General features: G+C 47.4%; 1 protein-coding gene across 1 annotated transcript; it reads left to right on the top strand.

Moving 5' to 3' along the window:
• The first annotated feature begins 12,989 nt into the window (after positions 1-12,989).
• LOC149334466 (uncharacterized) lies at positions 12,990-61,938 on the top strand. Its single transcript, XM_089556249.1, has 8 exons — positions 12,990-13,061; positions 15,193-15,341; positions 26,493-26,725; positions 28,499-28,696; positions 31,880-31,971; positions 36,940-37,129; positions 56,238-56,653; positions 61,642-61,938. Exons 1-8 carry the CDS (start codon positions 12,990-12,992, stop codon positions 61,936-61,938), a joined length of 1,647 nt encoding a protein of 548 aa, XP_089412375.1.
• The last annotated feature ends 10,151 nt before the right edge of the window (positions 61,939-72,089 follow it).

The following is a 72,089-nucleotide window of genomic DNA, read 5'->3' as shown; positions in this document are numbered from 1 at the left end:
ATGTCACATGAAGACCATAATGGTCGGCGCCTGGCACGAGCGGAAGCGCTAGCCCGATATTATGGCAACAAAACAGGTGTATACTACGTGGACGCCTCCGGCCCTCACCATGGGGGATGGTACACGGCCGCGGTAGTTCACAACAGCAACACAGTTAACGGCCTAACTTTTAGAGCTCGCAGTGCAACACAAGCAGAAGAGGTCGCGATTGCTCTCGCGGCCTCACATTCCAATTCAAAATACATAATTACCGACTCGCGAGGGGCCTGCCGGAACGTCGAACAAGGCTGCACTCCCTTCCTAGCCTATCGAATATATCAAAATTGCATACGGGATACGGACCCCGCACACCGTTACCTCATATGGGCCCCTGCTCATCAGGGGTTGGCAGGAAACGAGGCAGCAGACGCAGCCGCCCGCGCGCTCTCTCACCGGGCTGTTTTCTCCTCCCCATCCGATCAGGAACCCGATTTTAATCCGGTCTATACATTCAAAGATATTACAACATATTATCAAAATTGTCATCGCCTTTACCCTAGCCCATGTAAAGGCCTGAAGAAGGCGGATGAGCGGCTCCTTCTCCGCCTTCTCACCAATACTTTGCTGTGCCCGGCAGCGCTAAAACATTTTGACCCCTCCTTTAGCGGCAGCTGCCCACACTGTAGTGCAGTGTCTTCTGACACTTATCACATGGTGTGGGCCTGCCCCTCCAACCCCGCTATTCCCCCCATCCCCAACCCAACCCGGGAGGACTGGGAGGCGACCCTGCTCGGCTGCCACGACTTACAGGCCCAACAAGCCTTAGTCGGGCGCGCCCGGGCGGCGGCAACCGCCACTGGGGTCCCATACTAGGGACCTCCACCTAGTGTTTGTAAGGATCGGTCCCTTACGGGCTGATCCAAACATACCTCCAGTTCATTCGAAATAAATGTTTTCACCACCACCACCCAGCGCCGTAACCGAGCCACCACGGCGGGGCATTTAAGGAAAGAAAATTACGCATTAACTGTTTCATATATCTCAGTAGACATTAGTCGAAAATTGTATTTGAGGAAAGGAAGTTGGGCAGTAACTGTCTCACATAATTCGGTGGACACCCGTCAAATTTCGCGCGCGGTGGCGTCACGACAATTTGGACCAATCTGAAACGCGAACAAATACGCCTAGCTCGTTGGTAAATTGGTTTTTGAGGAAAGGAAATGTATCTGTCTCTCATATCCCGGTGGACACTTAAACCTCGCCGTAACGGGAAGGTAGGAAGATGGGAGTGAACGAAGACACCGTATTAAGCATGAAATGCTTTTAGCTCCCGTTGTCGGCAGTGTGGTGACGTCACGCCGAGACCGAGAGCCATCATCCGGGCACTGAAATCCACTCATCCGGGCACTGAATTCCACTCATCCGGGCACTGAATTCCAGTCATCCGGGCACTGAAATCCACTCATCCGGGCACTGAATTCCAGTCATCCGGGCTCTGAAACGAGAACATCCGGGCACCGTACGAGACTTAACGAGATTTAACGAGACTCTCTAAGCCCTCCTACGCGACCGGCATGCAAGCGCCGGTCGGTCTCCAAACGAGACAAAAAATAACTGCTGCCAGTGCCTTCTCGATGTTTATCAAGATATCAGTGGAGCTGTGGGTTTGATAATGCACGGAATTATAATTTCCGATTTCTAATAACGCGTGCAAAAAGCACATAAATGCCACGTTACACTTCGTTGTCATACGTGATCCGGGGGAGAAGCGCTGCGTTCAAAGGGCAAGGCATCGCGCCGAACGGGTGGTGGCGTTCCTCCCTTCCTTTACGGTGCGGTTCGGGTGTCCACCGAGATGGCAGAGAATTATTGCGCCATTTCCTTTCCTCACAAAACCTTGCGTTCAAATGGCAAGGCATCGCGCTGAACGGGTGGTGGCGTTCCTCCCTTCCTGTAGGGTGCGGTTCGGGTGTCCACCGAGATGACATTAGGCCGGTAAACATTTCATGCTTACTCTACTCTCGTTTACGGGAGAGGCAGAGATTTTTTTAAGCATGAAATGCTTTTAGCTCCCGTTGTCGGCAGCGTGGTGACGTCACGCCGAGACCGAGAGCCATCATCCGGGCACTGAAATCCACTCATCCGGGCACTGAATTCCAGTCATCCGGGCACTGAAATCCACTCATCCGGGCACTGAATTCCAGTCATCCGGGCTCTGAAACGAGAACATCCGGGCACCGTACGAGACTTAACGAGATTTAACGAGACTCTCTAAGCCCTACTACGCGACCGGCATGCAAGCGCCGGTTGGTCTCCAAACGAGACAAAAAATAACTGCTGCCAGTGCCTTCTCAATGTTTATCAAGATATCAGTGGAGCTGTGGGTTTGATAATGCACGGAATTATAATTTCGGATTTCTAATAACGCGTGCAAAAAGCACATAAATGCCACGATACACTTCGTTGTCAAACGTGATCTCTTAGGGGCTTCGCGCATCGAAGCAAAGCCGCGCAGGCGCACAAGGGCCCGGGCGAGAAGCGCTGCGTTCAAAGGGCAAGGCATCGCGCCGAACGGGTGGTGGCGATCCTCCCTTCCATTACGGTGCGGTTCGGGTGTCCACCGAGATGGCAGAGAATTACTGCGCCATTTCCTTTCCTCAAAAATCTCTGCCTCTCCCGTAAACGAGAGTAGAGTAAGCATGAAATGTTTACGGGCCTAATGTCATCTCGGTGGACACCCGAACCGCACCGTAAAGGAAGGGAGGAACGCCACCACCTGTTCGGCGCGATGCCTTGCCCTTTGAACGCAGCGCTTCTCCCCCGGATCACGTATGACAACGAAGTGTAACGTGGCATTTATGTGCTTTTTGCACGCGTTATTAGAAATCGGAAATTATAATTCCGTGCATTATCAAACCCACAGCTCCACTGATATCTTGATAAACATTGAGAAGGCACTGGCAGCAGTTATTTTTTGTCTCGTTTGGAGACCAACCGGCGCTTGCATGCCGGTCGCGTAGGAGGGCTTAGAGAGTCTCGTTAAATCTCGTTAAGTCTCGTACGGTGCCCGGATGTTCTCGTTTCAGAGCCCGGATGACTGGAATTCAGTGCCCGGATGAGTGGATTTCAGTGCCCGGATGACTGGAATTCAGTGCCCGGATGACTGGAATTCAGTGCCCGGATGAGTGGATTTCAGTGCCCGGATGATGGCTCTCGGTCTCGGCGTGACGTCACCACACTGCCGACAACGGGGGCTAAAAGCATTTCATGCTTAAAACCTTGCGTTCAAATGGCAAGGCATCGCGCTGAACGGGTGGTGGCGTTCCTCCCTTCCTGTACGGTGCGGTTCGGGTGTCCACCGAGATGACATTAGGCCCGTAAACATTTCATGCTTACTCTACTCTCGGTTAAGGGAGAGGCAGAGATTTTTCTTTAGACGCACCTATGTTCATTCCAAACCATCGAGCTGGCATGGCGGAGTGGTAGCGTGCTCGACTCCCACTCCGGAGACCGGGGTTCGATTCCCAAGCTCGGGCAATTTGTTACTCGGTTTTATTTATTTATCTCGTCTGACTAGAAAGGCTAATTAGACTAATTGGTTAAGTGAGCAATTAACTAAACTCAGTCAAACTTACTTGGAGCATCACTATACGATCCTTTTAATTGGTTGCATGGTTTGTAGCCAAAGTACAATTGGCCCCGTTTGAAATTCGCGCACTGTGACGTCACGACCGTTTCGACCAATTGAAAAGCGTGACATTTCTGTCGACAGCTCCTGCTTACAACGATGAGGCATTAAAGGCTTCCGCCTTAAAACCAATTTACGACCAATGCGTAGAGCCGAACAGGCGATGGCGTTCTGTAGACTCTATGGCAGCATTGCAAGACGCTGCCGCGTTGCACTCTTAAAGGTGAAGCTTTTAACCACACATCAGTGACACAGCCGCCGGTGGTTGTGATGAAAATATTTGTTTGGTAGGGACAGGAGGTATGTTTGGATCATCCCGTAAAGGACCGACCCTTGGAAGCACTGCTCGTGTTGCAGTGCGGGCTCTGAAAGTGAGGCCGTTAACTGGGCTGCTGTTGTGAACTACCGCGACAGTGTACCATCCCCCGTGGTGAGAACCGCAGGCTACCACGTAGTATACACCTGTTTTGTTTCCATAATATCGGGCTAGGGCTTCCGCTCGTGGCAGGCCGGACCATTATGGTTTTCGTGTGACAGGTTGGCTGGAAGAGGCCGCACGTGGAGGGCACGTCTCCAGAGTTCTGGGATGCGAAACCTGTCTTCCGTGGGAGTGGAATATTGGATATGAAGTCGAGAAAGAAGGCTGCGACCCGACTCCGTTAGCGACAAGCGCGTGTACTGGTCTGTAAGGTGCGCCTCCCGGAGCTCCCGGGAATATTCACCACTCTAAGGGCCATAAGCCGGCTGTTTGAAGTAGTCACGGGGAGGTCAAAGGCACGCTTAATAATTTTGTGGAGGATGACCTCAAGCGCATCTTCCTCTTGTTTCCATAGGTGGAGATAAGGATTTGAACAGACAATTCGACTGGTTAAAAAGGCGTTTGCCTGCCGCAGGGCATCCTTACTTCGTAACCCCCCGCGTTTGTTGAAAACCTGGCGGACTATGGGGCCCACCTGGTCCCCACCTTACGCAGTTTGGCCGTTGTAGTCTCTGGCCGTTTGTGTTTGTGGATGTAGAGTCCGAGTACCTGTATCTCATCACTTTCGCGCATGTGACCACTTTCAAGAGAAAGAGATATTTTAGTTGTTCACTTTTGTGAGGGGCGGAGGTGCACCAATTCCGATTTTTGAGGGAACATTGCGGGCCGCAGCGGCGGGCGTAGCGGTCCACTATTGTCGCCCCTGTTTGCAGGCTGGTTTCAATGTCCCCTGTGCTGCCCTGCGTGGCCCACAAGGGGATGTCATAAGCGTAGAGGGCGTGCTGCACGCCGGCGACACCACTCAGCTGGGCCGGCAGGTGCATCATGGCCAGATTGAAGAGCAGCGGGTAAAGTAACGCGCCTTGGGGGTTCCCCGCGTGCCAAGTAGATAAGGACCGTGCTGTCTATCTCGGATTCGGATGCAGGACTGACGATCCATTAAAAATTGGCTGATGTACCGCAATGTGTTGAGGCCACAGTCGGTCTGGCTTAGGTTAGTGAGTATGATCTCGTGTGTTACATTGTCAAATGCCTCTTTAAGATCCAAGTCGAGTAATACCCGGTCATTAGGGGGGAATTAGAGGGGGTCAAGCATTTCCTGATTAAGTTGCAGGAGGACGTCCTGTGCGGATCTGTGTGGGCGGCATCAAAACATGGTGCTCGCAAAGACATGTTTGTGTTCAAGATATGCAGATAACCGATCCCGCACCATCGTCTCCATTAGTTTGCCCACACAGGAGGTGATAGAGATGGGGCGGAGGTTATCTGTGTCAATTGGTGTCCCTGCTTTAGGAATAAAAGTAACCAAAGCCGTTTTCCAGCCGATTGGCAAGGGGTGCCCCCACACCAAATTGCATTGATGTAGTCTAAGAGTAGCAGTTCGCGATTCCCTGCTGATTGTGGGCTATTTTAACGCTCCCAGTCAGCTGTGGGGGTATCGTAAGGAGGAGTCGCGGCGACGTAAGCTGGCGGAACTTGCGTCCACATTGGGCCTCACCCTCCACACGGACCCCGTCCACCCAACACGGCTAGGGGATTCCTTGACACGGGATACGTGTCTGGACATAACCTTCACTCGCAACATACGACACGCATACTTGCTCAACACCGAGGAAACCCTCGGTAGCGACCACTGCATTCTTAACACTACACTACGCACACGCCCTCTCAAGCGTCCCAGAATACAAGCCTGTATCCCAGATTGGACGAAATTCAGGCACAATTTTCACTCACTCATAATACACCCATTTTCGTGCAAGGATACCCAGCATGGTTCCAACAGCTGCTGACACACCTTTGCTCGCATGAAAATCAGATCCAGATATCAGAGGCGATCAGGGGCGTGGATAACCACCTTCTACACCTCTGGGAAACTCGTCGCATCGTCGTCCACCGTTGGCAACCCCAAAAACACAACAGAAAGCTTAAAGCTCGAATTGCCGAGCTTACCCAGAAAGCGGCAGAGTACGCGACCCAACTGGCCGACTCAAACTGGGTGAATAGATGAAACACGGCCGCGCGACAAATGTCCAGCCGCAACACGTGGCGTCTCTTTCGAGCCCTAATCAACCCAAGTCAAACACGAACCGGAACACAAAAACATTTGCAGCGAGCCGTGCACGCTTTCCCTGGCAACACAACTCAACTGGCACAGAAACTTCGAGACCAGTATCTGTGTACAGCCCAAGACCCCGTGGATCTGCGTACTCTTATGAAAGCAAAGACAACACGGAGCTGGATCAACCTTTCCAGCTCCATGATCTGCGGGCGACTCTCGCCAAAATGAAACGGCGCACTGCGCGAGGAAGAGATAAGGTCACCGTCAAGCTTTTCACGATCCTGCCTGACTTAGCATACCGGTCCCTCCTATATTACATCAATGCAATTTAACGCGGGGACACCCCCTTGCCAATCGGCTTTAAAACGGCTCTGGTTACTTTTATCACTAAAGCAGGAAAACCAATTAACACAGATAACCTCCGCCCCATCTCTATCACCTCCTGTGTGGGCAAACTAATGGAGACGATGGTGCGGGATCGGTTATCTGCATATCTTGAACACAAACATGTCTTTTCGAGAACCATGTTCGGATTCCGCCCACACAGATGCACACAGGATGTCCTTCTGCAACTTAATCGGGAAGTCCTAGACACCCTCGAATGCCGCCGTAATGACCGAGTAATACTCGCCTTGGATCTTAAAGATGCATTTGACAATGTAACACACGAGATCATACTCACTAACTTAAGCCAGACCGACTGTGGCCTCAATACATTACGGTAGATAAGCCAATTTTTAATGCATCGTCAATCCTACATCCGAAACCAAGACACAGAGCATGGTCCTTAACTACTCGGCCCGAGGGGAAACCCCCAAGGCGCGGTACTTTCCCTGCTGCTCTTCAATCTGGCCATGATGCACCTGCCGGCCCAGCTGAATGGTGTCACCGGCGTGCAGCACTTCCTGTACGCTGATGGCATCACTCTGTGGGCCACGCAGGGCAGCACAAGGGACTTTGAAACCAGGCTGCAAACAGTGGCAACGCTAGTGGACCGCTACGCCGCCGCTGCGGTCTTAAATGTTACCCTAAAAAATCTGAATTTGTGCACCTGCGCCCCTCACAAAAGTGTACAATTATAATATCTCTTTCTCATGAGAGCGGTCTCATACGCGAAAGTGATGAGAAACGGGTACTGGGACTCTACATCCACAAACACAGACGACCAGACACTGCATTGGCCAATCTCCGTAAAGTGAGGGACCAGGTGGGCCGCATAGTCCACCGGGTTTCCAGACTCTATATCGACAAACACAGACGGCCAGACCCTACATTGGCCAAACTCCGTAAGGTGGGGGACCAGGTGGGCCGCATGGTCCGCCGGGTTTCCAACAATCGCGGCGTGTTACGAACTAAGGATGCATTGCGGCTGGCAAACGCTTTTGTAACCAGTCGAATTCTCGATTCGACTCCCTATCTCCACCTACGGAAATAAGAGGAGGATGCGCCTGAGGCCATCCTTCGCAAAATTATTAAGCGTGCCTTTGACCTCCCCATCACTACTTCAAACAGCCGGCTTATGGCCCTTGGGGTGGTGAATACTTTCCGGGAGCTCCGGAACCGCACTTTACAAACCAGCACACGCGCTTGTCCCTAACGGAGTCGGGTCGTCGCCTTCTTGCTCGACTCCATGTCCAACATTCCACTCCCATGGAAGATAGGTTTCACATCCCAGAACTGTGGAGACATGCCCTCCACTTGCGGCCTCTTCCAGCCAACATGTCACATGAAGGCTATATTGGTCGGCGCCTGGCACGAGCGGAAGCACTAGCCCGACATTATGGCAACAAAACAGGTGTATACTACGTGGACGTCTCCGGTCCTCACCACGGGGGATGGTACACGGTAGCGGTGGTTCACAACAGCAACACAGATAATGGCCTCACCTTCAGGGCCCGCAGTGCAACACAAGCAGAAGAGGTCGCGATTGCTCTTGCGGCCTCACATTCTGATTCGAAATACATAATCACCGACTCGCGAGGGGCCTGTCGCAACGTCGAACAAGGCTGCACTCCCTTCCTAGCCTTTCGGGTCTATCAAAATTGCATACGGGATACGGAACCCGCCCACCGTTACCTTATATGGGCCCCTTCTGATCAGGGGTTGACAGGAAACGCGGCAGCAGACGCAGCCGCCCGCGCTCTTTCTCACCGGGCTGTTTTCTCCTCCCCACCCGATGAGGAACCCGATCCTACTCCGATCTATACCTTCAAAGATATTACAACGTATTATCAAGACAATCATCGCCTTTGCGCTCACCCATGTAAAGGCCTGAAGAGGGCGGCTTAGCGGCTCCTTCTCCGCCTTCTCACCAATACATTTCTGTGCCCGTCAGCACTAAAACATTTTGACCCCTCCTTTAACGGCAGCTGCCCACACTGTAGTGCGGTGTCTTCTGACACTTATCACATGGTGTGGGCCTGCCCCTCCACTGCGGTTATTCCCCCCATCCCCAACTCAACCCGGGAGGACTGGGAGGCGACCCTGTTCGGCTGCCACGACTTACAGGCCCAACAAGCCTTAGTCGGGCGCGGCCGGGCGGCGGCCACCGCCACTGGGGGTCCCATACTAGGGACCTCCACCTAGTGCTTGTAAGGATCAGTCCCTTACGGGCTGATCGAAACATACCTCCTGTCCCGTCTTAATAAGTTTTTTCCACCACCATCACCTCCCATGCCAAAGCCCGAGGCACTTCGACCAATTAACCCCGCTGCCTGTAGCTTGGCTGAATTCGCGTACACATTTAACAGCCTCGCTTATGTCTCCCTCGTGAACCGCAAACACAGCAATGTCATCTGCGCACGCCAAGAGCTTTACTTCGGCTGCTTGTAAACTGAATCCATTGATGCTCCCATTTTTCCGTTTTTTGAAACAAAGGCTCTCGACGTAATACAAAATAAAAGGGGGCTGAGGGGACAGCCCTTACGGACCGAACGCTACACGCGGATAGTGGCCCCCAAACTCTTGTTAATGATCAATCTCGTCGTGCAGTTCCGGTATGCCAAGGCCGCACCCTCATGGATAACAGAACCTACACTAACGTTGCCTAATAGAGCAAGCAAAAGTTCATGAGCGACGCAGTCAAATGCCTTTTCCAGATAAATTTGAAGAATAGCCACCTGACCATCAGAGATAAATTCGGAGAATAGCCACCTGACCATCAGTGCCAACAGAGCATTGTAAGACACTGCGCGCTACGTGAATATTGGTAACAATGGACCGGCCTTTAATCCCGCAGCTCTGGTGGGGACCAACTCAGTAATGGTTTAATTTGGTTTGGTTTGGTTTATTGGGTTTAACGTCCTAAGGCAACTCAGGCTATGAGAGACGCCGTAGTGAAGGGCTCCGGAAATTTCGACCAGCTGCGGTTGTTTAACATGCACTGACATCGAATAGTACACGGGCCTCTAGAATTTCACCTTCATCGAAATTCGGCTGCCGCGGCCGGGATCGAACCTGCGTCGTACGGGTGAGCAGCCGAGTGCCGTAACCACTTAGCCACCGTGGCGGGACCAACTAAGTAATGAATGGCAGTCTGCAACCTTCGCGCCAAAGTCTTTATGAAAATTTTATACTCGACGTTAGTGAGTGCTATTGGTCGGTATGCTGTAACCAGTCGCAATCTATGTCTTCCGTTTTGGGAACCAGAACCGTATGGGACGACTATTAGCACGAAGGCAGTGATTTTACTTTAAATGCTTCATTAAAGATTACGCTCAAGACCGGGGAAGTATAATGTGGAAAGCCGCACTGAAGCCGTCCGGTCCAGGCGACTTAGGTGTTGCACTGTTAAAGGTTAAACATTCAAAAGTTACACGGGATTTTCGCTGTCTTCATCTGGTCGTCTGAATGGTAGCGCTTCAGCCGGACTAACCTATTCAGACGGGTACAGGACGGAGTGCTGGGACTGGGCCATTTGTTTTTGCGGCAGCAGGTCAATCGTTTTTTTTTGTTTTTCGGGACACAAGAGACCCGTTTTTGCGCACCATATGCGAAGTTGAGCTGCGGCGCATGCTGCCGGAGTATGTAGTCTCCACTAGTGAGGTTTACTTTGGGATCAGCGGCTTTTACCGGGAAATTGTAGCGAGTGTGAGACTTTTTCCGCCTGGGTTTTAAATGATTTTCTGTCGACTATGAAACGCAAGAAACTATACCGTGCTTTGTGCGATATAGTTTTCCCAGTGCCCTCTTACAGGGCCTTGTACAGTGGAGGCCCAAGCAGAGATGCTTTAAAGACGGTTAAAAAAATGCAGGTGCTGCCAGGAACAAAAACCTTCCTTTTTAAGCTGCACACCGGAACCTTACCGGTTAAAAAATTTCTAGAAAGAAAGGAATTATTTTTACCCTGGGGATCGCACTGTTTAATTTGCAGAAAGCCGGAAACAATAGACCACGTTTTTTTACACTGTTGGCAAGGGGTTTACTTTTTGGATGTATTGCAGCGAACCCTAAAGAAAGTATTACCACTAGACCCGTATGGCATCTGGCATCTGGCATCTGTTGAAAGTGAGGGTGGGGTACGTTTGACTTAATAATACTGATAGGTCTCCACTGTATATGGCGCTTCACAATTGTAGGCTACCATTGTGACAAAGACCCATGACCTGCCCGAACTTACTTTCGGAAAGACATGGACTGGTTTCTCGCCATCCAGAAAGCATCTGCGGAGCTTCCGGAGTGGCTCTCGAGACTAGAGCCGCTGTGCAATTAGCGTGAATTTGAATCTGACGAAGCCAGATTCATGCTGGCTGACCACGACAGTGCCGTGTGTATGTACATAGCGTTTAGTGTGTTTTGTTCATTGTTTGTTTTGTTGAATGTTATGTGCCAAAGCCAGGCAATAAGGAAAAAAAAATAGTTGGCATGGCGGAGTTTTTAGCGTGCTCGTCTAGCTCTCCGGAGACCATGGTTCGATTCCACAACTCGACCAATTTCCTACTCGGTTTTATTTATTTATCTGGTCTGACTAGAAAGGTAATTATCATGCAATTATCATAGAATGCCCTAAATCGCGTTCCGATATGATTAGAATGCCATCGATTAAGTATCGATTAAGTAATGATTATCATATGCCCATATAAGGCACGTAACCGAAACGCAGACACATCAGCCGGCACGGCTGCTAACGACAGTGTGAGGCATTAAAGGATTTCACCTTAAAACAAGAATTACTCTGGATGGGGCTGTCGGCGTCCTCACTGCGTGGGGAGTTCCTCGTACGGGAGCACCTCGTCTTTAACGTCGCTGACGGAGCGCATGACTTTATCAGGACCGAAGCATCGACGAATGGGTTTTCCGGACAAGCCTCTCCGTCGAACAGGTGTCGACACCCAAACCTAGTCGCCAGGGTTTAATTTTCATTACATTTCATTTATGCCATGCACTGAAGCACACGAGAGGGCAAGAAAAAAAGTGCTGCCTGGTTGGCAGCTTGACCAGCTGGCACCCACTAATACATAATGGCAAGGGCAGACACAGTGCAAACACCCAATTTGTGAACATAACTGCCAGAAAAAAATCAGGTGGTATTGACAGCCATGACACGTACGGTTCTCGTATAGATACAAGAACAATGTACAAATGTTATGCCCCATGAAAGTCGCTGCGGCCATCACTGAGATGTTCCAAGATAAAAATTTAAAAGTACAAGGCACCTATACAGAGAGGCTATCTATATCCATGGGAACACGTATGCGATAATATAAATCATGTGTACTGCAAGTTAACGTTTCTAATATACTCATGCATTGTATTATTAGTTGGCAGGTTATTTAAAAGTCTGCAGGCTATGCTCGACAGCATTTGTAATCCGTAATTCGTTCTTCAGGAAGAACATCCCAGTGTCCTTTGTGCCGTGCATGGTATGCCTGATAGTTTTTACCTATGTTCGCCAATTGTGAGAGGAAGATATATTGCTTTTTATCTTTTATTACGGCTTTTAGGGTAGAAGTCTTGCCTTTGCCGAAGGTTGTACCGACACTAGTCTTTATCTTGTGGATTCGTGCAAGCTGACAAGCCTGTTCGGCGTCTTAGGCAAACTTCTCGGCGTCAGCATAAAGTTGTGCATCGGTTGCGCAAGGGAGCATTGCGTCGAGCATCGTCTGAACCTCCCTGCCGCAGAGGAGGCGAAACGGTTGGAAAGGTGCCGATATAGTATTGCCGACGCTTTTGATGGCACAGAGGTCAGACGTACAAAGACCACGAGAAAAAGAAGAGAACGACCGCGAGCCAGTATTTCCTCTTCCTCGCTGGCTGCCTGATGCCCAACATTCTTGAACAAAAATTTTGAATATTCGAAAAATTGTAAGTTACTCTGATAGAAATACTGGGCTATTTTCGGGCTATTTTTCGGATATGTGGCAATATCATTGTTTTAAATGGTTTCCATCGATTGCATAAAAGAGGTAAGACTCCCACAGAAAACCAATGTGGAACGCTTTTGTCGATAGCAATAAATAAAAAAAATCAAGACTGCCATCAGGGGATCTACGGATATATTGGTTGTTGTCGTGAAACCTTACATTACATAAAAAATTGCTTTCATAATTTTTTTTCCTAAAGAAAATGCACTTGTCCAGATTTATTGGGTATGGTGGTCCAACGTATTTAAGTTCTACTCCTGGCATCGCTGCAATCATTAGATACGTTATACTTTTTCTCTGCGTACACGCTGTTTCTAAACTGCATCAGCCAGGAAGCTGCAATTACTGCTTGCGTTAGGAATTCCTGCGCCATTCACTTCATCTGGAGCCAAGCCGAGCAGCAGCCGTAGTAGAGCTGGGCACATGGGGGCCGCGGGCAATGGGATCCGCAGCGGCCGCCGCCCGTTTTCCCGTCTATGGACGTGGCTCCTCCAGGTGAGCTTGGTGCGCACAGCCGTCGCGCTCCCTTGGCTCTTCCATGCGTGAACCACACCGGCGCGAAAGGAGTCGGACAGGGATGGGGTCACTCATCAGAGCGTACGGGCGATGTTAAACTACCGTTTGAGCGCAAAAGTATCCTCACAGAATTTGTACCGGGGTGAAGTCGTGTCTCTAATCTTCATGCCGAGTGAGAGGTTTGCTCAGTTTGTAACAGAATTCGCAGTCTACCGTTTCTAAATTTCCTTCCTAAAGGACCGGCTCGTAAAGTGTTTTTTTTTGTTTCGAGGGCTTGCCACGTGGCTAAACACGGGGCTGTCAATATTATACCGAAGGATGTTGGGGTTAATCTCATCCAGAAACCTGAGCAGGCTCCGGCTCCTAATGTCTTAGTGGGCCGCGGTGGCTCAGTGGTTACGGCGCTCGGCTGCTGACCGGAAAGACGCGGGTCCGGTCCCGGCCGCGGCGGCTGAATTTCGATGGAGACGAAATTCTAGAGGCCCGTGTACTGTGCGATGTCAGTGCATGGTAAAGAACCCCAGGTGGTCGAAATTTTCGGAGTCCTTCACTACGGCGTACCTCATAGCCTGAGTTGCTTCGGGGCATTAAACCACAATAAACCACTAAACCAATCTTAGTGTTATTTATTTATTTATTTTATTTATTACTTACCTGAATCACCCCGCAGGCCATTACAGCAGGGGGGTACAGACTTCATTATAGGTATAAAACAATTATTGCAGTGCATGGAAAAATGCTTCATTAATCTTCAGGGTGATGTCTCCCTCCCTAGCAGCTAGCCCAAAATCCTGTAGCCTTTCTGTTCTTCAAGCCTTTTTTTTTCCTAGACGCGTCCACAGCAGGTGGTGGACAGCTACGTCAGCGGCGAGCGTGGAGTGTGTACGACATGTGCTAGGCACCGTTCCGTCTTCAGAGCTCAACTGGCAAGCACCGATGGGGCTTGGGCCGTAATCCGTCTAATAAACACCTACCCACCCCATTAAATTATGGGAGAGGGCGAATGCACGGGGGAAAAGCGGAGAGCAGTTCAAGAGCTAATCCAGCTGGGGAGGCATTCGTGGTTTAGGATTGGTGCGTAAGAGCGTCTGCTCACCTCTGGTCATCGTTCGTTTGTGTTCTCTCAAATGCACCTGGATGCATTTATCGATAGCATGTATCTCTTGAGCTTTCCTTAGTGTATTTGCAAACTATTTTGAGTTGCCTAATAGCCGCAAGACAGCCCGTTTAAATATGGGCTTTTCTCACAGACACAAAGCAATTTAAAGCCTTTATTGCATCACGCATAACTTACAGCTCCATCACAAGTGGCTGCAGGAGGGCACATGCCTATTTCCTATGTGTGATTAGCTCAGCGTGTGTCGGGGCAAGGGTAGTCGTTCTACCGCCCTTGTCTATGAGCGACGCATTTGTATAAGAAATACACGCTTCAGCAGTTGAGTCAACCTAAGATGTGTCGGCTTCTTTTTACGGCTCAGTTTGGTCGCCTTCTTTGTAGTTGTCGTCGTGAAGGTCCACGAAGAGGGGAAGTGTATTACTACTCCTACACTCGTCAGCTGTCAGTGGTGATTCAAATCTCCCGCCATGTCATGTGATTTGTTCCAGGCTTCTCAGATGGCCCCTTTTTTACCGCTTTTGTTTGGTTTTGGACTGGATAACTTATACAGTGATGATATTTCTTTTTTTCCTCCAAACTCCACGGAGGAGCGTCGTTCAAGACGCCATCTAAATACCACCGAATAGACTGGCAGTATAGCACGGTGGGCGAAAGGCTGCGCCGATCACCGTGTGGTCTAAAGCAGCGGACAACGAAGCTGATCTGTTCGCGCCGCAGGGGGTTCTCTCGTAAAAATGGTCTATAGACAGTCTATAGACTTCTTATTGACCATATTGACTTCCTATAGATATTGATTTTTGTCTATTCATAGTCTAAGACTGTCTATAGAGAAAAGTCTAGTAAAAGTGTATGGCCATAAATCTATAGATTGTCTATGGACTGTCTATGGAATTTGTATTGCCTATAGACTGTTCCCTAGGAGTTGTCTCTAGGGAGTCTATAGACTTTATGGCTTAAGGGCTAACAGCGTGCGATACTCCCATACCTGCACAGGCGGCGTTCATGTCGGCAGCAGCATCGGCGTTCGTCGACAGGGGCTACTGGCAGCGCAGCGAAGAGGTCGGCCTTATGGATCGGATTCGTGAGCGCGCCATCGCGGCTGGGGCGGACGTCTTGGGCGACTCTTCTGGCCGACAGCAGCTGTGAGAGCGGGGCACTGGATGCAGGGCACGGTCGTGCCAGAAGCATATAGGGAGAGATTCGTAAGGAATGGACACTCCCATAGAAACCAGCGGCCTAATTGAGTAGCACCATTTGCCGGGCTAGTTGGTTGCGATCCGTATGTATCAGCAGCGCGAACGCAAAACAGGAAGGAGAAGATAGTAAAGAGCGCTGAATCGTTCCACTCAGTTACGGTTGATTTTAGGTAAGCGCGCAGCAACTCAATGAAACCATCCGCAGATACGCCACACTCATTTTGGAAGGCCACCACACCGTGTCTATCGATCGCGTCCCAAACACATTCTATGAGGGCATCCTGAGGAATGGAATAAAACAGGTCCTTTCAATGACTTTCAATTGCAAGTCGTTCAATGGCTTCTCCATTGATATAAAGGACCCGTTTTATTCCATTCCTCAGGATGCCCTCATAGAATGTGTTCGTGACGCGATCGATAGACACGGTGTGGTGACCTTCCAAAATGAGTGTGGCGTATCTGCGGACGGCTTCATTGAATTGCTGTGCGCTTACTTAAAATCAACAGTAACTGAGTGGAACGGTTCAGCGCTCTGTACTATCTTCTCCTCCTCCCTGTATTGTGTTCGCGCTGCTTATACATGTGGCCCAATTGAGGGCAGCGCACCAAGCGGCTGGGAGAGAAACTTGCGACTTCTGTTTCATGCACTCGCAGTTTGAATGCCAACATGCGCTTCGGCCTGCCGCACCCTCATGGCGCATTATTAATGCGAAAGCATTTCTAGCCTTTGTCGGCGGGGTCGTGTAACCAAAACGTGTCCACAAAACGTGTCCGCAGCAGTTGTGACGTTTTCAGAAGAGGCAGCATCAAACGAGATGTTTGTGGTCGACAGAGCGTGGTGTGTGGATGATGCGCAAAATAAAATTATGTCGACAGGATTATTAGTTATTTATTTAGAGTCAAAAATGCAAAAAAATGTCGATATAGCGGGGATACAGGTAAGAGAGCGTGGACGGGAAAACAGCCGGGGAGGACAGCATAGTGGAATATTAGGCAAAGGAATGAAAAATTAAAATAAAGTTTGGAATTAATTGAAAGGTATTTAATGAGTGATTATTAATCCGCAAGAACAGATTAATTTGTTGTCAGCAAAAAAAAATGAAACATTGGACAGCCGAATAGGCTGGGCGGGAATATAGTAAATGGACGAGAAAGCAATCACGGCGCCAAATTTAAAAAACAAAAACAAAATGGTTGATTGAAACAAAAGATGGTATAATCAGAGTAAACTAATTTATCTTTATTCGAACTATATGATAATTACGCTAATACAGTGATTAAATTAATTAACAGAAAATGAAAATGATAAAAAGAGCCAAAGAGAGGCGACGAGTGCCGAGGAGGAGTCAATGCTTCCGCATTCTCCCAATGCGGGTCGCCGCAGTGATCTATAAATTTTCTGTTCAGTGTGGCCTCCTATTGATATCTGTTTATTTTCGGCACAGAGGAATAGAAAATTGCATTCCGAGTCCTCTTGACCGCCCAACAACGCAACTGCTCACGGCCTCGTCAAACAGTGGCAGTCCGGTAAAGACGTCAGGTGCTTTGTGAAATTTGCAAATATTTTGCTCCATGTAAAAGCAAACAACGAGCCCATACAGCAGCCGTTGCCAGTTGGCAGATAACTAAGCTCTTTGCATCGTTCTTGTGCGCCAATTATTTCGGTAGCAAGGCTCACAGCAGTGGTTCTCGCTCCCACCGGGCACCGTCAGCTGAAAAATGTGAAGTACGAGAAGATGTCATTCGAATAAACCTCACCCAAAGACTGTGCGAACAGGCTGAACGCGCGAAAGCTACGAAATTACGAAAAATGACAACATTCTTTTACGAACCTTGCATGCGGAAAATTGATGAACCAGATACTACAAGATGACATGGAATATTTCACAAGCATTCCTCTACTCCCCGACGTTAATCTCTGCCCACTGAAAGCTGCAAATAGCATCCCACGTCCAATTACGGGCTTTGTTTTACAAATGTTTGTCCCCTTCACCGCTACAACACGGTCTCCTAGCCAGTCGCTCTGTTGGAGGACTGAGGACAAATGCTCTGGGGAAGTTTGCATGCCTTCAGAAGCGCAGAAGACGGCGCACCACCAGCTCCTGGTTTTCACGCTTTTAGAGAGTCCTACGTGTTTACCTTTTTTTTCGGTCGTTATGAGAAGCGCCCGGTCGTTATGAGAAGCGCCCGCGTAGTAGCCACTACGCGGGCGCAATTCGCGCTTTCACCACAGGAGACTACGGAGTCTTCGACGCACATGTTTCCAGTTTTTGAGCTTTTCATGCGTTACCTTTTTTCCCGGCAGTCTTGAATATTACGGACCCGTACTAACGACGCGAAAAGGATCGTTTCAACATTTGTACAATTTTTTTTAATTTGAACACGTTTTACCCAACCGTCAGCACATATCACTCGAAGGAAGTTGTGCATTTTCGGGGGCCACAAAGGAACCTCGGGTCCCTGTAAGACTCAACGCGCAACCATGAGGCACTAATCGCCAGGGAAAGCGCACAAGGCACAGAGTGTGGGCGCGCACTTCGCTAACAGCGCAGCGACACGCGTGCTCATATTATGGCAGTCGTGACTTTCACAGCTGCACCATATTGCGCCGGCCGGAGTGATCAGCGAAACTTCTTGAAATGCAGCGTAGTTTGGCACAAACTTAACGCTTCTCACTTCGCAGCTGTCAGAAACAGCAGGAGTGCCACGAACCGGGCCAGAACAGCCGGCAGGCAACGAAGCGGAGCGTGCTCGCCATTACATGAATTACGCAATGCTGGGCCCCGGCTGCCGTGGCTAGCGTAAACTGCTTGAAATGGAGAGTAGTTGGAAAAAATGGCTGTGGCTTAGCTTGGTTAAGCCCGGTAATTGCGAAAGCAATATCCGTAGCTACGCCATGGTTCAGCTGGTAGTGTAGCTGGTGATGGTGCTTGTGGTTAGACTTGTGGTGATGCATCGGTTATACAATCCAATCCAGTTCAATTCAATCCAATCAAATCCAATCAAATCAAATGCAATCAAATCCAATCCAATATGCTAATATGGTAGCTACCAGCCTCGCTACGCGACGGGCTGTAAGTGCAACTAGTATTGCTTTCGCAATAAAAAAAGAACATTTCTCACCTTGCCGCGTCGATCACCAAGACGGACGCGAAAACACGGAGTCTGCGCGTTAACAGCGGCCGCACGCTCACACGGGCAGCCGCGCAGACGATCGTCCCCTTGGTTTCACACTCTGCCTCGTCTGCCCCGCCGCCGGTCACCCGCGCATGCGTGATAACGCTCTTAGCGCCGCTGTACAGAGTTGCTACCAAATCTGTTACGCAGTTCCTGGAACCAGATTTCGCCAAGTTTCGGCTCTTTAGGAATTTATTTCTCTGTGCCACAAGTCTAACATTCACCCAGTGGAAAGCTGCCAGTCCCGGGTCGCATCTAGTGAAATATTTGGCTCACGGCTCTCTCGCCAGTTCATCGAAATAAGTCTGACGAGCACCGGCTGCCAGCCGTTATCTGATGTGAACTCAAGCGGTAATCAGTTCTAGGCAGCGGTACTCTTAGCCATTAGTAAGCATCCTCAAAATGCTTTCTTTGCGCCCGGACACTTTAGGCCTGTAAATTGCGCGCTTAGACATGCCTCAATGCATCTACAGCCGTCGGCTACCACGCAGTGTCAACGGCAATCACAAAAACAACAACCATATAATAATAATAATACTAATAATGTAATCTTTGTAAGAGACACGTTTGAGATTGCACCCATTGACGTGAACTTTGTTCGTGCCGAATGCTTGGCGCTAACGATAACTTGTGGCTCTCGATGTCTGAGTTTCGTAGCTTTTTATCGGCCACCTTGCAACAGTGTTACCCGTTTTCTGTTGGAACTCGAGGAATTGCTGCGGTCATGGAATTCTGTGGAAGAACTATGCTTAGTAGCAGACCTGAATATAAATACCTTGTGTCCTGCAGTGCGCTCCGTATCCGACTATTTGTCCCTCCTGTCATCGTAAGGTGTTAAAAATGTGATAACAGCTCCCAGCCGTGACGAAATAGCTGGTGGCCATTTAACAACGTCGTGTCTAGACCACATCGCCTTAAGAACCTCCAACTACTCATTTGCTTCTTGTGTTATTTTGCAACGTTTTGCGGACCACTATCTTGCTGTTTGCCGTTCATCACCTTCTTTTCCTCTGCCAAATGCTCAGCGAACCACCACACCCAATAACTTAATTTACCTTACTGTAATCAACCGGAAGGTCTTAGATAGCCTAATTAGCAGTTTTAATTGGATGGCCCTAATTCCAATTCCCCGCAAGTAGTCTAAACCATCTTCTTTAAACAAATAAAGAAGTTCGAAGATAATTCCAAGCGCGTCGTAATTAAGAAACGTAGAAAGGATTATAACTGGTTGACTGCGGACATAATGCATGCCATTTCATACAGAGACATTCAGTTCAGTTCAGTTTATTTCCTTAAAGACCCCTATTCAGGGATATCACATAAGGGGTGGGGCTACGGATATAACATGAGGTTTGGTTTATTCTAACATCAGCTGCATTAACTCTTGGTGGAATCTTGATGGACAGGTAATGGATGCGACTTGGTGGGAAAGGCCATCCAGTCGGATGCTGCTCGGGCAAAAAACGAGGCCGAAAATGCAGTGGTACGGGAGCGTGGACGAACAACTTGAAGTGGATGACCAGTGCGCTGGGATATATGCATGCGGCGTACGATGTAGGGTGCTTCGTGCAATGAACTGTTGAAGAATTTGTGAAAAAGGCAGAGACTAGCAATGCGCCGGCGATGGGAAAGAAGTGACAAGTTAATTTCAGCTTTTAAAGACGATACACTGATGTATGAGTATGTGGGATGAATGAATCTAACAGCGCGATTTTGAACTTGTTCGAGGTTAGCCTTCAGATAGTTTTGATGGGGATCCCAGATGGCTGATGCGTATTCAAGTTTAGGTGTTATCAGTGACTGATATGCTAGTAATTTTAAGTATTTTGGTGCATGGCGTATGTGGCGTTTGAGGAAACCTAGTTTTTTGTTGGCCAATGAAATGATGTTCACAATGTGCGCATTCCAGGATAGGTTAGTTGATAGTGTGATGCCTAGGTACTTAAATGTTTGCACAGATTCTATTGTTAGGTTGTCTATTGTGTAAGCAGAACGAAAAGGTCTAAGACTTCGGGTGAATGACATGAGCTTACATTTGTTAGGGTTAAGAGTCATTAACCACTGGTCGCACCATCCTTGTACACTGTTAAGGTCAGTCTGAAGAGCGTTTTTGTCTGAGATGTTAGTTACTGTACGATAAATGACGCAGTCGTCAGCAAATGAGCGAATTGAGGAAGACACATTCAAGGGTAAATCGTTAATGTATATTAGGAAAAGAAGAGGACCAAGGACGGACCCTTGTGGGAAGCCTGAGGTTACGGGTAGGGGGCGAGACGACTGGCAGTTTATGAGCACAGATTGAGTACGATTAGTAAGAAACTGTTCTAACCATCTTAAGACATGTGGGTGTAAATTTAAGAGGGAAAGGTTTAGCAGGAAGCGTCGGTGGGATACTTTATCGAATGCTTTAGCGTAATCTAAAAATACAGCGTGAGTCTGAATGTTACAGTCAAGATTTGCATGCAGGTCATGTAGAAAAAGTGCCAACTGTGTTTCACATGAAAATCCTTTCCTAAATCCATGTTGTGAAGAGTGAAAGAAGTTTGTAGTATCTAAGAAGTTCATGATCTGCGAGTATATGACATGTTCCATGATCTTGCACGGCAGGCTGGTTAGTGAGATGGGACGATAATTCAAAGGGGAATTTTTATTACCTGATTTGTAGACGGGAGCGACCTTCCCCACCTTCCAGTCGTGAGGCAAAATACCTGTAGACAATGACTGCGAAGATATGAGGCACAAAATTTTGCAGAGGTATGTTTGATATTCTTTAACACTTTCGAGTTGACTTCGTCGATGCCGGCTGATGATGAGAGTTTAATATTTTGAATTTGGGAAGCGATACCATCAAGAGAGAACGTTTTGGCCGGCATGTTATTCTTGGTGTTTCTGGGAAGGGTAGACGCGGAAAGTAGGCCGGTATCCTTGGTAAATACAGATGAAAATACGTGATTAAACATGTCTGCACTGTCAGTATCTGCGATTATTTCATCACATTCGTTAGTGAGAATAACTTCACGGGGCTGTTGGGGGTTTATTATTTTCCAAAATTTTTCTGGGCTGTGACGTAGAATGTTAGGCAAATCATTTCGGAAAAAAAGAGTGCTTTGCGTCGCGGATAGCTGCTAGATAATCTTTTTCGGCTGCGTAGTATTTATTCTATGCTGAAGTGCTCGGACATGCTTTGGAAACGATGTAAACAGACATGCTTTGGAAACGATGTAAACATGTCCCAAAAAATAAAAACCTACGTCTAGAGTACAAGGCTGCAAGAAATAGGGTAGTAGCTTTAATAAGGTCCAAGAAACGCCAGTTCTTTTTCCAAAAATTTCGCCAGTCGTCAAGGAATGCCGGAAAAACATGGTCCCTATTCCCTAATAAACCACCCTCGTGGTAAAAACACTTGCAAACCTTTCCCCGGTTTCGTTTTTTCCAGGCGATTCGGTCGAGGTCGCAAATAGATTCAACCATTTGTTTGCACTTCCTTCCGAAAACGCATCCTCGTGTCAGGCCGTCACTCCCAGCATCCGCGTTTCTTCCTAGAATTTCAGAAAATGAACTTTATGAAATAATTTTCAGCTTTAAGCGCAATAAGCCTCCTGGTATTGACGGTTTATCAGCTAGTCTACTACAGAGGAACTTTGCAGCGATATCCAATATTTTGCTCTTCATGTTAAACGGCTTTCTTGATACCGCGTGCATCCCGAAAGAGCTTAAAACTGCGATAGTTAAGCCGCTTTTCAAAGGAGGACAAAAAGATGACATGAAGAACTATCGACCCATTTCGATGTTGCCCATACTTTCCCATGTTATCGAAAAATTTCTTTTGAAAACCATGTCATCCTTTATTGAAAAATTTGCGATTCTGTCGTCTCGACAGTTCGGTTTCGTTACTGAACGTGGTACGGTAGCCCTTCTGGAGGAATTCTCGGATGAACTGTTTCCGGCTTTTGATCAAAATGTTTTCCGTTGATTTGTTTCTAGACATATCTAAAGCCTTCGACACAGTTCATCACGGAATTCTTCTACAGAAACTCTATTCTAGCGGTTTCAGAGGTCTATTTTACGATGTCCTCAAGAACTATCTCACCGAGCGATCTGAAATGGCTGTTTTAGACGAGATTAAAAACGCAAGCGGTAAACTTCCTCTGAAGGCTGGTGTACCTCAGGGCTCTATACTATAACCTTTACTCTTCAACATATTTATTAATAATTTTACGCACGTAATCTAAAAATGTCTATTATTTCAGTACGCCGATGACACGGTTTTGCCCTCAAAACATTTTTCCTATGACATGGTCATCCTTAATCTGCAGAATAGTGTCCACAAAGCCATGACCTGGTTCAGTGATAACTGTTTAAAAGTTAACGCCTCAAAAACCCAACTTGTTTGCTTGAGATCCCCTTTAAAATTAAAAGTAATAAACGCAGCAGTTTTTCTACATAGCCACAATTGTCATCCCTGTCGATGCACGCCGGTCGCCTACACGAACTCGGTGAAATACATGGAAATATTCTTCGGTATTGATGTGTCATGGCACAATCACCTATCACATATTTGCAATAAGCTTAGAAGCGCTGCTTGGTTATTTTTCTACATTAAATCTGTCGTTCCGTTTCAAATAAAAAAACTATTGCGCATGGTCTAGTCTACAGCACTCTCAGATATGGGATCACTGTTTTTGCTTTTTGTTCCACTCGATGGCAAAACCGTGTTGATTCTTTGTTAAAGACCATATTAGGAAATATAGCCTACAATACTTCAGCAATCGCTAATCCTAACATCTTTTCTGCACTTCGTCTTCCATGCTTCTGGAATCTGTTCGTAAAACTGTGGTTTTACGGCATCTCTGGTTTAGTGAATTTAAAATATGTTACACTGCCGCCCGAAGCCTTCGTAACAGTGTTCGTTTTGTTGTTCCGCGATCTTCAACAAGATTCAGCGAAGCTAGGCGTGTGCTTATGTGCCGAAAATTTTGAATGATTTGCCAGATGAGGTATTTTCGGTAACATCAAAAAATGTGTTAAAAAGCATGCTTGGTTCTTTGTTAAAGTAAAATGTATGTTCTCATTTCTGTAACCTGTACGCGTTGTCTGTTTTGATGTTTTTTTTTGTATATGTGTGTGCGGTTCACCACATGTTGATATTAATCGTCCCAACTGTTAACCATCATTCAACACTTTTTTTTTCTATGCCGATATGAATTATTGCACCCTCGTCCGCTGACATAGCCGGGCCTAATCCCTCAAGCCACTGCTGGCTTTGACAAGCCCGCTCCTGGAACTATGTATCATTATGTGCAATAAAACATTTATTATTAGTATTATTAATATTATAGTATTATTATAGTATTATTAGTATTATATTAATATATTAATATTATTTTGCCGGGCCTAGTTCTGCAAGCCTCCCTTGGCTTTGACAGGCCCGAGTTTGTACGTATCACCATGTGTTGTGGCAATAAAATTATTATTATTATTATTATTATTATTATAGCAATAATAATAATAATAATAATAATAATAATAATAATAATAATAATAATATCTTTTATTGCACATAGTATATACAGTATAAAGAAACGGGCCTGTCAAAGCCTCTAGTGGCTTGAGGGACTGGGCCCGGCAAAGTCGGCAGACGGACGTGCAATATAAACTTGAAATATGACCACAGTATCAGTGGTCATAAATAATAATAATAATAATAATAATAATAATAATAATAATAATAATAATAATAATAATAATAATAATAATAATAATAATAATATTATTATTATTATTAATAATCTTTTATTGCACATAGTATATACATAATAAAGAAACGGGCCTGTCAAAGCCTCTAGTGGCTTGAGGGACTAGGCCCGGCAAAGTCGGCAGGCGGACGTGCAATACAAACATGAAATATGAGCATAATATTAACACAACATATCAAAACAATAACACGAAATGAGTAGTGATCAAGGTGTAACAATAATAATAATAATAATAATAATAATAATAATAATAATAATAATAATAATAATAATAATAATAATAATAATTTATTTTGTCACCTCCAATAGCAATACAGACGAGACAGGCCGGTCCAAGCCTTTAGATGGCTTGTAGGACCGTGCCTAAAAAAATACATAGTGACTGAAAAGCATGAATGGAGCGTATATAGACAAAGAAAACAAAATAACAATAAATATCAAAAAGAGCGCACTAAAAATTAGTAAGCCCAATTAAAACAAAACAGAAAGGAGCATGAAGGCGCCGAATCTGACAAGGCGAAACAGATTGCACTAAACCTAAAACCCTAGCGTTCATTCTTCAGTAATTCTCTCAGCTTGCCTCTGGAACTAGCCGTAAAGGTTTCATCAGGATGTTTGTTGAAAGTAGCCGGCACATAATCGCAACGCCTGGCCGCACCACACCTCATGTTTGAACAAGGAACATTGTAACGGTTATGTTTTCTGAGATATCTCGTCGGGGTATATTCATGTTTAAATTCACTGGACCAATAATGCTTATGGACAACTGCATCAATGAACAATGATTTGAAGTTCGGGAGGCCTAGTTCACGGAAGATATTTTAAGCTGGCAAAATGGGTATGTTATAGGCGACGCTTTTAAGAATATTCTTTAAAATGTTGTCTACCCTGCAAATCCAACGATCCGTGCAAAAGGCAAAGATAGTAATACCATATGTTAACACACTGTACGCAAAAGCATTTACAATAGTTTTTTTTTTGCAGATAAAGACACAAAAATTTTGATATTAAACAAGAACCACGACACCGACCTCAATTATTATTATTAAAGTAAGATAATAAAGAAAGCACATAAATGTTCAAACTGAAATAGCACAGATTTAGATGTGGAATTCATGCATGTCTCAAAGCAACGAGGCTCAAAAGTGTATAGTGTATGAAGAAGATGGTATTTTAATCAATTCACATAAAAAACAAACCAGACAAGGCATTTTTGCAACTGAATTATCTTTTCGGCGCTACATATATAGCAAGAGCAATTTACCCAATGAATTGTCTAATAAAATGGCAGTTTGGGCGAGTTGGTTATGCATCTTGTAATAAAATAGCGCAAGGAAAAAGGACAAGAACGGAGAGAAGACACACACGGCGCTGATGTGTGTCAGCGCCTTGCGTGTCTTCTCTCCCTTCTTATCATGTGTCCGTGCGCTGTTTTATTACAGAATTGCCTAACAAGGGCAGCATACAAAAAGCACATGGTGTCATTCATTTGACTACACAAATGACCGTATAAATGCATTAATTTGTTCAACAGGGGTATGTGTGTCACCGATTTCAAATTCATTGAAACATGAATATACATAAAATGCGCGGGTTCTCCTTCCATATTTACTGTACACGGATGGGTAAGCACGTAGAATGGCGCGAGCTGTTCCGCCGCATATAAAACTGTCGGACCATCGTACGGAATGATGCGGCAAAACTGCGACATCAGACGCCTTGTGCTTTTCGCTTTACATTGGTCGCCTTGCTATTGCGTCTTTACTTTTGCCGTCTCTTTTTTTTATGATGCTGCCTGGCCTTCTAGAGGTGGGTGATGAGTGTAGGTGGGTGCGTGGTGGACTCTTCTCAGAGGATTCCGTAGGGCGGGGGTGTGTGCGACTGTCGATTCGTTGACGGAAGCCTTTTCTCTGGTAGGTGGTGGCCTCTTTAATGTCAGGTGTAGACGTTCTGGATGATGCAGATTGGAGGCTGTAGTTGGGGGGGGGGGGTACACTTTTCTCATGGGCTGAGGGAGGAGGGGGGGGGGGGGGGCAAAATGGAGTGAAAGGCTTAGCTTCCACACTCCCGAGTTCTATGCTCAGTCACCAGCACTCGTTTATTTTGCGATATAGTGTGCTCATTCCTTATTGTAGCGAACGAATTACACCACCCTTATATTCAGGGCCAGTGCAGGAAAAAGCAGCGTGACATCTGCGGTGCCGTGCGACCTCTTCAACCGCACCGAGTGGAGCTGTTGGCTGTTGCGACCGCTCAACAGCACACAGCGGCTGGTCCTCCGGCTGAGCGTCGCGGATGACGAGCTCGACCGGAACAGGATGCGGGTCGCGTGGCGGCGGAAGCACAAGATACGCGGGCAGAACCTCTACGCTGTAGAGGAGATCCCCGACGGCTTAGGTGGGTCGGCCCTGTTCGCGCCTTGCTTTCCAATTGAGAGATCTGCATTCCTCCAGTCGCGTCAGGTTCGTTCGTGAGCGTCAAGCTCAGAGGTGAAATGACCCGTGGAACCTGCGAACATGTTTTTCCTGCCCGCATTTCTCTTCAAGATAATAGCCACAAATATATGGAGGACATTGTTTTCCCAACACATCGTTTAACACAATGAGCACGTATCCAGGAGTGAGCAAAGTAAACATTTTCATGCGCACGCCAGTTGGTGAATGGCCAGCGAGCCCAGGAGTGCATTTAGGGCCACTTGCGTGTAGCTAGTGGGAATACTTGCAAGAATGGCAGGCTCGATATGTTGGTAAGGACTCATGGTAGAAAACAAGCACACAGAGGCAAGAATGAAGCAGCAGAAAACGTACAAACGTTAAGCAGAGCAACAATGGTGATATAAGAAAGAAATCTGTGAAGCCCGCACTAAATACTCAGTCTCAGCTGGCTGCTATGGCTAACAGGACTCCAGCTGACTGACTGAAAAAATATCGACATTCAATGAAACGACAAATCGAAGAAGACATTGAACAGGGGCAGTCGGAGGCAAACAAAAGAGATATTAACCCAAGAGAGGCCTTCACGTTCCCGTAGGCGTTATGGTGTCTATTACGTATGCGCATGTTTCGAGCGCAGAGCTGAACTCCGAGGAAGAACACCGCCGTCGTCGTGTGTCGTAGTACAAACTAGTGCAACTTTCCATTTTACCGAATTCACGTGTAAGTTGCTCAAACAACACCATGAGACGAAGAACGAAAGAAACACGAAATATATTTTTAAGCGCATATGGTTGCATGATGAGAGGAAATTTGTATGGGACTCTATCTAATAAAGTGGACAAAAAAAAAAGTGCGAACTAGTCAGGAAGCTCCGTCGACCTTTGCGACACATATTGTGGGTGAAGCAACAGTGCTTCGCTTTCCAAATTATTCACCCTGACGTGGCCACGTTTATATATAGGCACCCCACTGCGCTTACAGAACATAGCATAGCGAAGCAGAAGGAAAGAGACCACTCTCGTTACAATGAATCAGACCAGTAATTGGCCTATGATTTTCTTTACAGTCACGTCATGAAACGCCATATGATGCAGGCAGACCGGTTCTGGATTTATCTCATTAAACGTGGTTTTCTCTTGAACGTAAGCGCTGAAAGTCTCTTTACCAAAGTGCAACTACTTTTAAGGGTCTGACATCCAGTCCAGAGAGAAATAGGCCAAAATGAAATCTCTTTGGCAAACCATATAGTTTCTTTTTCAGAGCGAAAGCGTTGCTTACACATCCACTACGCTTGCCATACTCAACACTAATGCGGCTTAATCAATCTCTCAATGTACATAGTGGCACTAATCTAGCATTTCTTTCTTCTTTATTGAAGCCTCCTCACACAAATACAATTTTCCTCGGGAAAGAAAGCAACAGGCCCAGACAGTCAATGACAAAGCAATGCCATCCTGCTGACTTGAATATGAGGTATCAGAATCATAATCTCGAACAATATCATGTGCATACGTCACGAAGGGCTGGTTTAGTAAAAATATTTGAGTCAAAATAGACTGTCCTCTTTGCGTCTGCGCGTCGAGGTTGTTTAGAGAAAAATATGAGCTTTTCTGAAAAAACACAACGGCTTCACACAGACGCCGACTCCTCCGGGGAGTTGTTTTCGCTCTCGTGACCCTCCTCTCGCATTAAACATAATCTCAAGCTGTGCACGTGTGGGCGCGGTTCAGTGCAGGTTGGCCCCGTAGCTCGTCCGAGGTGCTTCGCGACGCGTTGTCGCTGGAGTTGAGCCCCGTGGCCGACCGTGACCGATTCCTGAACAAGATACAGGCGCTGGTGTACGTACGACGGGGAGCCACGGGTGATGGCTCCGTAGGACTGGGAGAGGTCCTGTACGGGCAGCTCACCTACATCATCGACTCGGATCCCACTCGTATGTCTGTTCAAGCAGTCCGGCTGCCTAATGACACATTCCAACCATCCATCCGGAGCCAGCTTTCTTACTATGCGCGAAAGAGAAGAGCATGCTTCAGTGGGTGATTTGGATCCAGGACCTGAGTTCAGATTGGACTGCGACGGATATATCGCTGCTTCGTTGGTTCGAAGACCTGGTCTCGATCGCTGATTGGAACACGCTACATGCCCTCTTGCTCTGCGCCAGTTTGACGACCTTCTCCTCTCTTGATCAAAGAGAAACAAATTTACACAGGCCTGTCACACCCTAATGAAATAACCGCTGCGCTCATATACAGGCGTGGGCACAAGTGGAGCGGTCGCTCCTCCGGCAGCAGGAGCGGCTGCGGGGCCGCACCACCGTTCTGCGATCGCGCGCCACGACCTTCTTGCGAGAGTGCCCCAAGCGACGACAAACTTTCTCGCGCGGTGGCTTATGCTTGATACATTCCCAGCGCGACGTTCGGCTACTATGCTGCTGATTGTCGACACGAAGTGGAGTAAAAGAATGAACACAAAATAGGTCGAGAATTCGCGGTAGCCAATCAGAACGGAGGATGTGAATCGAAATGGACCTTTCAAAATGCGCTTTCTGGTTCCTTGAGAAAAAAAGCTTGTTCCGGATCGCCGAAGGGAACACGCTATAAGATGCATTTGAAGAGGAAAACATCCTGCAGGTGAGTTGGCAACTGTGGTAAAAACAAATCACTCTATCTGCAATGTGTAAAAAATACGCAACATTCCAGCAAATAAAATTAAACTGGCCTTTTCCACTCAGGAGTGCAATGGCTTGAGGCCGCGTTTCCGCCCGCTTGCTCCGCTACTGAGCGACAGTGTGCATATTCGATTTTCCAGTCCCGTACTACCTGCTGACAGGTCTCGGCTTCCGCTCTGGCAGGAAACACCGTCATGGCCATATGACCTACTTGCCAGGGGCTGCTTGCGGACTCGCCACCGGAGCAGGGCTCCCCCTCGGTTACCGTACCAGGCTGCTCTAATCTACTAGCAGACGACACAAGCCATGGACACCACGGCGCCGAAGCAACGCCGTGCTTTCAATCACGATCACTCAGTCGATTTGGAGGCCACACTGTCAGCTTAGCGCAGGTGCATTACAGATCTCAGCTTCGGGGGTATGCTCGCCGACACTGCACGCCAGGAAGTTCGCACAAAGTAGCCCTACTCGCTAACGATAGGCAGACAGACAAAAGCCTTCGCAATAGTGTTGACATGCACTATCTTCTGCAGAATATGAGTGGTTCACCGGCGATGCTTTCATACAAACGCGCAGACGGCATGTTGCGAAACAAGTGAACAAGAATCTCTTGACTACACCAGCAAACAGTACGCGCTCGCAGCTCCGAATGCGCGCTCATGTGTAGCGGATGGCAAGAAAATAAGACGAAGATGCAAAAACAAAAATATTAGGATGGCTCAGAGACCAGCTACGGAGCTCATGTGAAGGTTTAACGCACGATATCGTCCTCCAAGAACACGAAAAGTGCGCAAAATGCCACAGAGTTTAACTCAATATGGCTGCCAGCGCGGCGCTTCACTTTCCGGGCAGCTGTCGTGTGTCGCCTTCCCCGCATCCCCGAGTAAACCGCGGACTGGCCCCTGCGAAAAACGAACCTTTGCTATCGCGATGCGGGCGGCTTTCTGACTAGTGGGCGGAGCTTTCGGGCTGCCCGAGAAAAGCATATGCCAGACTCGAGTTCGCAAGTCCCGGACAGTCCGGGACTGAAAAACGAATGCGCCCAGTGCCATGTTCTGGACCCTTGAAGATGCGCGATTTCCTTCGTCGCGACCGTCAGCAGGAGAGCAGCTGAACGTGGCATCAGAAATGTCTCGTAGATGATTAGCACCAGCGCGAGAGCGAGGGCGAAGTTTGTCACCACTCAGGGTAATCTCGCATGCGGCGCAAGATAGCACAGCCGCGGTGCCTCAGTCGCCCCTGCAGCCGGAGCCATGGCTCTGTCGACTCTCCACTTTTGTCCACGTCTGTGCGCTGTATATACTTCCGTTACTGCCATATGGTGCACGTATTTCTCTGAGATATACCATCGGGACTGACGCAATACTGTTTGTAACGTTCGCTAGCAGGTTCGAAAGTCTGTGTCTCTCTCTACACTGTTCTATAGTTTCTTTTAATGAGAACCGCTCCTGCTTTTCCACTGCTATACCTCCTTCTACCCAAGACCAAGAAGTACTTATATAAGTGATTTTATTGTCCGTGTTGACGGCACACGCAAAGTGAGAATGGCAGACTGCGCACCGCTCAAAAGTGTGCTTAGACCGTCGCCATCGGAACGCTCACGATTAAACAGGAGCCCTTGCACTGCTTTCTCCTTAACCCACCATGTGGACTCATGGAAATAACTCATTACCAGGCTGTTAACTTGTTTCTTTCCGCCAACCGACCAATGCCACATACGTGATCGCGTAGCTGCGGTTCGTCTTCGTCCGTCACCTCACTGACGGATATCGCGCATGTTGCAGCCCTGTTGCAATAATACCCAACACAGAGCCTGAAATGGGGTCCTGCGGCCAGGTATAATTGCTCCTGTTCCAGCGCCGAGATAAGGAGTACTCTTCTGAAGAGTAGATAGAAGGCGGCGCAGCGCTGGGGCAACATAGCCGTAAACTAGTTCATGCCTCGAGCTGCAGCACTGCCTCGAACGTTACGCGAATACTTCGCCTCGTACTCCGCCCGCGAAACTTATCACGAGTGCGTTGCTTGGACTGTAGCCAGCTGAGCGGAGCGTTGCCTACTAGAAAGTAGACCACTGCGCGCGTTGTGTCGCGGTTGATGACGGTAGCAGATGCCTTGCAGCCACCGTAGCACGGTCTTGGGCCCAGCGGGCAAATCTCCGCGCCACTGGCGTCAGTCCAAGCAACGCACTCGGGCGTACGTGAAGATTTTTGCGTGTGATGGTAAGCACCCCCTTGTAGCCAACGCTTGCATGTCTCTGTGTATCTTAAGAACCATCTCATCGGGCCGCCGGCTTGATGCCGTGCTTTTCGACACATTACATCATATTTTTCAGCTTTTCGCGAATGTCTGGTTAGCACTGTGTGGACAGACAATTAAGTCAGAGATTTGCGCTTCCCGTTAGTGCACGCTGAGCTTCGCATCTCAGCTATCTTTCCCCCACGGCAACAGTGCTCAGCGCTACCGACGGATCCCGGGAGGTGGCCCTGGCTCTCGAAGAACACGTGACGTTGCCTCCAGATGGATCTACCGTCGAATGGAAGGTGCGGAGCACCGATTACTACGCAGCTTTGCGTACCTTACTCACATTAGCCTACTCTATTAATATTATTGGTCTTCTGTTTAGGGACATCCCATAACGTGGATAAATTTGTAACAAGAGGATAACTAACTAATTATTTATTCATAAAGTAATTGCTCAAAGCCGTATAGCTGGCCTCTAGCCGTATGCCTCAGTTTGGGTGGAATGTTAATCTGTAAATAATTACTCCATCATTCCATTCATATCCATTTGTGCTGAGCGCTAACGCTACCACTTAATGGCGGCAGATGTGTTCGACAGTTCAGAGACCGATAGTGGAACGCGTATGGACTTTCATCCTTCTAGAGTTTATAGCCGGTCTTAAAACTGTTTGGCAGTGGTGCGGAGGTTCGAAGCTTGGGTCATGATTTGCAGTCGATTGTAGAGACGGCAAGAGGGTAAGGTCAGTAAGGGATCAAACACAGGCTAATGCATCCCAGTCAAAATCAGTTGGAAGGAAATGGCTTGGACAGGGCATGCAACGCGAAGGTAAGATAGCCGCTGGTCATTAAGGGTACCGAGGAAAGAGAAGTGTTTCAGGGGTCGGCAAGGAGTGAGGTAAGCGAATGTGGTTAAGAAGTTTAGAGGGGATAGCTGGCATAGGACAGGGCTAATTGTAGAGATGTGGGAGATGCCTTTGTCCTGCAGTTGGCATGGTCAGGCAGCTAATGACGTAGTTCGCTCCGGAATGCTTGCGAATACTTCACATATGGCGGACGTTACGTCACGCTCGTAGCTCGGCACCTCAGGGCCAACTAGTTGGGAGGCAAATCATACTGTACTCTCATGTTCGGATCCTGTAGCTATCGCTTGACATTTGACGAGCGGTTATAACATGCAAAAAACTTGTTGCTGGGCTAGTTGGTCATGGCTCATTATGAATTATTTAGGGTGCAAAGACAGGACGCAGGTAGAAAAACACAGGACGAAACTCGTCCTATTGTAGAAACATTTCGTACTTTGTTTTTATACCTTCGTCCTGTCTTTGCGCCCTAAGTAATTCAAAACGTGAAAACTCTGCAGGCCACACTTCGCCCGAACGCGCGGCAGGAAAAGCAGGAAGACCAATACAGCGCTTTTGTTTTTCCGACCGCAATCTGCGATCTCTTCTTTGATATACAAACTTCTGTAACCTTTAGGCTAAATTCTGCTTTGTGCCAATCTGTGGCCTCTACAAACTTCTGTAACCTTTAGGCTAAATTCTGCTTTGTGCCAATCTGTGGCCTCTTCACGCTTTAAAACCAAAAACTGTTAGGGCGATCATGAAACATGACAAGGGAAAGCTGTGGCTGAGGTGGACTTGAGCTCGAGGATTGCCTTGATGTTTTTGCTGTAATAAATGATATTACTCTAAGCATAGGCTACACACACATGAGAGAATATTTATGGAGATTGAAGACTGAGAGAGGTGGGTGGCGGGCGCCTCTTCTGGCGGGTGGAGTGAAGTGGTGGCTGGATAGGGTGTCGGTGGGTGGTCCTTCTTGAGGGTGGCTAGAAGCCCTCTGGCGGCTGGAGTAGGGATCGGAAGCTCAGCGGAATTTTTCGAGGGTGCAGGCTGCTGAAAATAAATACAAATTTCCGCCGTTGCTCGAGCCACCACCAGCGTGCACGACCTCGACGCTTCTGGATTCCGTTAGTAGCAAATGCCAGACTGCCAGGTCCTTTTCTTGTCCTTCCATAATATCTTAAGCGCCGAAACCTGGAATTCAACGTCTGGCTCCTCCTATCCACAATCATGAACAAACTCAGATGTCCCTGGGGTTCCTGCGAACCCTAATCACGAAGGCTGTCGTCTATCTAGAAACGATCCTGGAGGATCCGGCAACGCCCGCTGCCGACCTCCAGATGTTCCTGGACCTCGTCGTGTAGATGCGACAGAACCTCACCTAATTAGATTAAATCACGCTCGAAAGCGTCCACGACGATGACGAGTAATGTGCCGCTTAAAGACGACTGCCAAGTCAGTTTCGTGACGACTCCCATTCGTCCGCTACGCTGCTTGCCTCACCAGCCGTCCTTGCCACCGCCCTGCCGACTACCGGTGAGCACTGTGCATACAACTTGCTGCAAGTTTTAACGAAGCACCTGGGCAACCATGGAGTTCCGCCAAGCTCTCAGTTTGCTGCGCCACCAAAGGCCCTAATACCAGCGTTCTTCGTAGGCCTTAGGTCTGGGCAAGGTGGAGGTTTTGACAAACAGCTGGGCATGAATCAGCAAGAAAGCTAAACGGTTGAGTTGAAGGAACATATTGAAAGGTAAACAGCGCAAAGACGAAGACCGCAGTAGAAGAAAAGCGGGATGAGCGCAGACTAACAACTTAAAGTTTATTCGATGACAGCCACACAATATACAAAAAAGCGGCCAACCTGTCAACAAGCATGCAGACACAAGCCCGTGTTGCTACGTGGCATCAAGGCATGCAGCCTCACTATCATACAATAATATAGATAGCTTACTAACGCACAACCTTGTTTCTTCCTCATGTGGTAGGCTTCCATAATGTCAGGTGCCAAGCGGGACGGGTGCTTGTACAGGATATAACAATAGTGCTAGGAAGGAAAACAAGATTTGCAGTTACGGACATTGTCAACGAGATTAGTAGAGTTATTAGCCTCCAAGTTATTTGTATGCTCTTTTAAATGCCTATTAATGCATCGCCCAGACTTCCCGATATACACTTGATCACATGACAGTGCGATTTTATAAACTATCCTTTCTGCGCATGGCACATACTTCGTTACGTGCTTGACCCCATACGTTATTTCAGATCATTTTAGTTGCAGAGCCTTTATTTTTACAAAATCGCACAAACCCTTTTAAGTTTCTTTTGTGCAGAAAAAGAAACCTCTACGTTATATCTTATTGCTACTTTTTAAGATTATGTGGCAGAGGGTGCACATAAGGAAGAATAGCGAACTCCTTTCTTTCCTTCTCTTTTTCTAGAATAGGCACCAGAGCTGAATTCTTAAGCTTTTTAGCTGTCTTATTACAGCCCAATAACACAACATCCTCCGGGTATCCACTTACCTTGAGTCTTTTAATTTGCTCATTGAAGCTTTTCATTGGCTTATGGATACAAGATTTTGATAATGCAGACAACAGAGATGAGACCACAATTCCTGTTTTAGCTGTGTTGGAATGATGCGATTTATAATTCAACAACGGTTTGGCCACCCTTGGTAGGTACCCCCAAAAGATACGTCCCGTCTCAACTTTCAAACTCAGATCTAAAAATTGCAGCTTGCTAACAACCTTGACCTCAGTGGTGAACTCCAGACCTAGAGCATTTTCTTTAAATACTTTTATTACATCAGTCATGCGCCTAGAAAAGCTAGTTTCTTTTCAATAGAAATTAAGAAGTCACCGACATAACGACAAATTCGTAGCGTCATTCCTGAAATATTTTATTGAATGCGACCGTCAACAAAACAGAAAAATATCATTTATCACTGGCGCCACTCTAGATCCAATTCCAACACCCGCTTTTAAGTATGCAGCTTACCTTCCCATTCAGCTACCATAGATTTAAAATAATAAGACAGCAACTCAAGAAAACTAGCTACAGAAATGCCACAACCTCTAATAAACTGTTCTTCGTCATTATCTAGTGTTTCAAAACACCTTCATGGTGTTTTGAAACCTGATGGAGGCTGTTTCAAAATGGCTAACACTAGATAATGACGAACAGGTATTACATGTTGTGGCATTTCTGTAGCTTGTTTTCCTGAGTTGCTGTCTTATTATTTTAAAAATCTATGTTTGTTGAATAGGAAGGTAAACTGCAAAAGGAGAAAAATGGAAAGGTAAATTTATGCATTGCAAATGAGCGTGGGATCACAATCTAAACCAATTACATATATCGAGGAAGTGGAATTGAACACATGGTCAAACGCAGTTGTGTCGCTTTGAAGAGCCTATTGAGGGCTCGGAATACGTGTGGGCAAATTGCTAGACTCGGCAGAGAACTCCGAGAATACATCACGAATGTGGGTTCAGAAAGCGTACTAATGCAATGGGCGAAATTTCCTCAAAAGCTCCAGCGAGCTCATACTAACCGGAGGGCGGTCGCTGCGATGCTTTTTTTTTGTATGCGCTTGCTAGGCCGACAATTATTCCTTGGTTGTGTAGATACAAATTATATCACTGAATCTCTTCACACGGGGTGGCAATATCAAAGCGGCGAATCGGGAATACGATCAATGATCGCATGATAGGCGTTGTTTGTTCACTTGAGTCACACGATCAACCTCTACCTGTTACATTCGATATGATGGGGGACTACCTAAAAGGATTGAAAAATTCAGCAGACACTTAATTAAGAGAATATGAAAGCATCGTATGTAGAACTGCACCACCCATATGCGCACACACGCTTATGACACCACCCGGAGCGCTGTCCGACAAACGGTTGCATCTGAGTTTTCATACGGAAGTGTGGGACGGAACACAGACGAACGTTGCACATGTCGTCGGTACGAATCCCTGTCGCAAGCTAGCCTCCCACTTGACTAGCACATGTAAGCTATAAGCAACGATCAAATCTTACGACCACCAACCCGAACACTGTGCGACAAAAAGCTTGAGTTAATTGTCGACAAAAATTTTGAGACGAATATCGGGAAAACTTCCGCCACATAAAGGTCCGCCAGCGGCGAGTATATACAGACAAACGACATGAATAGATTGCCGGAAGTTGTGGGGCTCGGCTTATTGTGTGCGTGATACGGCCGCTTGATGAATTCATCGTCTTTTTCTTGCAATCGCTGGGATTTTCTTTACCATCTGCAAGTACACATACACGCCACCGGCTCTTCTCGTAGGAGAACTAGCAATGTTTTCGCATAATTTTTCTTTGACTTTGTACAAAATGCACAGATGCGGTCAAGCCAAACGAACTATTATCTACGCTCTCGCACCCACCCCGCTGCAGCGCCGGCTGTCCCGAGTGCGGTTCTCCCCTCCGCCGCCCACCGTGCGTCTGCTGGCCGGCGGCAGACTGGCCCTGGTCACCGGGCTGGATGCCCCGCTCAGCCTGTCCTGCGCCGTGTTCGCCAGGGACGGACGCTTCTACGCCATGCGCCACTTCCTGGTTGCCTTCCCCGCCGGCATGCGTGTTCCGTGTACGTGCACTGCGGGACGCGTCGCTGCTTATGCTCCTGCCTTCTTGACTGCAGTCGACCTTTTCTGAGACAACGCCAAGCCGGCCAATGGAAGTCTTGGGGGGCTTATTAGAGTTTGTGATCATTCTGGCGTGAGTTCTTTCAGCCTTCCTTTGTAGCTCGTAAAGCGGCAAGTGTCATATGCTGAGTGGAGAAAACAAAAACGCCACCAGTTACAGGTTCACTCTTACGGAAGAAGATCTTACGGAAACATCAAATCATTCTTACGGAATGGTTTGATGTTTCCCCAAAGCTGCCCAGAGGTGGCGACATGGACGTAATCACGATACGAAATGTATAGTCGTCACTTCCGATCTGGTGACGTCACTTCGCACCAGCCAATGGGCGAATTTCTTGCACGACACCCCAGTTTTTTCCTGATGAAGTTTCTGATGCTATAAGATTAATATTGCAAAGCCTGTGTACGGTTCGGTCGTTAAGATACTGTCACAAAGTCGTGCTTGGCTTGTACGTATTTTACTTCTAAGGCAGCGGTTGGCAAGGCGCCTCTGTTTTTCAGAAACATGTGGCAGTGCGGCGGCGACGATTTTGCCCACCGCGTGGACAGCTGAACAGTGGCCACGGTGGAGGGTCAAGGCTACTCCTCCCCCTCCTAGGATTATCGCCGGGTAGCGAGCGCTTGCACGTTATGGGAACGGGGAGCAGTCGGTTGAATTCTCCGGCACCCTTCCCAACCTTCGCAAGTTAGCATCGCTCCTCGTTAGAACCGTGCCTTTCTCTCGGTTTCTTCCTGCTTCTTTTCCCCCCTTTTCAGCATCTGCTAATCGATGCCGCACTGTGCTTTGAAGTTTTGTTTGTTTATTTGCCATGAGAACGTAGAGGCTGCAACACAGCGAGCCGGGCTGTTGGCTTGCAGATCTCAGTGCGTGCGTACGTGTGTGAACCCAGCCAAAGAAGTGGTCAGCAAGCGAGCCTAGGCGGGTGTCTGACGCGTAGAGAGCCGCGACTGCGGTCCCTAAGACGCATGGCCCAAGTTCGCCCGTATCCGCAACACCCTACAGCCCCGCAAGCATCCGCAGCCCGACACTCCCTCCGACCGGACCTTGCCATCCCGCAGCTAAGCCACGGTTTCACCCCACTCGCTCCAACTATTTTTCTTTGTCCTGCCACGGTTTATCGTCCAATTCTTTTGTACAGTATTTCTTTGATCTTGTAAAGATGTTGTGTAGTTCTCGTCCTGATTTTTTCCTCTTCCTGTTAATAGTCGTTGGCGTCCTTATTTTGTTCATGTTGTTTGCGTTGCGCATGTGCACTGACGCTAATTTGCTAGGGTTTGTTTTGTAACCTTTTGTCATGGTTCTTTGCCCAATTCAAGGGGTCTGTTAAGGAACTAGTCTATGCCTCATGCCTCCGGTCAACCGCTGATGAGGCTTGGCGCAAAATAAACTGTTGAGCGTTGGCGCTCGTTTGTCTCTCGTCTCTTTCGCCTTGCTCGTCTGGTTGTGCGCTTCAGCTTTATATCTTGGCCCCTATCGCAGGTCTGCAGTCGAATCTCATCTTTCGGACGCGGGGTGGAGACATTTGTCGCTCCGCCCCCTCCAAACATACGGAGTGTGTATTGGTGGGCAGGTTGGCCCGATTAATATAATTTCGATGCCAACCAACCATCAAGCCGCCCACAATGTCGAGACACACTGGCGTCTGCGGACAGAACTTGCTGGCCATGATTAGCCCTGACCGGGAGGCGTGTGGTTCAAAACAGGCTTGACGTACAGGCCCAATTGAAAGCCGCGAACAGCTGGCGCGATGGAGGACTTAGAGAGCCCCTTGGGGCGCGGATAGGAGTTGGATCTCGAGGGAGCAGCCCTTCGCCAATTTGTGTGCGACGAACGGATAGCGCAACGAGAGCGTCATCGCGAGGAGGATGAGCGCCGTCGTCATGAGGACACGCTAGACAAAGTGCGCTCGGCGCGCAGGGTGCTAGAGATAGAGAAAGAGCTTGAGGCTCTCCGAGCAAGGAGCACGCATAGCAGAAGCGCAGGTCCTCATGTGGCTTTTAGTGAAAGTGAAGTAAGATGTGAGACAGCACGGAAGGTGCTTGAGGCCGGCGAAAGGGATGCGACCCCAAAGCAGAAGCAGAAGTGACATCTTCAGCAGGTCAGGTGCGTTTACCGACACCTCCCTCGCATAGGGAGCATACATTCCAAGCGAAGGGGCTCAGTATCGTCAAGGGACGACGCTGTGAACTCGGCTGTGCAATCGGGGTAGAGGTGAGTCTGGAAGCGCCTGAAACGAATATGCTGGAAGAGCAATTCAGCCTAGCGCAGGCACCTCCCTCAGACGTCACAATGGTGGCGACAGCACCGCCTGACTTAGAGAACGGAACACGGGTGCAGTCTTTCCAGATACGAAAGGATCGTGGTGCTGCTGCGGTTCCTGAGAGGCTGACAGAGCTGCAACGAGGGGAATGCGACGACTTTGATGTCGTCGAAGAACCAAGGGCCGAGCTCGACGGAGCGGTCAGAGTAGAGGACAGCTCGGGGACGGCTCAGGTGAACATGCTGAACAGTAATGTCAGCGAAGTGGAGGACTATTGCTCAGACGCGTCGGCTGTACAGCCGGCAGAGAAAAGGCGCGAAAACTTCGCATGCGCCACTTAAGCGATCTCTCAAGCCAACTGCCTCACAGTCGAAGTAGGAGGGGGGGGGATTTTGTGTGGAAAGTTCCACACAAAGAGGTACGGTGAAGTCTCACTCAGCTCCGTACTAAACGAATACAACAGTCCGGCACTAATTACGCTCACCGCAACCTAGGCTATCAAGAGCTCCGACGCTCCTTTTCGCCAAGGTGGTCAGTCCTTTTCTTTTCCTCACATTGTCTGGCCTGTTTTCCTATGTTTTCAGAATGTCATGCGGCACAGCTACCATAGTTTCCTGCTGAAAAAAGTTGTATGATGCAATAAGCTCATACAGTTTATCATACTAATATCATAGACTTATCATACAAATCATAGAAAATTATCATTCAATGTCTTGCATTTCTTTAAAATCATACAGTCATCATAGAGATATCATAGAATATCATACGAATTGTATGATATATCATACAGATTGTATGATATTCTATGATGAATGATCTATGAGGTTATTGCATCACAGAACTTTTCTCAGCAGGGTTCTTCATAAAGTAAGCAATAAAATTCCAATAAGGAAAGGTGTCCGGCAAGGAGACGCGATCTCGCCTATGCTTTAACTGCCTGTTTACAGGAGGTCTTTCCGGGGCCTGAAATGGGAACTGTTGGGGATAAAAGTTATTGGAGAATACGTACGTAATCTGCTATTCGCTAATGACATTGCCTTGCTAAGTCACTCAGGACATAAACTGCAAAGCATGATCAATGAATTAGACAGACAAAGCAGAACGGTGGGGCTAAAAATCAGCACGCAGAAACCTAAAGTAATATTACACAGTCTAGCAAGAGAACAGCAGTTCGCAATTGATGGCGCGATGTTGGAAGTAGTAAGAGAATATGTCTATTTAGGGCAGGTAGTGACAGCTGATCCGGATCATGAGAGGGAAATAACTAGAAGAATAAGAATGGGGTGGAGCGCATATGACAGGTTCTCTCAAATCATGAATGGCAGTTTACCAATATCCTTCAAGAGAAAAGGATACAAGAGGTGTATCTTACCGGTACTCACGTATGGGGTAGAAACGTGAATGCTAAAAAGTGGGTTCAGCTTAAGTTAAGGACAACACAGCGAGCTATGGATATAACTATGAGAGGTGTAACATTAAGAGATCGGAAGCGGGCGGAGTGGGTGGGAGAACAAACGCGGATTAATGACATACTAGTTTAAATCAAGAGGAAGAAGTGGGCTTGGGCAGGGCATGTAATGCGAAGGCAAGATAACCGCTGGCCCTTAAGGGTAACAAAGTGGATTCGAAGAGAAGGAAAGCGTAGCAGGGGGCGGCAGAAAGCTAGGTGGCGCATAAAATTAAGAAATCTGCGGGAATACGGTGGCAGCAACTGGCGAAGGACAGGGTTAATGTAGAAACGTGGGAGAGGCCTTTTCTTTGCAGTGGGCGTAGTCAGGTTGATGATAATGATGATGACGATGCGGCGCAAGATGTTTCTGTGTTGCTTAACATTTCAGTATCGAACTCTTTCGATTGCAAGTGCAGTGTAGAACAGTCTGCAGTGACTGAGGCGTGACTGTGGAGGTGTGCAGTGCGCGATCCTGTGACCCGTCGAGGAAAACTGATTAGTTGACGAGAGTGCGCGGGCTGGTGACTGTGAATTGCGCATCTTATATCTGTGTTTGCTTGCCCGGCAAGACGCGTTTGTCTATGCACGATATTTGTGCAGTGTATTTTGTTGTTGGAGTGTTAGGAATAACATTCTTTTCCGGGGGGTTGTGTCACAAAGTCATGCCTGCCTTGTACGTATTTTACTTCTACAGCAGCGGTTGGCAAGGCGACACTGTGTTTTAGAAACATGTCGCAGTGCGGCGGCGACTATTTTGCTCCCCACGTGGACAGCTGACCACTCGCGACGCTGGAGGGTCAAGGCTACCGCCCCCTCCTAGAATTATCACCCGGCCGTTGTGGGAACGGGGAGCTGTCGGTTGAACGCCCCGGCACCCTTTCCGACCTTCGCAAGTTAGCATCGCTCCTCGTTCAGACCGTGGCTTTCTTTCGGTTTCCGTCTCAGTTTTTTCGTGTTTCTTTTCCCCTTTTACAACATCTGCAAATCGTTGGCGCGCTGTGCATTGAGTTTTTGTTTGTTTGTTTGTTCGTTAACCACGAGAACATGGCGGCGGGAATACCGTGAGCCTGGCAGTTGTCCTCGAGATTTCGGGGTGAGCGGACGTGTGTAAGGCCAGCCAGGGAAGTGGTCAGCAAGCGATCCTAGGCGGGTGTCTGACGCGTAGAGCGCCATGACAGCGGCCCCGAATACGTGTGGCCCACGTTCGCCCGTATCCGCAACACCACATCAGCCCGCGAGCATCCGCAGTCCGACACTCCCTTCGACCGGACCTTGCCATCCCGCAGCTAAGCCACCGTTTCTCCGCAGTCGAACGCTTTTTCTTTGTCCTGTCGCTGTTTCTAATCCTATTCTTTTGTACAATATTGCCTTGATCTTGTAACGTTGTTGTATAGTTCTCGCCCTGATGTTTTCCTCTTCCGGTTAATAGTCGTTGCCGTCCTCATTTTGTCCTTGTTATTTGCGTTCCGCCTGTGTACTGACTCTAAATTTGCTTGCGTTTGTTTTGTAACCTTTTGGCGTTGTTCTTTGTCCAAGTAAAGTGGTTTGTTAAGGAACTTGTCTACGCCTCATGCCTCCGGTTAACGACTAATGAAGCGTGGCCCCTATCGCCGGTCAGCAGCCGGATCTCATCTTTCGCACGCGGGGTGGAGACGTTCGTGGCTCCTGCCCCTCCAAACATACGTAGAGTGCAGTGGTGGGCAGGTTGGCCTGATTAATTGTAATTTTGGCGATAACCAACCATCAAGCCGCACACAATGTCTTGACAGATACCTAGAGCCAAAACTCGAATCTGTTCATACCTTGCACTAAGACGCAGCTCTAAACGTCTAGCTGTGTATATTACATCCGCTCGACCTTAGGGCAAAGAGGTGCAAATGCGGCCGTGTTCAGAAGTGAATCCACGTAAGGGCTTTTTCTTTTATGTCAGTAAATTCAAGAATATCTCAATTATATCCCCGCCGCGGTGGACCATTCGTCTTGGCGTTCGGTTCCAATCCCACGGTCGAGGGTACGATCTCGGTCGTGGTGACTATTTTAATGGAAGTAAAATACAAAAAACGGCTGTGTGTTGTGCGACGTCAGGGCGCGTTAATGAACCCCAGATGCTCTAAATTAATCTGCAGCCCTCCACTACGGCGTCACATAGAGCCGACGAGTTGCTTCATTAAACTTCACAATGACAGTTTACATTACATCAAGTTTTGTTTCTCCCAAAGGCCCAGCGCGCTCGCCGATTGATTAAAGCAGCGCTACCGGTTGCGGCTCGCAGCTAGGAAGTGCAGTGACGTCTCATGGTCTGCGTTTGTACCGTCCGTGGGTAAAGAGCCTAATTTTGAGCGAAGTTTTCTAAACCAGAGATTTTAAAGCAAATCCACTTGTAAGGCATGCAAAAACAAGATTGTGTCCTTGCAAGGTTTTCATTATCATAGTAAAATTCGAAAAACATCTTTGTATAACACCAAAGTGAATCACATTTCTGGGACAATGCCCCAGAAATGAGATTCATCGCCGCCGCATCCCGTCCGGCTCAGTCACACGCACCACGCTGCGCCAATGCGTAGCACAAACGGCACTTGGATTCTTTGCCGGGACTGAATCAGCGGCAATGAAGTTCGTGTGGCGTGTCCGAACGTGTCCTCGTGCTTCGCCATTCGTGGGAATCGGGACAGCCCCAGCAGTGCGACACGGGCTCGAGACCCATTTGCGCATGTAAGCGGCATCAAGGGTGCGCTTCTGTAACAACCTGCGTAGCGTCTGCTTTAACGCCCTGCGTCAGTGGGAGAAGCGACCAATCACAGAGGATCAAATGGAATGGATATGTGCCGCTCCAGAATACGGCCTCAAGAATCCACTCGTTCAGAGTGTTTGTAAACACATTTTATCTCCGGAGAACTAATATGACGCGTAGTTGTTTGTGCATATTTTCATGTAGTGATGGCTGCAGTCCGGCCAACAGGAAAACAGCGAGAATGTCTTCTAAACGAAACTCTTTATTCGGACTGACTTGCGCCCGCAAACAACTGAATTACTCGGCGGCGGCATAACTACAAGCGTGCTCGGTGGTCGTCGAACACATTGCCGGCCGCTCCCAGCCATGCTCATTTTAAAGCTGATAGCGAACTTTCGAGATAAAGCTTGGAAGGTTACTAGAACATTCTGGAACAGCGTAGAATCGGCTCCGCCTGGATGCGATTAATCGAAATAAATCTAAGCGCGTCCTGCATGACGATTTCCAAACGAAGCCTTGCAGTATTAATAACTTGTGGCTCATCTTCAAGAACATGGTTCATGAATGTATCCAGCGTTTTGGGCCGAAGATATCTAAGCAGTCTTGTAGCCGCAACCCTTGGATCAGCAGAGAGACGCTGTACTTGCAGCGTAGACCAAAACGCCTTAAAAAGCGAGCGAAGTCAATTTGAGCAACACTTGTTGATGGGCTAGTTGGTAGGACATGCTTCTGAACGAATCAGCGCAAAAAACACAACGGACAAGAAAAAGGCGGTACACGACGGACAGGAGCGCTGAACTTTCAACTTTATTTTAGAAGTACAGATGCAACGTATATATACAGCCATGTCATGGGGGCGTACCACACAAGAAAGGCAAGAACAAGTGGAATCTACAAGGTCATGATGAGCCAAGCGGCACAAGCAAACCAAAGATCTTAACTAATATAACACGTGAAGGTGAGAAGTTTCAATGGAGGCATGAATAAACAACAGGGAAAAAACAGGCAAAAAAAACGCCAGACCTCGTGAAGATGAAAATTGATTCTGATAACAAAAACCGATAAAAACAAAAAGCTAAAAACGAATAAAAGCGATAAAAGCAATAAAGTTAACAGGGAAATGGAAATGAAAAAGATAAGATGCCAACAAGTAACACGGCAAAAATACTAACAGCTAAAATTAAGAAAACATCGTGGAAAAACTAACGGCTAAAAAGTAAAACCCACCGAAACATAAGGTTAAGTTTTGTGTATCAAATAGCGGAAAGAAAGTTGGCGGGATAAAAGACGGTTGCATAAGGTGGGATAGTTAAAATGTTAATGCCTCGAATTTTGTGCCAGATAGGCGAGTTCTTTCCCAAATAGCGACACTGAAGGCTTGCTAATGCACTTTTCTTTTAACGCAGCTATTGTGATTTCCTCAACTATTTCACGGGGCCTCGTGCTTCTGATTGTGGCTATTACCCGAATTTTCTTCAAAGTGCGGCAAACAACCTGTTTCTGGAAGTACTTGTATTTGGGCGTGTTGGTTCATAACTTTTCAGGAGGACACAGAGGCGCAATAAAAGACACGGACATAGAAGTAGACAGGGATGAGCGCTAGACAGCGAAAGCGCTCGTCCCTGTCTACTTCTATGCCGTGTCGTTTATTGCGCCCCTGTGTCCTCCTGAAAACCTGTTTCTACATCCTTGCAATCCCGACAATGGATACCGATGTGACGGCACTTTTAGACATTTGCGTTGTAATCATGTTTTTTTTAGTCTTTCATTTATACAACGCCCTGTCTGTCCAATATACTGCTTCCCACAGGACAAAGGGATGGAATAGACAACTGAATCAGTACATTGAACATAATTCTTCTGGTGCCTGATATTGCATATACTCAATATTGCATATACAGGGTCTGTTCTGAAAGTAGTAGGACTGGTTTTTTCCTGGGCGAACGGGCGGACGAGAGGTGGTCTTCGCGTGCAGGATCGTTGAAGGGAGATATTGGGAATGCTGGGGAAAATCGGCAGTGGGCTCTCGGCCGTTGAAGAGAAGAGGTGGCTTGTACTGTGAACTCCTGTCGAAACGTCTCGTCACGCAGAATCGTCGAGCGTTTACTGGATCAGCGATACGCGATCAAATTTTGAGTAAATCTTGGTAAAACGGGCAAAGAGACTCACAACATGATTAAGGACGAATACGGTGACACTTCCATTGGTAGATCAGGTGTTTTTTGAGTGGCACAAGCTTTTCCGAGAAGGTAAGAAAAGAGTGCAGGAAGACGACCGCTTCAGACGCCCTTCGACCAGCAAGACCAACGAACATGTGTAGCGAGGGAAACATTTACTTAACAATGATCGCAGAATGAGTATCAGAATGATTGCTGGTGACTTGAGCATTCCTAAAACCCATGTTTTTGAGATCGTGACAGAAAACGTATTCATGAGGAAAGCATGCTCGAAGTTGGTGCCGGGAGTGTTGTCAGAGGAAGAAAAGGGCAACCGGTAGGATCTTCTTCATCATCTTAATGAGGACCCCCATTTTTTGCCGAGCACAAGACGGCAACGCTGCCTCAGCACCCCTACAGCCTCGACTTGGCCCCGCCAGATTTTTTCTATTCCCGAGAATAAAATCGACGCTCGAGGGGAAACATCACGGATCGGTAGAGGTGGTTCAACAGGCCGTGACGAGGGAGCTAAACAGCATTCCCGTCCAGGCGTTCCTGGAGGCGTACGAAAACTGTAAAACTCATTGGCAGCAGCGTGTAGGTGCTGAAGGGTGCTACCTTGAAAAATTGTAATCGTTTGTACTATTCTCTTTAATAAATTTTGTTTAAAAAAATGAGTCCTACTACTTTTAGAACAGACCATATACTTAGCGTTGGAGTTGAAGTCGTCTTTAGTGCCCCAAGGCGACTTTCCCAGCTTTGCAGAAAGGTCAATGATACTCGTAAAAAAGAGAGTATATGCAATATCAGGCACCAGAAGAATTTTGTGTAATGCACTGATTCAGTTGTCTATTGCATCCCTTTGTCCTGTACATGAGCAACTTTTGGTCGTACGCGGCGTCGCTGGGATGCAGGCATTTCATCAAGGACGACTTCATATCTTGAACAAATAAATGGCACCGCAAGGAGACGAGGACTAGACGAGACAACAAGGACGGCGCTGAAGGACGGCGCTTGCGCTGCCATTTATTTGTTCAAGACATGTACCAACACGCCCAATCTTCCACGTTAGTCAACTTCATAGTCCAGTTCACCTAGCCCACGAACAACCTTGTACGAGCCGAAATAGCGGCGCAAAAGCTTTTCACTCAATCCGCAGCGGTGAATAGGCGTACAAAACCAGACTCGGTCTCCTGGCTTGTATTCCACATTGTGTCTTCGAAGGCTGTAGCGTCTGGCGTCCGCTGCTGGTCTTCGATCTGTAATCTGGCAAGTCTTCGGGCTTCTTCTGCGCGTTGAAGGTAGGAGGCGACGTCAACGTTTTCTTCGGTAACATTGGACAGCATGACGTCTACCGTGGTCGTGGCCTCCCTGCCATGGATGAGCCTAAAAGGGCGTCATCTGGGTGGTGTTCAGCACTGCGGTGTTGTAGGCAATCTATGACAGGATGACGTCCCAGGTATTCTGTTCGACTTCGACATACATAGCGAGCATATCGGCGGTGGTTTTGTTCAGGCGCTCGGTTAGTCCGTTGGTCTGCGGGTGGTATGCAGTGGTCCTGGCAGTTGTGGCTGGTTTGGCTGTAACGCAGGATGGCTTGCGTCAGTTCCGCCGTGAATGCTGTTTCTCTGTCCGTGATGAGCACATCGGGGGCGCCGTGTCGCAGAAGAATGCACTCCACGATAAATTCGACGACTTCTGCTGCTGTTCCGTTCGGTAGGGCTTTTGTCTCGGCGTAGCGGGTCAGGTAGTCTGTCTAATAATGATCCACTTATTTGCAGATGTTGACTTCGGGAAAGGGCCAAGGAAGTCCGTGCAGATTTGCTGAAAGGGCCTTGAGGGGTTCATTGCGATTCAGAAATCCTGCTGGTCGGGTTGCAGGGGTCTATCGTCGCTGACAATCTCGGCAAGTTTTCACATCATGTGCGACATCGGCAGGCAGTCGGGCCAGTAATACTTGTTTTGAATACGGCAGAGGTGCGAGAAAATCCGACATGTCCAGCTGTCGGCTCGTCGTGCGAAACCTGAAGAACTTCTCCGCGCAGACTTGCAGGGACAAGAAGGTAGGCTGCTTTGTTCGCTGCAAAGTTCTTCTTCACGAGGACATCATTCTGTAAACAGAACGAAGGCAATCCTGGCTTGTACGAGGCGGGTGCTGAAGAAACCTCGCCTTCCAAGTACTCGACGAGGCATTTTATGTCGGGGTCTGAGCGTTGCCGTTGTACAAAAGAGGTGGAGCTGATGGGTCCCAGGAAGGCATGCTCATCGTCGTCCGGCGGTGGTGCATCTACAGGGGCTCGTGACAGGCAGTCGGCGTCAGAGCGCTTGTGTTCGGACTTGTAAGCGACGGTGATGTCAAAATCCTGCAGCCGCAGGCTCCATCGAGAGAGGCGGCCGGAGCCAGCACAGTACGTGGTGATCCCTGACCACCTTGAAGTGTCGACCGTACAGGTGGGGGCGGAATTTCGACGTAGCCCTGATGATGGCAATGCACTCCTTCTCAGTTGTCGAATAATTAGCTTCGACTTTGGAGAGGGAACGGCTAGAGTATGCGATGACGTTCTTCACTACGTCAGTTCTCCGAACGATGACAGCTACTAGGCCGACGCTACTTGTGTCTGTATGAAGTTCAGTCTCGGCGTTTTCATCAAAGTGCGCGAGGCTCGGTGGGGACTGTAAACGACGCTGAAGTTCCTTGAAGGCTTCCACTTGCGGCGCTTCCCATTTAAATGGCACGTCTGTCTTTGTCAGGTGGATCAGTGGCTCGGCCATGCGCGAAAGGGTCTTGTCAAATCGTCGGTAATACACGCACAGTCCGAGGAATCTGCGCATAGCTTTCGTATCGGCCGGCGGCGGAAACATTTCAATAGCGGCTGTTTTCTGCGGGTCTCGACGTACTCCCTCCTTACTAACTATGTGGCGTAGAAAGAGCACCTCTTCATAGTCAAAGTGGCACTTCTCTGCTTTCAAAGATAGGCCGGACAATTTGATTGCGTCTAGTATTGTTCGAAGTCTTTTTAGGTGCTCCTTAAAGTTTGAGGCGAAGACAAAGACGTCTTCTAAATATACCAGACAAATCTGCGACTTCAGGCCTGCCAGCACTGCATCCGTTACTCGCTGAAATGTCGCTGCCGCGGAACAGACTAAACGGCATCACCTTGAACTCGAAGAGGCCATCTGGAGTTATGAGTGCGGTCTTCTTGCGATCTTTTTCATCGACCTAAATTTTCCAGTAGCCGCTTTTGAGGTCCGTCGATGAGAAATACTTAGCCTTGCAGAGCCGGTCCACTGTGTCATCGATGCGGGGGAGGGGTTAGACTTCTTTTTTTGTGATGTTGTTCAAGCGTGGGTAGTTAACACATATGCGAAGTGCGCCACCTTTTTTTCTCACTAGAACAACCGGTGCCGCCCAGGCGCTTTTTAAAGCTTGGATGACGTCGTCGCGAAGCAATTTTTCCGCTTGGTCGTGGATGGCTTGTCGTTCACGCGGCGACACTCGGTAGGAGCTTTGGCGGAGAGGTCGGGCGTGCTCGTCAGTTATAATGCGATGCTTGGAAATCAGCGTTTGTTGGACCTTCGGCGATGACGAGAAGCATTCGCTGTAGCTTCGAAGGAGATTGCGTATCTGGTCTTGTCTTTTCCGCGGCAGGGCTGGGTTGATGTCGAAAGTGGGCGAGTTCTCTTGGTCAGGCGAATCTTCTACGGATGGCTCGGAGAGGGCGAAGTCTTGTACGTCAGATATTTCGTCGCAGAAAGCAGTCGTCGTTCCCCTGTTAACATGCCGGTATTCTTCGCTGATGTTAATCAGCAGTACTTACTTCAGCTTGGCCATTGTGGAAATGCGTAGTGCCTCTTTCGATGCCGATTCCTCAGTCTAGAAGCAACTGCATGTTTTCCTCAATGAAACCTTCATCATTATTGGCTTCCGTGGCACCTACGGTGCTGATGACGCTTGAGTTGGGCGGGACGCTCATTTGTTCCTCCAGGACACTAAGGGCAACGTTATGTTCCTCAGTTCTCATGGAAGGGATGGCCTCATCCGGGGACAGCATGATGAACTTGGACCGCAGGTCGATGATCGCCTGATGCTCGTTAAGGAAATCCATACCCAAGATCGCTTCGCGGGAACATTGCCGTAGCACTACGAAGGTCGTGGCATAGGTATGTCCCTTGAGGGTCACTCGCGCTGTGCATCGTCCTGATGGCGTTATGAGGTGGCCGCCTGCGGTGCGCATTTGGCGGCCGTCCCATGCGGTCGTTACTTTCCTCAGCTGCGCAGCGAATGGTCCATTCATCACCGAATAATCGGCTCCTGTGTCAACTAGAGCGTTAATTTTCCGGCCGTCGATAACGACTTCTAAGTTGGATGTCCTGGCTCTTGCGTTGCACTTCGTCCTCGGAGTCGGGTGATGGCTTCGTCGGGTGGGTGAGTCGTGGGTGGGGCTTCTGGTCGAAGCTTTTCTTGATGGCGGCGTAGTTTTGAAGGCGGTTCGCGTCGTGGTCGATGTTGTCATTGTAGGCGGCGTCGGCGTGTGGGTGCGGCGTCTTCATACGGCGTGGTCGCTGGAGGATCTTCGTCGTTTACTCGGCAAGCAACCTGCCCTCCATATGTTGCTTGGTTTAGTTTCCCCTACGGGGGCTAGGGGACCGTCGTCGGACAGCCGCGGCGTAGCTGCGGCCCGGTGATGCAAAACCAGTGGTGAACGACGAGGGAGAGCGTGATAGACGGCTTGTCACGTACTCCCCTCTGCGCAGGTAGTCGTCGATTTCCCACGGTGACTGGCCGGGGACCGGTCGTGTGGCGTAGATAGCAAAACCTCGCAGGCCGATGCGTCTGTACGGGCAGTGGTGAAGTATGTTCCCGGCATGGCCACAATGGAAACACAGTGAGCGGTTGTCGGGAGCCCTCCACTAGTCGCATTTCTTAGTTCGGTTGCGTCGCTCGTAAGGTGGGCGGGCGGGAGCAACGGGTCGTCGTTCTTATAGAGCTGGTGCTTGTCTCGTCGGGGCGCAGGACTGCGTAGTGTCTCGGCGTAAGTCATGGCTTCCGCTTCCGTTAGTGTCGTCTGTGACGGGGAGCCAACTGCATGCTGTACTTCTTCGCGGACGATTTCCTCAAGGGTTGCTACTTGATTGGTTGGTTTATGGGGTTTAACGTCCCAAAGCGACTAAGGCTATGAGAGACGCCGTAGTGGAGGGCTCCGGAAATTTCGACCACCTGGGGTTCTTTAACGAACACTGACATCGCACAGTACACGGGCCTCTAGAATTTCTCCTCCAAAGAAATTCCACCGCCGCGGCTGGGATCGAACCCGCGTCATTCGGGTCAGCAGCCGAGCACCATAACCACTGAGCCACCGCGGCGGCGGTCGCTACTTCAGGCTGGCTGGAAGAGGGTAAAGGCTACGCAGCTCTTCCCGTACAATTTCCCGGGTAACATCAAGCAGGCTGCCTCCGAATGCTGTGGCATCCGAGAGGGTAGTCGAGGTCACTTGGAGCTGGCGAGGAAAATGACGAGTTCGTGCTTCCAAGGTTTCCTCAATAGCGGCTGCTTCACTGGTGAATTCAGCGACCGTCTTCGCTGGATTGCGGGTCAGACCAGACCACCGAAAAGTGCCTTCTTAGCACAGCGCATCAAAAGCTCCACCTTCTTCTCCTCCGTCATTTCAGGATCCACACGTCGAAAAAGGCGCTTCATGTCTTCTACATACACAGTCACAGTGTCATTCGGGTGTTGGATGCGTGATTGTAGCAGCAGTTCAGCTCTTTCTTTTCTGACTGTGCTTGAGAACGCCTTCAGGAAGTTCCGCTTGAACGATTCCCACGTCACCACGGAAGCTTCGTGGTTTTCGAACTAAATTCTGGCTGGTCCTTCCAGGCGAAGAAAACGTGGCTTACTTTAGTCTGGTAGTCTCAACTGTTGAGGACGACGGCACGGTCAAACTGTTCCAACCATTCTTCAGGATACTGGACCGGTGGACCGTTAACGTGGGCGGCAGTCGGGGCTGGTGCAAAATAATGGGAGCTGGTGTCGTAGTCATGGCTGACGTCGGAACTGACTAGTTCTTTGCTCGCGTACGGTCCGGCAGTAGTCCGTATTCAGGTCAACGCCTCTGAAGACGACGGCTGCTTCGCACTTCGTCTTCGGTTGGGGTCGCTTCTGCTGCTTTCTCGTAATCTTCTTTGAGATGACTCGGGCTGCTTTGACGGCTCCCGAGGGTGAAGGTGACAGGGACATCGGTCAGCACTGTGACGTAATGGAGTCATGCACATGCGCCTAGCCGGACAGAAGCTTCCCCATTTCTGGTATCTAACCGCTTGCCTATATAACCGCTCGCCTTCTTGAATAAAGCGTCATTCATACACCATGCTTCGTCGTGTCTACATGGTGTCATAAGTGGGACCAGATGTCAGGTAGTGGTGACTGCAGTCCGGCAAACAGAAAAACAGCGGGAAGGTGTTCTAAACGAAACTAATTATTTGGGCTGACTTGCGTACGCAAATACCTGAATCACTCGGCGGCGGCGCAGCAAGCGCGCTCGGCGGTCGTCGAACAGAATGCCTTCCGCTCTCGGCCATGCTCTTTTTAAGGCTGATAGCGAACTTTCTAAATAAAGCTTGGAAGGTTACTAGAACATTCTGGAACAACGTAGAATCGGCTTCACCTGGATGCGATCAATCGAGATAAATCTAGGCGCGTCTTGCATCACAACCAAAGCGATGAAGCGGCGTGCCGGTAGCTTTGAAGTATTAAAAAACACTACAAACATTCGCGGCAATATTTTCCTTCACAGCATTCGGAATATGGTGTTTTGGCCAAAATGCTCAAGATATATCTCGCGCTGAAGAGACGCCTAAAATGCAAGCTGTCAATGCAGTTCATCTGCATTCAACGACGGTCCTACTGAGTCTTCTTTACTGTTCCCGAAGGCTTTTTTTACTGTTTCATTGCTACTGTGGACAAAACAATGGGCAAGAACCAACACCTTCTTGAAGGATTTTCATCGCAACAAATTCACTATTTTCACGTCATTGCTGTCACTGACACTTGGCTAAAAAAGGACGGACAGGCACTTATCCCAGGGTAAAAAGGGATGTCATCCGCACGTGATTCATGTTACCGCTGGGGTGGTGTAGCTCTTTTCGTAAAGAATGTCCTATAATTTATTATTCTTCTGTCAGCCGCGATCATCTCTTCTGAGTGTGAAACGCTTTTTGTTCATCTTGAATGCCGGCTTATCGTTGGGGTGCTTTATCGCCCACCTGAATCTAATTGAGTGGTTTTTGAAAAACTCGAAACTTTTTTGCAAATTACAGGACGGCACAACCTCCAGGTAGTTATTGTAGATTATGTTAAAATTGGTACCTATAGCACACCTAACAGAGATTACGCATATATACTGGAAGCTTTCAACTTCCGAAATTTAATTTTGGAGCCAACATGGGTTACTCGTTTGCAACGTTTCCTGATCACACATTAACATCAGTGAAGGAATTCAAGCTGGCACATATGCGCAGCTGATATCTGATCATTTTCCGATTTTCATTTCCATCGATTACACTGTTAGTGTCAGTCGACTTCTCCCAAAATTATAACTACAATTTACTGTAATTTGCGCCGCAACAACATTCTATTAACGAATTTTGACACTGTATAGGATGAAAATGTTGAAGTAGAATTGCCTAAGTTGAACTCATTGCTCAATAAGGCTATAAATAATAGCACTCTCAAGATAAGTACACGGTCGTACGACACACCTGTTTGCCTTTGGATGACAAGGCAGATCTTGAATATATTAAAAACCAAAGATTACTGGTGTCAAAAATGGAGAGTAAAAAAGGTAATTAATTCTCTTCAATACAATTAAAACTTTAAAAGTCAGCGTAATCAATCAGTTTCACTGATGAGAACACAAAAAACGAACTGTTATTCATAGAATATCCAACTAACAGCGGTCGATACAAAAGAGATGTGGTGCACAGTTAATAAGGTTGTTGGTAGAATTGAGAAAGATAAGGCCCTTCGGCAAAATATTAGTGAAGATACTGTGGGAAATTTAAGCACCGATGTCATTAATGTTGGGCAGTCTTTATCCGAGCAGCTTCGAAGCACGCACAGTAAACCTGGTTTATCTGTAGTTAGCACGTTTTTATTGTATATTGAAATTAATTAACGGCATTCTCTTGTTTCTAATCTCCCAATTAATCAATCTGCCGGCCCCAATGGAAACAAGGTGGCACTAATCAAGGAAGATTTTGATATAATATGTTCAATCCCTTGAAAACTTTTTAGTCATTCCTTAGATTCTTCAATGTACTTGGCTGACTTAGTCAAATTGTCCCCATATTTAAATGCTCTGACGACTCAGATCCATCTAATTATCGATCGATTTCGATATTAACTGCAATAAATATAATCTTCGAGGAGATAATTGCTAAAAGGTATAGAAGTTATCTCGATAAACATGACGTTCTTTGCTCCTGCCATGGGGATTCAGAGAAAAGCATTCCACATCGACGGCTGTATTTTCACTCTAACAGATAACCATTCCTTACAGAATCAAAAGCTTGCATGGGCAATTTTTTTTATACGTAACAAAATCATTTTATACTGTGGATTACACTATACTGATGAGTAAATTAGTCATAAACCGTTCATTGTAAAGCGTTCGAGGTAATCGCAAGTTTCAGGGGGGCACGCAAACTTGTAGTAACTCCAGTCGGAGCCCGTGACGTACCTGAATAAATAATAAAATAAACAAATAAATCGGCGAATACATGTCTTGTAAAAACATATTAATAAGAGTAGTTCCTCGGGGAACTGTATTGGTCTCTTATTTTTTTCATTTATATGCGAATGACCTGCCAATAATGTTATACTCTGGGGAATTTAAAATGCATGCTGATGGTACTGACACTTCAGTAAAACCGGAAAACCTAGCTAAGGGTAACATCGAGCTCGTTAAAATCGCTGGTTGGTTTTTGGCAAAGAAGCTTACCGTCAGTGCTGGGAAAACTAGATATGTCATTTTTCATTCTCCGCAAAAAAAAAAAAGATCTATGCGGACAGAGTGCGCATAATTATTTATCGCAGCCTTCTGGAACAAACTCATTTAAACACTTTGCAGTAATTTTTGGATCAGAATTTGAATTGGCAGTAAGAAATCACTGTTGTTTGCAAGCGGATGGCATCTGAATGCTATGCCTTGTCGCAAGCACGGAACTATTTGGAAATCGGTATATTGCGCATTGTCTATTTCGCTGTAATTCTCATCCATTTACTTTAGTGCATCGAAACTTAGGGATTCACATATATAACATATATTTTTCCCATAAGAATAACACGCAGTTAGAATAATGACGTATTATTACAGTTCCCGAAGCGAAGCGCTGTGTTCCCAGCTGCTAATTTTGCCGTTCGTCCAGCTGCGCGACCTAAGGATAGTGAAGAGTCTGTACAATGCCTTGATGCTTAACCACCAATTTCTACACTACACTGTTTCATGCTTCAGTTTGCCCCACCAGAAATGCCACATTGCGCCACTGAAATCATCCTCTTAATGATAATATTTATGGTTAACGGGTAATAGAATTCACTGGCGCGAAAACATGGAACAATATATCGTTCATTCCAATATGCTTACCCAACTTTTCAAAAAGTTGAAAGAATTCTACCTGCATGAACTTTCTCTGGCATGATATTGTTCAATGCATCAGGCATTACAGTTTGCATGCTTGTGATATTTTGCTTTTTTCTTTTTCTTTTAGTCCTGTGTCACGGGGAACGTGGAATTGCAGGACGCTGTTTGCTCTATCTCAGCGCTTGGTTTTCTTCTCACACGCTAATGAAAATTTTACTGTAAGATTAATGTTTTATGTTTCTTGTCTGGAATTTCTGCTATTTTTGCTTTTGAATTTAGCATTCCTATATAGATTAAGTATTCGTTCCTTTTTGGGCAAAAGGTGCACTCACCGTCTTTTTCGTTAAATCTGCTCATTGACATCTGCTGTGCTACTTTTTGTCATTGTCACCTGCTATGCCACTGACGGACATGTCACTAGCCTTTGGCTATAGGCCAGCTAAGTGTTCGGTAATTTCTTAACCATGTGATGAGGATAGTTATGCACGCATTTACTAACACCTCGCTCGATTTCTTGACCCAGTGCAGGGCACTGTCGTTCCTCCTCTTTCTGTATATCGACACAACAGGGGCTGTCATTTAGGTTGTAAATACGCTAGCTACATCGCACAAGGAGCGTAGCTCTGTTTCGAGAACAACCTAACATTCACCCTAATATATTGTGCGGCTTGTCAGGTGTTGCGATAATGCTCTTCCATTCGCTAAATACCATGGTTTTAGCGCACAGTTATGCCGTGAACTGCGGTAAAACGTCTTGCGACAACTGAATATTTGAAACAGGCCATTGTTTTTTTGTACAAAACAGCTTCAGCTGGCCAAACATTGACATCAGATGTGGCCCAGTCAACGACAGATGAAGACACGGTCATACATATCTCGGTCAAGGTCGACTCGCAGCACGCTCCCGTTGTCAGGGCCGGTGAGCCTGCTGACGATTACACCGTCGTGCAGACTAATGTGAGCGTCATGAACGGCCAAGCTGTGCGGGACCACAGCGCCGAAGCGAGCAGGAACGTTCACGAAGTGCCGGTAGTGGGTGAACTGCAGAACGGCCGGGAGAGTCCTAAGCCCGACTCGAGACCTGAGCCGCCGCCCGCGGTTTTCGCGAACAACGTCTGTTTCCGCCTGATCCGCGGAGAGAACGGCGCTGCGAGCGTGGTACCCTGCGAATCGTCAACGTGGACGACGGCCAGGCCAACGTCCGACGCTCGCCACCGGGAAACGCACGTAAGTTACCAACACCAAAATATAGATATGCTGGTGTGGGTTTACGCAGAGACCGGCGCTAATTGCATGGAAGTCGGAAAAAAAAGAGGCAGATGATTTCAATTTCAATTTATTTATTTTGTCATGTGCACATGGTGAGGGTCGAGGGAAAAAGCCAGAAATTGTGGCTCGACATGCTCCTCGGCCCCTACATTGCAGGGCAGCAGGTAACATGCAAATTTCCTACAGAAGTAACATCGCAAAATGCAAACAATGTTTGTCAAAAATGGTTCGCGCCTCATTAGAAAACACAATGAAACAAGGTAAACAATAAGGAAACACTTCGTAGAAAAACAGCAATTTAGGATTCAAATCAGATCAACATTTTGTGGAATGAAAGAGATAAAGAAGCAGTGAAAGCTCATTAAAATCTAAAACGTAGCACATACATCCTGTATATCTTTGCAGCATGCTCGTGATAGATGAACTTTTGCAGCATGAAACTTGTTTAAAAGACGGGGCAACGTGTTTGCTAGGCTATATGTATCATATATTGTGCGGCATGTTGGAATAGGCCATAGTTCGCTGTGTCTGCTAGGGTAAACTTGTACATTTAGTGAATTGTGTGCTGAGTCACGCAAGTAATACGCATTTTCTTTTATGTCCTCCTTATATCTTTTAGCCAGCTTAACATACATTTCAGACACTTTTACGGCATATAACTGGCGGAATAAATGTGTTCATATCAGAACCGACGTTTAGTTCGCACGTAGAGCATTCTTCTGTGAAACGTAAATCTTATTTTTATTTGTACCTGTAGTTGTTTCCCAAACTAAGTGCGCATAGTTTACTTGGGACATAAAGAGCAAATTATACACAAGTTTCACTTTGCATGGAAGTAAGTGACGTTGACGGTTATTGATACCTGTGATATGCGAAAGCTTACTGATGAGAGCGTTACAATGATTGTCCCAGCTTAGTTGGCTGTTGAAATGTACCCCCAATATCTTAATAATGTCTAGAGCCTCTATCATTTCCAAATCTAGCTTAAGATCGCATGGTATAATAAGGGAGTAATTGCTAATTGGCATCCACCCAAGCGCAGCCATACGGCTACAAAGGAAAGCTATACAGCTTTTTCCTCACCTCTTGGACACTTCGTGTATAATCTTCGCTAATTGAATAGGTAGAGGCTTCAAGTTGGGACCACTGTATTAAAATGTTCACTTCATTCCGGTAGTCTAGTAACCTAAAGATTTACAGGTCTATCTGTGCCTTCATTTTCGGCCTTTCGTCTACCAAGTCTATGTATTTTCAATACCTGATACTATCACGTTTAGCTTATCTTCAAGAATATCTTTTGTTACTATTGCCTTAAGTTGATCGTCAGACTCTTCTTGTTGCTTCTTTATGCCAAAAACAATCAAGTTTGATCGTCGGCTTCAATTCTCTAAATCGTCCATTTTTTTTGTCATTACTGACAGCTGGTGGTCGAATTAAGTTACGTTTTCTACGCATTCCGTAACTTTTCTGAAGTCTTCCTATTTCTTCCAGAGTCTTCTCAATAACCTTGAGCTTCTGGTTGGTTACATTTTTCTCTTTCTTTATTCCCTGTATGTTTGCCCCAATCAACTTCAATTGCTCCGAAATCGAATTATCTGTTCCGGGGTTCACCTCGATGTCGCCCCCCAGGAGCAACAAGAATCGCAATGAAACACTTATACTGCACATCAAATCAAGCACGGGCCGTGAGCACGGCAGCAAAAGAAGGCAAACATTGTTGCTACGCAGATATTTTCCGTAGCGTTTTCTCACCTGGATGAAGAAGACAAAAGGCCCCGCCACAGTGGCCCAGTGGTTATGATGCTCGGCTGCTGACCGGAAAGACGCGGGTTCGATCTGGGCCGCGGAGGTTGAATTTTTTTGGAGAAGTTCCAGAGGCCCGTGTGCTGTGCGATGCCAGTGCACGTTAAAAAACCCCAGGTGGTCGAAATGTCCGGAGCCCTTCACTACGGCGTCTCTCATAGCCTGAGTCACTTAGGGACGTTAAACCCTATAAACCAAACCAAACCAAAAGGGTTTGCAGCCGCCATCTTGGCATTGTCGCCGCGCCCACTGCCGCGTGCTTCGTGGCACGCCTCTTTTATACAGTCCGGTGTTGCTGCTGCCGATGCTCCTGCCGCTTCTGTCGACGAAGCAGTGGCACCGCTGGGAAGGCTGTGGTAGAAATCTTGGATCACGGCCGGATGACTTGACGTGGTGACGGGATCGATGCTAGCAGCCGCAATGTCCGATAACGATGCGTAGTAGTACGTCGGTGGCTGCCCCACCAGCAGAGCTAGCAATTCGACAAAAACCTGGCAGCTCACACCTGGTCACCTGACAAAGTCATTAAATCGGCGGCTGCAAAAGAGTGCAAAAGAAAAAGACGCCCTTGGAGCACTATCTATAACAGCCAGTACATAAAAATAGGAAGGGTTGACGCCTATGCTGACCGATCACAATGCGCCTCTCGCATCGTTAAGCCACTATCGTTAGATGGCAGCGCGTTGCATAAACTGCCCCGGGTTGAGCGGTGTCCACGAAGTCTAATTATTAAGCTTGCCTCCAGGAAACAAAGCCACGGGGCCACCCAAATATGCAACCGAAATATATTCTTTTTATTGTCAGCCTGGTGCAAGCCGAGTACTCCTTGTGCACGCGTGGCCGCTTGGTTATCTTTGAGGAAGTTATTGAAGGCCAAGAGCGTAACGACGCAGAGTAGAAGAAAACACAGGACAAGCGCTGACTCACGACTGAAATTAATTCACGGAAAGTAGTACATTTTATAGAAAAAGTGGCCAACTTCTCAGCTAGTACACAAACAAAACCCATGTTTCTACGTGGCATCGAGGTATGCAACCTCACTGTCATATAATGAAATAGATGGCTTACTGACGCATAACCTTGCTTTTTCCTCATGTGATATGCTTCTATAATCTCACGTGTTAATCGGGACGGGTGTTTGTAGAGGATATCACAGTAAGGCAATGAAGGAAAACAAGGTTGGCAGTCTCGAACATGGTCAACTAGATTATTAGATTTGTTAGCTTCCAGATTATTTGCATGCTCTTTCAAACGTGTATTGATGCAACGCCCCGTCTGCCCGATATATATTTCTCCGCATGACATTGAGATTTTGTAAACTACCTCTTCTGCGCATGGCACATACATTGTTTCGTGCTTAATCCCACAAGTTGTTTCAGATTCTTTTCGTTGCTCAGCCTTTTTTTTTCCAAAACACCACAAACCCTTTTAAGTTTCTTGGGTGCGAAAAAAACCCCTATTTCATACCTTTTCGCCACATTTTTAAGATTATGTGACACGCGATGTACATAACGAAGAATGGCAAACTTATTTCTTTCCTTCTCTTTTCCCGGACAAGGCACCAAATATGGATTCTTCAGCTTTTTGGCTACCTTGTTAGAGCCCAATAACATAACACCATCCGGGTATCCAGCTTCCTGTAACCTTTTAACTTGTTCATTGAATCTATTGGTTGCCATATGGATACAAGATTTTGATAATGAGGACAAAAGCGATGAGACAACAATTCCTGTTTTAACTGTTTTGAAATGATGCGATTTATAATTTAACAGCGGTTTTCCCATCCTTGGATATATTCCAAACAGACGTGTCCCGTCTCCACCTTCAAACTCACATCTAAAAATTGTAGCTTGCTACCGACCGTGACCTCAATTGTGAACTCTAGACCTAAAGCATTTTCTTTAAATACTTTTAGTACATCAGTCATGCGCCTAGAAAAGTTAATTTTTTCTACAAAAATTAAGAAGTCATCGACGTAACGAAAGATGCGTGACGCCATTCCGCACAGATTTTCCTAGATGCCACGATCAACAAAGGACAAAAAAATATCGCTAATCACTGGTGCCACTCTAGATCCAATGCAAACACCCGCTTTTTGGGTATACAGTTTACCATCCCATTCAACGAACATTGACTTTAAATAAAAAGACAGCAGCTCAAGAAAGCTAGCCACAGAAATGCCACACCCTCTAATAAACTGTTGTTCATCATTGTCAATTGTTACACATTTTGAAACCGCCTTCATCAATTCATTGTGAAGGAGGGAATATAACAAATCGACCACGTCAATACTGAACACTGTACATGAGCCTGGATTTTCATGTCGCAAAAAATTTACCACACTTTCAGAGTTGCGTGCTCAGCAAGCCACGGGGTGTTCCTACCACACGAGACATTACAGACCTTTAGAGCCTGATTATAGCAAAAATGTTTCTTTCCAGCTCGTCTACACCAAGACATATGTCTGGTGTTCTTTCGTATCTGCGCCATTCATATTCGCGATCGACAGATGTTATATCTCAAGCTGCACCTTGGTCATGCAGTCCTCAGATAGAAAGCTGAAGTTGTAGAATTTACCTTGCAATGACCAGACATTTAAAACGTCGAATAAAGGTTATCAACTTCTAGGATTCCATTACTAATGGCGCCCTCATTGCAAACGTGTTAAAAACTGGAAAACTTAAGAGAAAACAATTATGACAGCATAGTAAAAATTGCCGTTTTTTTTATTTCTGCAGGCATGAGGACAAAGAGGCAGGTCCCTGGAGGAAATTAAGAGTGAAATTGAATACTGGTCCATGACTTCTTCATGCAGCATTCAGTCGCAGACAAATTATCCCCTTTTTGTCGTTAGGGTTACCTCATGCAGAAATTCATCTTTCAGAAGGCCTTCTGCATATCTCAGAGCTGAGGGATTCGCCTTTCTTCCAAAACTGTGCTCAAAAACACCGTTGTTCGAGTATGTTTGCGACGCATGTGGTTGTAATAGCAGAAATGGAAGTGTTTAACCTTTTTGCTATCTGTGCCACATGCGGTGCGCCGGTCATTAAAAAATTACGGGTATTTACTGAGTCCTGCAGAGCAATCTCCTCTAGAGCTCTACTATCAAACGTCGAGCCAAAGGCGCCCCACTGTATCCGCAGTCACGCTGGCGTCAGCACCGGCACCGGGGTGGCGGCGTAGACCCGTCTCCCTCGGGGCGTGGGCGGATGGGCCACCGTTCGCGGGGCGGCAGCAAGCGGCGGCCGGCATCGCCCATCGAAGAAGAAGAGCGGCTCCGTGCGGACGTGGACGGCCTGCAGCCGTGCCGGGCCGACGAGGAGTGCAGCCGCCACGCATCGTGCGTCGTGCCCCTCGGGTCGGCCATGGGACGCTGCGCCTGCGACCGCGGCTACCTGGGGAACGGGCTGTTCTGCTGGGAGGGATTCTACATGCGCTAGTGCACCCCCCTGCTTTCCCCAGTCTATGCCGTGAGGACACAGCCTGGGAACAACCACTTCAACTCTGAACGCTTTGGTGCTTTGAATTACACAATTGAAATAACCATACTTGCAGACGAAAGGAAAAGTAACAACCCTTTTCAAAGTAACCTTTTTGAAAGAAACTTTAAACATACAACTCCATGCCTAAAAGAAACATTGAGCATTACGAATGTCAGGCCAATTCTCGAATAAGGATGTGTATGTTGGGACCCGTTCACAAATATTTTAAAAGACAAGCTAGAGCGACTTCAGAAGCGGGCAGCAAGGTTCGTAACTGGGAATTATAATTTTAAGGTTATAAGTTTTGAACTTAGGGAAGCTCTTAGTTGGAAGTTATTATCCCACCGAAGAAAAGTTTTCAGAATAAAGTTTTTGTACAACACTTACAATAATAAAACAGGAATCAATAAAATCGTCTATTTAAGGCAGCCTCACTACCTTTCGAGTACAAGAGACAATACCATGAAAATTAGAGGTATAACTGCCGGATTAATACACTTAAATATTCCTTTTTGCCCAACACAATAAGGGACTGGAACCTGCTGCCTAATGAAGTGTTTGAGAGTGAGAATTTCCAGGCGGCAATTTGCAATGCGATAATCTGTTTATGCTGTTCTCAGTGTTGGTTCTGCGTCTCGGTTGTAATCAGAATGCTGTTGTCTTTATTGGAAGTTCTGGAAATTTTTCTGTAACATGTTTTTCTGTTTTGTTCTATTTTGCTGTATTGCATTTTGCTGTTAATGTACTTACCCCCCTCCCCCACGCATAAAATAATGCCTCTCAAGGCGCTGTAGGTACCTTCAATATATAAGTAGCAAACGAGCCACTCCGTTCTTGCCTGAACGGCTCCAGGTGCTAATATGACGTGGTCAGCTTTTGCGCAACCGTGACGGATAATAAATTAGATATGCTGCGCACGTGTGCAAGCAAGCACATTTCCCCATTCATCTCTTCTTGGTTGCAGTTGTATAAATGTTGAATTAAGCGATACAATGGCCCAGAAAGCTGCCACACACTTTTTAGTGACACTGGAGATAAATTTAGGTTTACCAATGATAATAGATAAAAGCAATTAAAAAATGAAGACACTAATTTCACTGAAAGTGGACCTTTTGTAAGATGTAAAGGGCAAAAAATTGCAATGAAAGTGTCACCTTCACCGGCGCACATTTCGCAAGGAATCAACGATACTTGGAGAGCTTTTGGATTGTGTAGTTCTTTTCGCTATAAAGTCACTAGTATGATTAACGCTGAGACATTGTAATACAATCTGCTCAGCAATAAACGCGTTAGGATAATCTTGATGATGGAGAAATGCATATTTTGCTACTCAACATGGCGAGAAAGAGACGTAGAATCGATTTGTATTAAATAGAATTTGCTCGAGCTGTCCTAGGTGTCCCTTTCAAGCAGACATCTTACCTGGGACAGTGCCTACTTCCGATCACCGCTTATGAGCGGAATATCCGTTCACGGTCCGACGTGACAAGGATGATGTGGTGCGGACTTCGGTAGATTAATGCCGGCATTCGGGACAGCACGAACCGACAAGATTGTGTTTACATATATCTCCAGCCTGCAACAGTAGCGAAAGCGGCAAGAAGAGGGAAGTCTAGATAAAGTGCGAGCTCAGCCCGCCCCCCCCCCCCCCCCCCCCCTTCCCCTTACTCCGAGGCTGCTATGATATTCACAGTTAAAACAGCGCGGGAAGGCGACACTGACAGAGAGTACACACAGCACAAGCGCCGACTCGCAACCGATTTTTATACGGAGAATCGGTGTGTCTCGTCTTACCGCGCTGTTAAAAAATTGATCAGCGCTATGCAATGATGTTTCGCCACCTCGCAGCTTTTTACATACAAACTACTGACGGTAATCTGGTGGCGATAACCGGCAATCGAAATGTTTTAGGACAACATTCTCGAGTCTCCTCTCCTAATGCAGGTGCAAGAATAGGAAATGAGGGTTGTGCGTTTTTTTTTAGTGGTCTGACTGGTTCACTTATGGGATTTTGCAACGTGAACGAAAAGCTGTTTGTACGGCAATGTCAATGACCCAACGAACTCCACATGATACAGCTGTTGCAATAACAGAATTACCTATCAACAGTCGTTTTTGTAGCACACAATAAGTGGTATTTTATTAGTTTTATTTTTTGATAGCAGAAAACCCAAGACGTTACCACAACGAATGCTGGCATTCGTGGTGTTTAGCTTGCGCAGGCGTCGCCTGTTAGCTGAAGTACCGCGTATCATCGTGGTGAGCTTATTATTTTTTTAAAAACACTGGTGGATGGGTTACTACATCTGTTGAATGGCCACAAAGTGCACGGTGAAGTACTTCGAGCTTACATTTCACCATATATAATGAGCAACTCACTCCTGCTCGTGGCCTAATTTTAACTTCAAACCGCAAAGTTTAGCCATGCTAAGCTGTATACCTAAGTGTGGCTTTACATTTGTCAGCCAGATATGCGAAGGCGATGTTGCAGAAAGCACTTTTTTTTTTGTTTTGAGCACCGCCTCAGAGAAGTAAGTGTATTGGGGTCGCTCATCAACTGCATTGCACAGAATATGACCCAGCCCAATATATAATCCTTGCAGATTTCGACAAAGCATATTTATTTATTTATTTATTTGAAATACCTTACAGGCCCATTGGGCATTGTGCAAGGGGTGCGCAAAATTCTATACGGTACATTAATAGCCATAAGAAACAAAAGGGGAAACATAGGATCATGACAAAAAAGAAATCAACGATACGATGCATTAATAACAATGAAACAAAAGGGAAACATTCAGACATAATAAACAATGTGTCAAAAAATTAGAGAAGTAAAAACAAGGCGGAAACAACAGCAAAAAAAAATACGCGACACAAATTAAGCACAACAATAAAGAATAATGTACTCGCGGAACGTTGTAACAATGAGTAATATAACGTGATTAAGGCAAACACGGGAACGTAATAGGCAAACATAAGTAAGAAAATATCAAGAAGGCACGTTAGTAGCAGCAAAGTAAAGTACAAAAAATAAAAAATAAAGAAAGATTTCAACGGAGGCGTGCTAAATGACGGTTTCAGTGAAATGTGTGACGAGCTGAGTACGGAAGAATCGAGATTAGATACGGAAGCGATGTTGTCTGGTAGATCATTCCATAATCTGATGGCTCGTGGTAGTGCAGCTGAATTGAAAGCGTATGTATCACCATAAATCCTTGCGAAACTGAGCTGATTATGTAATCTTTTCGACGTGCGGAATGGGATATCGAGGCGAAATGAACTAGTTCTATTAGAGTGCACATATTTGTGAAGTAGTGTTAGGAGAGCGATGTCGCGGCGTTTGCTTAATGATTGTAGAGAAAGATCGGTTTTAATCTGAGTGACGCTTGAGCGGTAGTTATAGTTTCGTGAAATAAATCGCGCTGCCCTGTTCTGGATAGATTCTAACGCGGTGATCATGTTTTTGTGATAGGGAGACCAAATGGAAGAAGCGAATTCAAGTTGTGGACGAACAAAAGTGAAGTATGCTAGTTTTCGAATATTAGATGGTGAATTTCGCAGATTACGGCGTAGTTAGCCTAATGACTTTGAGGCGACGGCGCATATGGATGAGATATGGAATGACCATGAAAGATCTGAACAAAGGTTAACTCCAAGGTTTTTGTAATGTGGTACGTGAGAGAGTACATCATTCTGAATACGGTATGTATGGCTAGACTTGTTACTTTTACGGGTGAAAGAGATGACTTTGCACTTTGATACATTAAGAATCATTAGCCATGAGTTGCACCAGTCGTTAATAACAAGAAGGTCTGATTGGAGCGCCAGATAGTCATTACTAGATCTAAAAGGGCGATAAATAATGCAATCATCTGCGAAAATTCGCATAGTGGAATTTATATTATTAGGTAAGTCATTGATATAAATAATAAATAATAAGGGACCAAGCACACTACCCTGCGGCACACCGGAGTTAACCGGGGAAAGGTTAGAGGACCGATTATTAACAAATACAAACTGTTGACGATGCGAGAGGAAGTTGCGAAGCCATCTTAAAGTTAGCGAGTCTGGACGGAGTGAAGATAATTTCGAAATCATGCGGCAGTGTGAGGATCTGTGAGATTGTAGGTCTTATTTTAAACAAACACAAAAGTACAAACAATAAACTAGGCGGCTTTTATCGGAAAGGAAACCAATTTCAATATGAGCGAGAAAAAAGGAAAGGAACAAGAGAGCAACAACACACGGGAAAAACACACGGGGGAACAGAACAAAGTGCTTACGAAAAATACAGGAAAAAGAAAGTCAACGAAGAAAGTCACACTACTTGTCTCTTGATCGAGCAACGTGCGGGGAGGACTGGCTGGGTGTCGGGCAGTTAGGGAGTCTCTTGGCGTTCTTGGCATACTGGACTCGCCCGATGCACCCCCGCCCCGCCAAGTGGAGCTGATATGGGTGCCTGCGCACTCCGGGAATCCCGGAAACGAGGCCGCCAACCTTTTAGCCCGAGGTTCTTTAAACCGGGCTCAGGTGGCCTCGGATCGGGGATTCACGAAGGATCGCATGCACTCATTCAGTGAGCTGACCCAGGCATACAGAGCCTTTCGCCAGCTCTACCCCCCGCCCCACCCCTCCCTAGATAACAGACACGCAACACTCTGGCGCAGATTACAAACACATACTCTCCCCTCGCCCCTTACCCTAACCCACTATCATCCCTCCTTCCCCACTCCTGCTTGCGCCCTATGCCCAGAACCCTTCGCTTCTTCCCTCCACATCCTTTCCCTCTGCCCGGCGGACCCTCCCCCGCGGGACCTAGAGAACCTCAAGACCTGGGAGGACTGGGAGACCCTGCTGCATTCGGAGGACCCGGCCGTGCAGACCATCGCCACCGGCCGTGCTGCCAGTGTTATGGACCTCAGGAACATAAACACTTGAGTGCAGTGGGGTCGTGCGGGGACCCTGGGGCGTGCCCCGAATTCCTTTGTAAATAAAGTTTTCTCTCTCTCTCTCTCTCTCTTGGCGTTCCAATGTCGATGCAACGCTACCGCAGCGTCAGCGTCCGTGGGCTCCCAGCACGGTTCCCAGGTCTGGTATCCCGGAAAAGTCACGTAGGCACCAGAAGCGGCCTGTGTGGAGCAGCTGGCGGATGGACGGAGAAGAGTGGCGCCTGGGTCTGGTGGTTGAGGCTCTCGACGATGGATGTCCAGGTCTGGTGGCCCGGACGTCTGCGGCTAAGGCCCAAGCCCGGAACTCGGGGAGCCAGCAGAACTCGTCCACGTCCGTCGCCCACCGCGCTCTTCTCTTCTCTCCACGTAATCCTCTTCGACCAGTCCCGGCGTACCCCTCCGCACGCGCTCCTCGTGCTTTGTCTTCTTCTCCTCACGAACGCCGCTGGGTGGCGCTATCTCCTTACAGGCAGTGAGCTACGCGGTCGAATGCTTTGGCAAAGTCAAGGAATATGCAATAAGTTTGAAGGTTTTCATTCATATTAAAATGCAAATCAGTAGTTAGTTCGAATAATTGTGTTTCGCAGGAGTGACCCTTCCTGAAATCATGCTGATTAGTGTAAAAAAAGTTATTCTGCTCAAGATGACTGAAAACATGCGATGCAATTATATGTTCCATCATTTTGCAGCAGATGCACGTGAGAGGTATGGGTCGGTAATTTTCAGCTGAGTTTTTGTTTCCGGATTTAAAAATTGGTACTATTTTAGTTATCTTCCAGTCTGAGGGCAGTATTCATGTAGTTAAAGATTGCTGAAAAATATGAAATAAAATTTTGCTTACCACTGGAAAGGTGTTTTTTAAAATTTTTGAATTAATGCCATCAACACCAGCTGAAGTAGATACCTTAAGAGAATTTATGAATTTATGAGACACGCGATGCCTTCTTCAGTTAGTTGAATGGATGACATGCAGCGGTAATCAAGATCGGGAACTTCAGGAAGAGTAGAATGATTTTTAGAAGAGAACACAGATGAAAAGAAGGTGTTAAATATTGTGGGACACTTGTTGTCTGGGATGGGGGTGTTGCTACTTTGTAGAGAAATGGAACTATCATCCCGCTCAGGGCGTATTTGTTTCCTAAACTTTTTGGGGTTAGTTTTCAAAAGGGCTGGAAGATCATGTGAAAAATACTTGTCTTTTGCAGCAGTTAAGGCGGAGCAATATAGTTTTAGTGTATTACTATACTTATTCCAAGCAGAAATGGTACAAGCACGCTTATCAGTCCGGTATAGCCGCTTTTTCTTGTTCCTTAGTTGTTTAAGCCTTCTCGTAAACCAGGGATTAGATATATCTTTAGTTATTTTAATCAGAGGGACATACCGGCTGATCAAATATGAAATCTTATCTCTAAAGATTACCCAGTGTTCTTCAACGCATCGGTTGTTAAAGGTAGAAATGAGTGATAAAAGAAGTTCTCTAGTTCCTTGTTGATAGCTGTGAAATTAGCCTTATTATAATCTTGAATCTTCTTTGTCACATTGCCCATAAACGGAACTGGAATGTCAATACTTAGCTGAAGTAAGTGATGATCGCTGAATCCCTCCAAATGAGTTTATAGCGCCCGGCGACGCTATAAGGCGCTGGCGCTGAGATCGGCGTTCCCGCGCTAGAGAAAAATAAAGATGAACAGCGCGTGCTGGGCGCGCACGCCCGGCACGAGCAGTTCGGAACTAGAAGCCTGCCACGCTGGTCGTCTCTCTCTGGTGCTCCGCTGCGACCCCGCAAACCTTCAACAGTGGTGACCCGGCGAACCGTGCCTTCTATCTCAGCGGCGTTCCAGCATGGCGTACTGGCAGCACCCAAGTTTCGACCCGCCGCTCCCGGCGTTCCGGCCTGCAGGCGTCGGCGGGTGGTTCGCTCAACTGGAGGCTGCGATGTACCTGAACGGCATCACCATCCAGCCGTTCAAACACGAAGTCCTTTGTGACATCCTCCCGGCCGACCTCCTGCGTCGGCTCACCTACTCTGCTTTCGGCGGCCGGCCATACGATGAGCTGCGTGCGGCCGTCTTGGCGGACTTCGGCGCCTACTACGTTCCGCCGCCGCTCTACGACGCAGCGGACCCGTTTTCGCCGCCGCCAGCCTCTGTCCCTGGACCGGCCTCGCTCGAGCCCATGCAGCCTTCATCAGAACCCGGCCCGCCTCAGCAGCCCCTCGCCGCATCGCCGCCACTCCCGTCCAGCGTCTCCAGCCCGGCTGTCTCTCTCGACGCCACACCAGGTGGGATCCGCACGAGCTTCGCCTCGCGTCCTTCTCCCACTACTATCGTACCCCCGTCTCTGGCCCTGCCTCTTTGCGCTTCAGTGGCGTTGTCGCCAGAGCCTCCTGCAGCCAAAGACGACTCTGCGGCAGCAGCCGTGCCGAGGCTTCCGGCATCTCCATCTACCTCGTCACTACCGCCAACAGCTCTGCAGGCCTCTTCTGTGAGGTTGAAGCCGTCGCCCGCTGTTGCTAAAGAGCCCTCGACAACGACCAAGCCTGCTTGTCACACTCCCAGCCCCTCAGAAGGTCCGCAGAGCACTACTCGTCATCAGGAGCAGGATGAGAAAGCCAACCCGATGACAGCAGTAACAAGCACGGCGATCGCCTCCAGCCCCACTTTGCCTGAAACAGTTCCTGGCCCAGTGTCAGCGCTTGCTCTCAAGCCCGACCATGCCCACACGCGCATCAGCACTGGCCAGTCGCTCCGGACGGCCACTACCGCTTTACCCCAGCACCTGGAATTGAACCCAGCAACTTCCTCCGTCATCCCCACAGCTGTCACCGTTGTCTCGTCGGTCACACCTGTGCCAACCCTAGTGGCCGGCCCGCACTGCTCGCGCCCTACATCAGGGGCACCTGAGCCATGTAAGCCAGCCATTTCCACCTATTTGGACGACTTGAAGCTGGCGCAACAGCACCGACACGACACCACGATAAAGACCACATCTGTCCACGGAGCCGTTTCGGCCGCTTCCTTGCTTGCGACGGCGTACTCTGTGTGCCAGCTTCCCGCTGACATCAGCTGCAACGTTCCGACACTGATGACACTTGTGCCAGCGGGCAGCACTACAGTCGGTGACGGCCCAATCATGGCCTCCCCTGCCCCGATGTCCATTGTCAGCTCGACACCCTGCATCATTCGCCCATTGCGCAGCAGCCAGGCTCGTCCACCTGAGCCCGCGCACTCCACCCGACAGCTCTTCCCGGCCCCTGACATGAATTTACTGGACACTCATACTCTCCTTTCTTTCACCGAGCGCACATTCCGACGTTCCGTCTAGGCGGGGGGCCCTATAGCGCCCGGCGACGCTATAAGGCGCTGGCGCTGAGATCGGCGTTCCCGCGCTAGAGGAAAATAAAGATGAACAGCGCGTGCTGGGCGCGCACGCCCGGCACGGGCAGTTCGGAACTAGAAGCCTGCCACGCTGGTCGTCTCTCTCTGGTGCTCCGCTGCGACCCCGCAAACCTTCAACAAGTTACTTCTCCTATCGTTTCGGGCGCTGTTGTCAGTATAAGATCTAATATGTTCTTGTTGCGTGTGGGTTGGTTTACAACCTGAAACATGTTGAAATCAGGCGTTAGGTTACAAAATTCTGTTGAAATATGGCAAGATGATGATAGCTGATCCCAGTTGATTAAAGGATAATTAAAATCTCCGATGAGGTAGATACTATGAGCAGGACATAACTGTGTTGCTTTAGTGACACTGATACGCAATTCATTAACGAAAGAATGACTAGATTCTGGCGGGCGGTAGCAAGCGCCTATCAAAATTCTAATGGATGATAGTAGGCAGGCGGCCCAGACAATTTCCAGGTTTGAATCGGTGTTAATTACGTATGATGTTATTGTTTTCTTTATTCCTAAAAGGACGCCACCGCCTCTTTTTTCAATGCTATCATCACTGTATATGTTGTATGAATGTGCAGCGGGAATAATTTCGTTGTTTGTAATGTTAGGATTCAACCAAGTTTCTGTAAGAATGATGATGTGTGATTCAGTACCGTCTAGAAAAGAAGAAAGCAGATCGCGTTTAGGCACGCGGCTTCGGATGTTGGTATATGACAAAGATAGTGATTGACATTTACGTGTACTCGACTCGCGGTTATCATCTGGACATTTACTGTTAACTAGCTATCTGTTGGACGGCACAACACTGTCTGTAGTGGTGTTATATATGTAGGTCTTGGGTCCCATGTGCAGCTTGTCGAAAGATTGGTTTGGTTTTGGTTTTGTGGGGTTTAACGTCCCAAAGCGACTAAGGCTATGAGAGACGCCGTAGTGAAGGGCTCCGGAAATTTCGACCACCTGGGGTTCTTTAACGTGCACTGACATCGCACAGTACACGGGCCTCTAGAATTTCTCCTCCAAAGAAATTCTAGCCGCCGCGGCCGGGATCGAACCCGCGTCTTTTGGGTCAGCAGCCGAGCACCATAGCCACTGAGCCACCGCGGCGGCCTTGTCGAAAGACAGTTTGAAAGGCTTGTTTAGTGCTTTGGCAAATTCATAAAGTTTCTTTCTTGCCTGACTCAAGTGTGACTCAGTCCAAACGTCAGATGTAGTCAGTGTGTAGATGAGCCTTAAGTAAAAATACTCCAGATGGCATTTATGCCTTTAAGGGTAACGTACTGAACTCCAAGCATAGCAGGGGGCCGAAGACAGTTTATTGAGCGGGTATCTATACCGTCTGCACAGCCACCATAGACCTCCATAAAGAGCGTCAGCAATAAAACTGCCATAAAAAGCCAGCCAGGAAGCCAGCTACAGCCAGGAAGACACTATCTAATTATTTCGCCAGGGCTATTCACTGCCTGTTTGCAGCAGATATTCATGTGCCTGGATTGAGAAAGTTGTGGATAAGAGTTAATGTAGAATACCTTAGTAATATGAAATTCTTTGATGGCATTACCTTGCTAAGGCACTTAGGATATAACTCCAAAGCATGATCAATGACTTAGACAGGGAGTGTAGAACGTTCGGTCTAAATGTTAACATGTAGAAAACCTAAGCAATGTTCAAGAGTCGGGAAAGAGAACAGCAGTTCGGAGCTGGTAGCTAGGGGCTGGAACTGGTAAGGGAATACGTCTACTTAGGGCAGGTAGTGACCACTGATC

This window comes from Amblyomma mixtum, chromosome 8 (assembly GCF_055824585.1).
Source record: "Amblyomma mixtum isolate Tamu chromosome 8, ASM5582458v1, whole genome shotgun sequence".
In the NCBI taxonomy this organism is placed as follows: domain Eukaryota; kingdom Metazoa; phylum Arthropoda; class Arachnida; order Ixodida; family Ixodidae; genus Amblyomma; species Amblyomma mixtum.
Note: the sequence above shows the minus strand (reverse complement) of the source record. Positions and strands in the feature narration are given on the sequence as shown.

Bases quoted from the DNA above. Each gene is read 5' to 3' on its own strand.
- LOC149334466 (XM_089556249.1), top strand. From the start codon at position 12,990: ATGGGGGCCGCGGGCAATGGGATCCGCAGCGGCCGCCGCCCGTTTTCC. The intron at 13,062-15,192 runs GTGAGCTTGGTG...ATACCTGCACAG, and splicing joins TATGGACGTGGCTCCTCCAG to GCGGCGTTCATGTCGGCAGC. The intron at 31,972-36,939 runs GTGCGGAGCACC...ACCCCGCTGCAG, and splicing joins GATCTACCGTCGAATGGAAG to CGCCGGCTGTCCCGAGTGCG.